This window comes from Bombina bombina, chromosome 4 (genome assembly GCF_027579735.1).
Source record: "Bombina bombina isolate aBomBom1 chromosome 4, aBomBom1.pri, whole genome shotgun sequence".
NCBI lineage: Eukaryota > Metazoa > Chordata > Amphibia > Anura > Bombinatoridae > Bombina > Bombina bombina.
The window spans coordinates 840291240-840363328 of NC_069502.1; the positions used below are offsets into that span (position 1 = coordinate 840291240).

Here is a 72089-nt window from a genome sequence, read left to right on the forward strand (position 1 = left end):
GATTATCTCCAGGCCCAGGATTTGATGTATTCCTGGTCACGGGGATATCTCCTGGTTAAAGCTGCTTGAGTATATAATATGATGCTTGTAAATACAATTATATATGCTATTTCCTAACTAGTGTACTTTAATTATTCGTGGTCACAAGGATCTTAAAAATAAGTTATGTCATCTTATCTTTATTAAGAACATAGTTAAATTTACCCTTAAAAATTGGAGGTAAACAACAAGTTCATGATATCAACTGTATGTCCAGAAATTAACGACTTACAAGTATCAACAATAACAAGTGTTACGTATTAATAATAATATACCTATATTATCCAACTTGAAATAAGCACTATATGGTTTAAATGCCCTTAAAAATATAAAGTATTGAGAGTGTGACCAAAGTCAATAACGGCTACTACCTTACACCCTGAATTCGAATTATAAACCACGCTCTATTAACTAAAGAAGCAATTCAATGACCAAAAAATTGGGTCATTTGAATTAAGGATACTATTAGCCTTTGAAATATAGCTATTATTGCATTGGCAGCACTTATGTCAAAGAACTAAATGCACATGCCCAAGAAGCACATACAATTATATTTATAGGTACTATACTGCAGAATAAACTTATTTTTAAGATCCTTGTGACCACGAATAATTAAAGTACACTAGTTAGGAAATAGCATATATAATTGTATTTACAAGCATCATATTATATACTCAAGCAGCTTTAACCAGGAGATATCCCCGTGACCAGGAATACATCAAATCCTGGGCCTGGAGATAATCCTCAGTGCACATAACTACGTTTAGCATCTATACCTTGCATATAGTATCCTCTTCAACATTGTGCGTTTTTATTTATATATATTTGTGTTTGTTTTGGGGAATCTTTTTAAATAATCCCAATAAAGGTTATATTGTAACTCCTACGGCACAGACCGTCTCCCCTTTGGCACTAGATGCTCTAAATTTATAGCCACATTTCTCTCAGATGTGAGTGCTAATATGTGCACACGTTTCAATCCCTGTATTGAATCAACTCTCTTTTTTTGAATGTTGTTCATTGATAATAGAATTTATGAACCCAGGAATTGAAGGAGATGGGAAAAATTCTCTATGCTGCCTATTCAGGTGTATATTTTAGTGATAGTGTTGTGTTTCTTTAGGTGAAGAAATTGCTTTAGATAAATATTTTTTTTCTACATGTCATAGAATAAACATCATACTCTTAAGTGCTCTGAATTGTTTAATGTCAGCACTAACTGTAAAAGAGCATTATACAACAGTTTAGACCTTTTATTTCAAGAATGATCTCTCTGTGGACAGAGATTCCATGTTAACACCTTTTCTAGACTTGCTTTTCTTCACTACCCTGAGATCTTTGAAACCTAGGTTTTTATTATAGTCTGATTGGTTAAGCATAGAGTACGACAAAGTCTGTTTCCACAAAATGTATTTTTTGGTCTGAATATAATTACAGAAAGCTGCTATATACAATATCTTTGGACTACAAGACTGAAAACCTTATTATTTTTTTAAGTGGAATGTCTGTTAGAGACCACTTTGAAAGAGCTCACACACAAAAATAATAAACACATAGAAAATGGCATCTAAGGCTTGTTGGTCTAGGGGTAAGATAGTCGATTAGGATGCAAGGGGTCCCGGGTTCAAATCCGGGAAGAGCCCAACCTTTCTGAAAAAAGAAAACCATAGTACTAGTTACTTTAAATAAAACCATAGAACTATTTCCTTTAAATAGATTCCTCCTAAGGAGTTAAGTTCACACAAAAAAGTAAAAAAAACATAAGCTATAGAATCTAATGCTCGTTGGTCTAGGGGTATGATTCTTGCTTTGGGTGCGAGAGCTCCAGGGTTCAAATTCCGGACGAGCCCAACTTTTCTTAAAAAAGAAAACCATAGAACTATTTCCTTTAAATAGATTCCTCCTAAAGAGTTAACTTCCTCAGATGCCATCTTTATGTTTAAATCATTTTTATTGGGTGTATCAAATTAACAGATGCATAGAATATCACTTAACATCAAAGGAACAATGATATATAAACATGCATAACATTATAACAGTAGCCCATCGTTTTCTAGAATCAAAGAAAGGGGTAAGGGGAAAAGGGTTTAGGGGAAGGGAATCCTATTACATATGTTCAGTTCCAAGCCTAAGCTTGTCTCTCAAATATTGACACCTGTAAATTCCTGTAAACATAGTCAAATCTGTTAACTCTTTCCTTGTAACATTACGTGTACTTCTGGACAGTTTTAGAATCATGTGTGATTATAGATAAGGGTTTTTAAGAAATTAGCTGTTAGTGTGATTTCTTTGTTCCCATAAAAATAATATGTTGGTTATGAAGTCTTGTTTACCTAAGTAGGAGTAGTACATTTTCTCCAGAGCTAGGACATGATCTATCTCCAGGATCCACCTGGAGATAGTAGGTGTCTCCTGCGTTTTCCATAGCCTAGTGATCATCCTCTTGGCGCACGCTAGCATTATAAGGAGTAGTTTTTTGCGGTAAGCGCAGGTGATCCTCGGGATATGATTTAGGAGAATGGAGCAAGCATTCAGGGAGATATTAGTACCCAAGACACTATTTATGTTCTGTTCTATTTGGGGCCAGAAATCAGTTAAAGCAGGGCAGGACCACCATATATGGGTCATAGAACCCACCTCTCTGCATCTCCTCCAGCAATTGGGAGAAGTGTCTGGGTAAATGGTATGTAAGCGCTGAGGGGTTAAGTACCAGCGGGCCAGAACTTTATAATTCACTTCGGCCATGATCAGAGAGGTGGAAGAGGAATGGGTGGCGCGGAAACAGCGCTCCCACTCCTCGTCCTCTAAGTTATTTGGTAGTTCCTCATTCCACCTCGCCAAGTATGTGGGGCGTTGTACCGGGAAAGAGCCCCTTAGGAAATTATATGACTTAGTAAAATGCGCCTTTTTAATCTTGGGGTTAATACATAATTGTTCAAATTGTGTCAGTGGCCTCAGTAAATCTTGTTTGTAAGGGCTACTGTAAATGGCGTGTCTAATTTAGAGGTATGCAAACCAATTTTGGAAAGGGGGCCCTAGCTCTTCATTGAGTAAAGCTCTCTCTTTTACTCCAGTGGAGTCTGTGATTAGATATATTGGGAGGTTCTGAAGCAGATTATTTGTGCCTGTGTGGGTGAAGGGATTATGTTGCAAGAACAGGTGATTGCCTAGCAGCGGGGTTAGAGGGGATATCGAGGTAGAGATTTTTCTATTATGTGTGATAACATAGTCCCAAGTCTCGAGGGTAGCTTTAATATAGTTATTCTGTAGCAATGCCTGGGGTCTAGAATGTTTTGGGAGCCAAGCAATGTCTCTCATATTTTTCACTTGGGACAGGTGGCTTTCTATCTGAATCCACAACTTATCTGGGTGAGAGTGATTCCATGCGAGTACTCTCGTTAAGTGTGCTGCTCTGTAGTAGTTAGTGAGATTAGGAATGTTTAAACCGCCATCTTCCTTCTTAAGGTATAAAGTGTGTTGGGCTATTCTAGGTCTCTTATATGACCATATGAATGTGTTTATCATTTTCTGTTGGGTCCTGAGATAGGCATTGGGTACAGTCATCGGAAGGGTCTGAAAGAGATAGAGAAATTTGGGGATTATCATCATTTTGATCGTGTTGATTCTGCCCATCCAGGACAGATGCCCCTGTCTATGCCAGGAATCCAGCAAGCTTTTAACCTTCGCTTGAAGGGATATATAGTTATCTGAGAATAATTTGTGGGTGTCTTTCGGGATTGTCAGGCCTAGGTATTTAAATTTATCTGTGATAGTGAATTTGGTATTTTGTGTTATGGCCGTTATCTCTTGATGTGATAGATTAAGTGGTATGAGGCCGGATTTTTCCATATTAATAGAAAAGTTCGAAATTTGTTTATATTCTTCCAACGTCTTAAGTAATGCTGGAAGTGTCGTCTTTGGGGATTGCAAAGTGAGGACCACGTCGTCCGCAAACAGAAGGCATTTCTGAGTGACACTGTCAAATTCCATACCCTTTATGTCTGTGTTATGCCTGATCTGTAGTGCTAGGATTTCTACTGTGAGGGCGAATAGTAAGGGAGATAGGGGGCAGCCCTGACGCGTGCCGTTGGAAATAATAAATGGTTTTGATATAGTATTATTTATTTTAATTTTTGCGCTAGGGCTATGGTATAGGGCTTTGATTTTATTTATGAATGAGTCCGGAAGGCCAAACTTCGACAGGGATTTCCACATAAACTGCCAGTCCACCCTGTCGAAAGCTTTCTCCGCGTCTGTGGAGAGTAAGACTAGGGGGATGTGGTGGTCGTGGGCATATTGCAGGGAGTGTAATAACCTAGTGGTATTGTCCTTAGCTTCACGTTCTTTGATAAAACCCACTTGGTCTGGGTGGACAATTCTAGGCAAGATAACATTCAATCTATTTGAGAGGATCTTAGCGTATATTTTCATATCTGTGTTGATAAGTGAGATTGGCCTATAATTGCCCACCTGGTCAGTTGCTTTATCTGGTTTCGGGATGACAGTAATTAATGCTTCAAGTAGGGAATTTGGGAAAGCTATACCTTGATCTACTCCCGTAAAGAGTGTGTAAAGTTGCGGACTTAATTGTTCCTGGAGAAGCTGGTAGAGTTTTACCGTAAGGCCGTCGGGTCCCAGGGATTTGCCATTAGGTAATGCTTTTATGGTAGTAATGATTTCTTGCAATGTTATTGGTGAATCTAAGAATTGTGTATCTTCGTCCATTATAGAGGGGGTATCTATAGTCGCTAAGTAAGTGTCTATTGTTCGTGACCTTTCGGGGGATATCTGGGTTCTTAGGTTATATAGTTTGGAGTAGTATGAAATGAAAGAGTTCGCAATCCCGTCATTGCTACTAACCGTCATTCCAGGAGATTGCGTGATAGATCTAATAAAAGTAGCTAACCTTTGTTTTTTGAGTGATCTGGCTAGTTGACGGCCTGCCTTATTGCTCTCTATAAAGAATTTGGCCTTAGTAGTCATGGCTCTCATATGTGCGTTCCGTATAAGGAAGTTGTTGAGAGTGTCTCTCGCTTCGGAGAGCTTAGTAAGTTTTTCAGTGGAGGGCGGGTCTAGTTTGTGGATATTTTCTAGCTTATTTAGATTGGTTGTTAACAAAGTAAATTGTGTCGACCTAACCTTACGCTGTGTTGCATTGTGTTTTATCAATATTCCACGTATATAGCATTTGTAGGCCTCCCAGTTGTTTGCGGGCGACGTGTCCTCGGGTTTATTAATAGAGAAATATTCATCAGTGAGTTTTTTCAAGGTATCTATAGTGTCCTGATTTGTGAGTATGGTATCATTGAGTCTCCAATTAAATGTGTCGTGTGAGATGTTATACCAGCTAAACTTGGTGATGACCATACTATGGTCTGACCAGGATGTGTGAGATATCATGGAGTGGATAAGGTTATTTAAAAGTGCCTGAGTACAGAGGATATAGTCGAGTCTAGAATAGGAATGTTGTGGATGGGAAAAGAAGGTGTAGTCTCGTTTATTGGTGTGAGTTAATCTCCAAGTATCAAAAAGATTGACAGATTGGAGAGCAGCGCAATTGTTTTTCAGCGAGTTATGACGAAGGTAAGACTTTCCTGTGGACGTGTCTATTTTTGGGTTCATAGGGAAGTTGAGGTCCCCTCCCAGGATTATCGGGCCTTTAGCGATGTCTAGGAGCGTGTTGGCTACATGTCTGAAGAAATTAGGGGTGGGTCTATTTGGCGCATAAATGTTGGCTAGTGTGACTGGTTTCCCATAGCACAGTCCCACTATGATCAGGACTCTACCCTCTTTATCTGTATGTTTTTGTAGGAGTTCGAAGGGGATGTTGCGCTTGAGGGAGATGCATACTCCGTTCTTTCTGTGTGGGCCCGAATTACAAAAATGTTTGTCATAGTATTTTGTGGACAGTGTGGGTTCAGCGTGCTTTCTAAAGTGGGTTTCTTGGAGCATGACTATGTCTAATTTTTTCTTGTGGAAATCATAAAAAGCTATGGATCTTTTTTCAGCCGATAGAAAGTTTTTGACGTTTTGGGTTGCTATCTTTAATGTACCCCTGTTTTTGTGTGTTGACATATCTATAAAGGTCTAGGAGTTGCTACAGGAATGGATCTATTGCTGTGGGGGAAACTGATAGGATATCTGGAGAAGAGGTGGGGGAGAGAGAGAGAGAAGGGAAAAGACAAAACAAAAAAAAGGGGAAACACTACAGGAGTAAGAAGAAAACAGTAAAGCAATAAATTGCTATGGATGGAGTAGGGGTAGTTATCAAGGACAAGCTATCTCAGAGTCTGCTACAGGATATTAACCGTGCAGTATCTGAGTGTCTGTAGGTGTAATTGGGGGCTTTGATACAATCCGGGTGTCCCCCAGATTTTGGGTTTAGGAATGACCTACCTATTTGTCAGGTGGGCTTGTGGGTTCTGCTCGCTTATTGGGCGCTATACAAATAGCCGTTTAATATATCTGGGGTCTTAATGTGTAAGCTAATTACTATTGTTGCCATCCTATATGTCAGGTGTTACAAGGTCGTTTAGTAATTAAGCAACAGTCATAATTATAGCAGCTTCAGCCTGAGTTGACCCTAGTTTACATAATAACATTAACCTCGTTTTGTCTTATTTCTGAGGTGCATAAATAATAATAATAATTCTGAACCTAACACAGGTACAATAACCTTAAAGCAGTGTAATTGACCACCCTGTAAACTTTAAGTGGTTAATAACTAATAACAAACAAGCATGTATAACTATGTAGGAAAATAATATGAATTAAACATTAATCACAGTGAAGTATCTTGCCCAGAGTGCGAGTGTGTGGCGCGCCTGGAGAGATGTCATAGTCAAAGCTATGATAAGATATATTTATATCTCTGGCATCTACGCCCCGCATCGCACTCTGGGGGCATGTGGCTCTTATGTTGGCCGTCATGCTGCAAACCTGGGTATAGGTTAATAACAGAACTATACTATATTGTTACTCCTTTGGTGGAGCAGCAGTAGGTTCACTCATTTATAGAAGTCCAGGAGCCTGTTAGGAAAAAAAAAATGTTAGTTTTATACTTGCAGTCTTTTTAGAAAGATCAGTTAGGAAAAGTCAAATCCCAGGGCTTTGCTATAGCGCACCAAAATCGCTATAAAAGTTAGTCAAAACAGATATGTCCCGGTGTTCAACTTGGTGCTTCTGTTTCCATTTCATCTGGGGTAGGCCAGGTAATGTGCCTACGTTTGTGTTGTGAAGCCGGCAAGTCTGGGCCCAGACGTCTTTGGGGTCTTGGATTATTTTGCCCACTCGGTGGTTTCTGAGAGGGCTGTGGATCGCCTTTGTTGGGTAGCGAAATGTTCATTAGGTTGCAAAATTTTCCTATGTCAGTCATAGATGTGCATTCGATTTTTTTCCCATTTTTCGTGGTTATTATTGACGTGGGAAATCCCCATCTATAGGGGATATTTAGTGTGCGTAGGTGAGTGGTCAGAGTTGAAAAGTCTCTTCTTTGTTGGAGAGTTCTTAAAGATAGGTCTTGGTAGATCTGAATCCTGTGCCCACGGAATGACACTGCTTGTTGCCTCCTGGCTATGTTATATATTTCCTCTTTTTCCCTATAATTTTGAAAATGAACAATAATGTCTCTCGGGGGAGCGTCCTCTGGTGGTTTAGGACGAAGTGCTCTGTGAGCTCTGTCAAGAGGTATTATGGTATTATCTTCCGTGTGCCTGTCCATCATTTCTGTGAATAGGGCTTGCAGGTAATCTCGCAGGTCATTGTTTGGAACAGTCTCTGGGACCCCCCGGAATCGGAGGTTCCCCCGTCTGGAGCGATTCTCCAGATCGTCTATTTTTTCCTCCAGATCTAGTACCTGCTGATAATGTTGTGATTGCCTGGATGTCAGATTTGCAATTTTGTGAGACATAACATATTCATGTTCCTCTAGTGTGTCAACTCTGTGCCCGAGGTCATTGATCTCTCTCTTGAGGTCTGCACATTCACCCTTAATGCAGGATTTAACTTGTTCTATGAGCACTGTCATGGCCTTGTAAGTAATCGGGGAGTCCTCTCTATTCTCTTGTAAGGAGGGAGAGGTGCAGTTGGAATTATCAGTCAGTTCGCTTTGGCTATCTTCGCTATGGGTCTGCTGTGCAGCTGAGTCCCTCTTATTTATTGCCTGATCTGAGTGCTTGAAGAAAGACTTAACAGTACTTTGTGTGTTCTGAGGTTGTTTTTGCATTTTGTCTGCTTTGTCAGGTCTTGATGCCCTTCTTTGCGACATTTTATGCAACAAAGGTGATTCAATGCTGGGCTAATGCAGAGAGATAATATATAGGCCCCTCGAACACAGTAGCCCCCAGGGAGTTTGCCCTCACAGGGCGATAGCGGCAAAAGGATTGAGGGGTATGACCTGCTACTACTAGGAGCAGCAGGAAAGGGAGGAGGGCTACCTGTCCCAGAGGGCCAGCTGTTTGCGTTATTTGAAAAAACCAGTAGCCTGGTATTACAATGACAGTTCAGTGAGTGTTATTGTGCATTAACAAGGTGGCAAAAAGAAGAAATGGACGCTCCACTGCTTTATCCTTGCATCTATGGTTCTATGTTAGTGTGATCTGTGTCTGCAGACATTTAGGCTGCTCAGGGTCTGCTCTTTGTGTATACGGTATCGCACCAGAAATGTCAGTATTTTTACAAGTACAAGTATTGTTAGGAATCATGCCAGGTATTGTGCGTGTAGTCAGTGTTTGCTCTTGTAACAGCGTTTACTCACTGTGACGATGTTACCACGTGGCGAACCTTTTCAGCTCCAGACTGCTTTTCCCTCTCTGCCCGGCTCTCAGGTAAGATGTCGCATTGTCTTCTTAAGTCCAGGGCAGCTCGCTTCATAAGCGATTTAGTGGGCCTCGGTAGTCAGCAGCTCTAGGAAGGTTGAGGTGAGTTAAATATGAACAACGATGGGCGCGCGTTACTGTGAAGGCCGCAAATCTATCAGTGGCTGGCAGCGATGTTCCAAACATTTGTGCGGCTCCAAAAAGAGTATCAGTTACTGCCGGAACTATGGGTCGTCTCTGCGGCATAAAAGTAAAGGTCTTGTTTTGAGATTAGTAGCTTTTTTCTGGTATAGGCACCCGGCTTGTTTACGGAGCCTCAGTGTGTTGCGGCCATCTTGGTCGATCGCTCGCTCCGCCCCCCCCTCAGACGCCATCTTTGTGTATCTCATTCACAAAGCAATGATACTTCCTACAGTTATGTGAAGGATACTAAACATAAGAAAGAATTGTTTTTTTATTTCCTTTTTGATGATCCTTTATCAGACATATCTAACAAAATGCTTGCCAGCAAATCAGGGATGATCTACTGGCTCGTTGGTGTAATGGTATGATTTTTGCTTTGGGTGCGAGAGTTCCCTGGTTCAAATCCCTGACGAGCTTTTGATTTAAATACTCTTCACCATGTACAGAGTGTGTTCTTTCTAACATAAATTAGATCTACTGAAAGGATATCAAATTACTAAAATCTATAGTACTCACAGGAAATAAGACAAAACTGATGTGGCTCAAAAACTTAGGAAAAATCTTTGATCAATTATGAAATCATGTTTTTGGAAAATATAGACTAACAGACACTTCTAAGATTTATTCGGAGAAACTCGTACCTACTGGACAAACAATTTAATCAACAAATCAAAGAACCAACACAGAAATCATCCCAAAACATGGGCTTGCTCCACAGAACATTTTTCATACATGTTGTTCATTAATAATAGAATTTATTAACCCAGGTATTGAAGGAGATGGGAAAAATTCTCTATGCTGCCTATTCTGGTGTATATTTTAGTGATAGTGTTGTGTTTCTTTAGGTGAGGAAATTGCTTCAGATAATTATTTTTTTCTACACATCATAGAATAAACATCATATTCTTAAGTGCTCTGAATTGTTTAGTGTCAGCACTAAGGGTAAAAGAGCATTATACAACAGTTTTAGACTTCTTATTTCAAGAATGATCTCTCTGTGGACAGAGATTCCATGTTAACACATTTTCTAGACTTGCTTTTATTCACTACCCTGAGATCTTTGAAACCTAGGTTTTTATGATAGTCTGATTGGTTAAGCATAGAGTACGACAGAGTCTGTTTCCACAAATTGTATTTTTTGGTCTGAATATAATTACAGAAAGCTGCTATATACAGTATCTTTGGACTACAAGACTGAAAACCTTATTATTTTTTTAAGTGGAATGTGTGTTAGAGACCACTTTGAAAGACCACTTTTGAAAATCCACCAAGAAAGAATACACTTGTAGCACACAAGAGGTATCAATGTATGTATATGACATCAAATTTGTGATGGAATAATTATTTGTTATTCACAACAAGTGTTTAATAGGTAATTCCAGAGGTGTAAGGAAAGAAATAATAAAATATAACTTTTATTTCATTAATATATTAAAAGGGGGGAAAAAAACACAATTAAAAACACTCACAATATGGACTCATGCATAGAATTGCCTAGTACATCTATATATATGATTGTCCTTGGTGAATGGGGATAAGGTTTAAACCATTATAAGAATCAGAACTTAGAGTAGTACAGGGAAAGGTTGGTATCCAGATATATTGATTGATTAGATACAAAATTATGGATATGAAAACATAATTGGTGGTTTTTAAAAGTATACAAACAATATTAATCAGGTGCAACCTGCCTAAGATCTGACCTATATTGGTTAAATCTGTCTACTAATACAGTCTCTATGCAGGTTGGTAATATTAATAGTGAGGTGATGTTACTTATATCTACATAATCAATTTGTGTTTGATTATGTGAGTAACCATTGTTTATAATATAAAGTTAAATATAGTTCCACCTCTATGATAGTACACTTGATGGTTGTAATAGTACTAGAATTTGTTGGACTTGTATTGCAAGCTTCAATAGTATCTATATATATTTTCTATTAGTATGCACATATAGGTGTTTTCACTATAAGTGTTGCGGTTTGTGCTCATTATCAGCAGTACTGCAACTATGTGTTTGTAAATTTAAATATCTAACAAAATGCTTGCCAGTAAATTAGGAATGACTTACTGGCTCGTTGGTTTAGTGGTATGATTTTGCTTTGGGTGCGAGAGTTCCCTGGTTCAAATCCCTGACGAGCCCTTAATTTAAATACTCTTCACCATGTACAGAGTGTGTTCTTTCTAACATACATTAGATCTACTGAAAGGATATCAAATTACTAAAATCTATAGTACACACAGGAAAGAATACAAAACTGATGTGGCTCAAAAACTTAGGAAAAATCTTTGACCAATTATGAAATCATGATTTTGGAAAATATAGACTAACAGAGACTTCTAAGATTTATTCTGAGAAACTCGTACCTACTGGACAAACAATTTAATCAACAAAATTAAAGAACCAACACAGAAATCATCCCAAAACATGGGCTTGCTCAACAAAACATTTTTCATACATGTTGTTCATTAATAATAGAATTTATGAACCCAGGGATTGAAGGAGATGGGAAAAATTCTCTATGCTGCCTATTCAGGTGTATATTTTAGTGGTAGTGTTGTGTTTCTTTAGATGAAGAAATTGATTTAGATAAATATTTTTTTTCTACATGTCATAGAATAAACATCACACTCTTAAGTGCTCTGAATTGTTTAATGTCAGCACTAAGTGTAAAAGAGCATTATACAACAGTTTAGACCTCTTATTTCAAGAATGATCTCTCTGTGGACAGAGATTCCATGTTAACACCTTTTCTAGACTTGCTTTTCTTCACTACCCTGAGATCTTTGAAACCTAGGTTTTTATTATAGTCTGATTGGTTAAGCATAGAGTACGACAAAGTCTGTTTCCACAAAATGTATTTTTTGGTCTTAATATAATTACAGAAAGCTGCTATATACAGTATCTTTGGACTACAAGACTGAAAACCTTATTATTTTTTTAAGTGGAATGTGTGTTAGAGACCACTTTGAAAGAGCTCACACACAAAAATAATAAACACATATAAAATGGCATCTAAGGCTCGTTGGTCTAGGGGTAGGATTCTCGCTTAGGATGCAAATCCGGGATGAGCCCAACCTTTCTGAAAAAAGAAAACCATAGAACTAGTTACTTTAAATAAAACCATAGAACTATTTCCTTTAAATAGATTCCTCCTAAGGAGTTAAGTTCACACAAAAAATAAAAAAAACATAAATTATAAAATCTAATGCTCGTTGGTCTAGGGGTGTGATTCTTGCTTTGGGTGCAAAAGCTCCAGGGTTCAAATCCCGGACAAGCCCAACTTTTCTGAAAAAAGAAAACCATAGAACTATTTCCTTTAAATAAAACCAAAGAACTATTTCCATTAAATAGAATCCTCCTTAAGAGTTAAGTTCACAAAAAAAAAAAAAAAAAAAACATATCACAAGGCATCTAAGGCTCGTTGGTCTAGGGGTATGATTCTCGCATCGGGTGCGAGAGGTTCCGGGTTCAAATCCCAGACGAGCCCAACTTTTCTTAAAAAAGAAAACCATAGAACTATTTCCTTTAAATAGATTCCTCCTAAAGAGTTAACTTCCTCAGACGCCATCTTCGTGTATCTCATTCACAAAGCAATGATACTTCCTACAGTTATGTGAAGGATACTAAACATAAGAAAGAATTGTTTTTTTATTTCCTTTTTGATGATCCTTTATCAGACATATCTAACAAAATGCTTGCCAGTAAATCAAGGATGACCTACTGGCTCGTTGGTGTAATGGTATGATTTTGCTTTGGGTGCGAGAGTTCCCTGGTTCAAATCCCTGACGAGCTTTTGATTTAAATACTCTTCACCATGTACAGAGTGTGTTCTTTCTAACATAAATTAGATCTACTGAAAGGATATCAAATTACTAAAATCTATAGTACTCACAGGAAATAAGACAAAACTGATGTGGCTCAAAAACTTAGGAAAAATCTTTGACCAATTATGAAATCATGTTTTTGGAAAATATAGACTAACAGACACTTCTAATATTTATTCGGAGAAACTCGTACCTACTGGACAAACAATTTAATCAACAAATCAAAGAACCAACACAGAAATCATCCCAAAACATGGGCTTGCTCCACAGAACATTTTTCATACATGTTGTTCATTAATAATAGAATTTATGAACCCAGGTATTGAAGGAGATGGGAAAAATTCTCTATGCTGCCTATTCTGGTGTATATTTTAGTGATAGTGTTGTGTTTCTTTAGGTGAGGAAATTGCTTCAGATAATTATTTTTTTCTACACATCATAGAATAAACATCATACTCTTAAGTGCTCTGAATTGTTTAATGTCAGCACTAAGGGTAAAAGAGCATTATACAACAGTTTTAGACTTCTTATTTCAAGAATGATCTCTCTGTGGACAGAGATTCCATGTTAACACCTTTTCTAGAATTGCTTTTATTCACTACCCTGAGATCTTTGAAACCTAGGTTTTTATTATAGTCTGATTGGTTAAGCATAGAGTACGACAGAGTCTGTTTCCACAAATTGTATTTTTTGGTCTGAATATAATTACAGAAAGCTGCTATATACAGTATCTTTGGACTACAAGACTGAAAACCTTATTCATTTTTTAAGTGGAATGTGTGTTAGAGACCACTTTGAAAAAGTTCACACACAAAAATAAAAAACACATACAAAATGGAATCTAAGGCTCGTTGATCTAGGGGTATGATTGTTGCTTAGGGTGCGAGAGGTCCCGGGTTCAAATCCTGGACGAGCCTAACTTTTCTGAAAAAAGAACACCATATAACTATTTCCTTTAAATAAAACCAAAGAACTATTTCCTTTAAATAGAATCCTCCTTAAGAGTTAAGTTCACACAAAAAAATGAAAAAAAACATACAGCATGTCATCTAAGGCTCGTTGGTCTAGGGGTATGATTCTCGCTTCGGGTGTGAGAGGTCCCGGGTTCAAATCCCGGACGAGCCCAAATTTTCTGAAAAAAAGAAAACCATAGAACTATTTCCTTTAAATAGATTCCTCCTAAAGAGTTAACTTCCTCAGACACCATCTTTGTGTATCTCATTCACAAAGCAATGATACTTCCTACAGTTATGTGAAGGATACTAAACATAAGAAAGAATTATTTTTTATTTCCTTTTTGATGATACTTTATCAGACATATCTAACAAAATTGAAGTAAATTTATGGTGGATTTTGAAAATCCACCAAGAAAGAATACACTTGTAGCACTCAAGAGCTATCGATGTATGTATATGACATCAAATTTGTGATGGAATAATTATTTGTTATTCACAACAAGTGTTAATAGGTAACTCCAGAGGTGTAAGGAAAGAAATAATAAAATATAACTTTTATTTACATTAATATAATAAAAGGGGGGGAAAAACACAATTAAAAACACAATTAAAAACACTCACAATATGGACTCATGCATAGAATTGCCTAGTACATCTATATATATGATTGTCCTTGGTGAATGGGGATAAGGTTTAAACCATTATAAGAATCAGAACTTAGAGTAGTACAGGGAAAGGTTGGTATCCAGATATATTGATTGATTAGATACAAAATTATGGATATGAAAACATAATTGGTGGATTTTATTGATCAAAATATATCTAGATTTAATGTCATAAACCACTTGTAAATTCAGTTGATATCTTGGTTTTTACAAGTATACAAACAATATTAATCAGGTGCAACCTGCCTAAGATCTGACCTATATTGGTTAAATCTGTCTACTAATACAGTCTCTATGCAGGTTGGTAATATTAATAGTGAGGTGATGTTACTTATATCTACATAATCAATTTGTGTTTGATTATGTGAGTAACCATTGTTTATAATATAATGTTAAATATAGTTCCACCTCTATGATAGTACACTTGATGGTTGGAAAAGTACTAGAATTTGTTGGACTTGTATTGCAAGCTTCAATAGTATCTATATATATTTTCTATTAGTATGCACATATAGGTGTTTTCACTATAAGTGTTGTGGTTTGTGCTCATTATCAGCAGTACTGCAACTATGTGTTTGTAAATTTAAATATCTAACAAAATGCTTGCCAGTAAACTAGGAATGACCTACTGGCTCGTTGGTTTAGTAGTATGATTTTGCTTTGGGTGCGAGAGTTCCCTGGTTCAAATCCCTGACGAGCCCTTAATTTAAATACTCTTCACCATGTACAGAGTGTGTTCTTTCTAACATACATTAGATCTACTGAAAGGATATCAAATTACTAAAATCTATAGTACTCACAGGAAAGAATACAAAATTGATGTGGCTCAAAAACTTAGGAAAAATCTTTGACCAATTATGAAATCATGATTTTGGAAAATATAGACTAACAGACACTTCTAAGATTTATTCTGAGAAACTCGTACCTACTGGACAAACAATTTAATCAACAAAATTAAAGAACCAACACAGAAATCATCCCAAAACATGGGCTTGCTCCACAAAACATTTTTCATACATGTTGTTCATTAATAATAGAATTTATGAACCCAGGGATTGAAGGAGATGGGAAAAATTCTCTATGCTGCCTATTCAGGTGTATATTTTAGTGATAGTGTTGTGTTTCTTTAGATGAAGAAATTGATTTAGATAAATATTTTTTTTCTACATGTCATAGAATAAACATCATACTCTTAAGTGCTCTGAATTGTTTAATGTCAGCACTAAGGGTAAAAGAGCATTATACAACAGTTTTAGACTTCTTATTTCAAGAATGATCTCTCTGTGGACAGAGACTCCATGTTAACACCTTTTCTATACTTGCTTTTATTCACTACCCTGAGATCTTGGAAACCTAGGTTTTTATTATAGTCTGATTGGTTAAGCATAGAGTACGACAGAGTCTGTTTCCACAAATTGTATTTTTTGGTCTGAATATAATTACAGAAAGCTGCTATATACAGTACCTTTGGACTACAAGAGTGAAAACCTTTTTAATTTTTTAAGTGGAATATGTGTTAGAGACTACTTTGAAAAAGTTCACACACAAAAATAAAAAACACATATAAATTGGCATCTAAGGCTCGTTGGTCTAGGTTTATGATTGTTGCTTAGGGTGTGAGAGGTCCCGGGTTCAAATCCTGGACGAGCCCAATTTTTCTGAAAAAAGAAAACCATAAAACTATTTCCTTTAAATAAAACCAAAGAACTATTCCTTTATATAGAATCCTCCTTAAGAGTTAAGTTCACACAAAAAAAAAAAATACATCATGGCATCTAAGACTCGTTGGTCTAGGGGTATGATTCTTGCGTCGGGTGTGAGAGCTCCAGGGTTCAAATCCCAGACGAACCCAACTTTTCTGTAAAAAGAACACCATAGAACTATTTCCTTTAAATAAAACCAAAGAACTATTTCCTTTAAATAGAATCCTCCTTAAGAGTTAAGTTCACACAAAAAAAATAAAAACAAAACAAATGACATGGCATTTAAGGCTTGTTGGCCTAGGGGTATGATTCTCGCTTCGGTTGTGAGAGGTCCCAGGTTCAAATCCCGGACGAGCCCAAATTTTCTAAAAAAAAAGAAAACCATAGAACTATTTCCTTTAAATAGATTCCTCCTAAAGAGTTAACTTCCTCTGACACCATCTTTGTGTATCTCATTCACAAAGCAATGATGCTTCCTACAGTTATGTGAAGGATACTAAACATAAGAAAGAATTGTTTTTTATTTCCTTTTTGATGATACTTTATCAGACATATCTAACAAAATGCTTGCCAGTAAATTAGGAATGAGCTACTGGCTCGTTGGTTTAGTGGTATGATTTTGCTTTGGGTGCGAGAGTTCACTGGTTCAAATCCCTGATGAGCCCTTAATTTAAATTCTCTTCACCATGTACAGAGTGTGCTCTTTCTAACATACATTAGATCTACTGAAAGGATATCAAATTACTAAAATCTATAGTACTCACAGGAAAGAATACAAAACTGATGTGGCTCAAAAACTTAGGAAAAATCTTTGACCAATTATGAAATCATGTTTTTGGAAAATATAGACTAACAGACACTTCTAAGATTTATTCGGAGAAACTCGTACCTACTGGACAAACAATTTAATCAAAAAAATCAAAGAACCAACACAGAAATCATCCCAAAACATGGGCTTGCTCCACAGAACATTTTTCATACATGTTGTTCATTAATAATAGAATTTATGAACCCAGGGATTGAAGGAGATGGGAAAAATTCTCTATGCTGCCTATTCAGGTGTATATTTTAGTGATAGTGTTGTGTTTCTTTAGGTGAAGAAATTGCTTTAGATAAATATTTTTTTCTACATGTCATAGAATAAACATAATACTCTTAAGTGCTCTGAATTGTTTAATGTCAGCACTAAGTGTAAAAGAGCATTATACAACAGTTTAGACCTCTTATTTCAAGAATGATCTCTCTGTGGACAGAGATTCCATGTTTACACCTTTTCTAGACTTGCTTTTCTTCACTACCCTGAGATCTTTGAAACCTAGGTTTTTATTATAGTCTGATTGGTTAAGCATAGAGTACGACAAAGTCTGTTTCCGCAAAATGTATTTTTTGGTCTGAATATAATTACAGAAAGCTGCTATATACAGTATCTTTGGACTACAAGACTGAAAACCTTATTATTTTTTTAAGTGGAATGTGTGTTAGAGACCACTTTGAAAGAGCTCACACACAAAAATAATAAACAAATAAAAAATGGCATCTAAGGCTTGTTGGTCTAGGGGTATGATTCTCGCTTAGGATGCGAGAGGTCCCGGGTTCAAATCCGGGACGAGCCCAACCTTTCTGAAAAAAGAAAACCATAGAACTAGTTACTTTAAATAAAACCATAGAACTATTTCCTTTAAATAGATTCCTCCTAAGGAGTTAAGTTCACACAAAAAATAAAAAAAACATAAATTATAGAATCTAATGCTCGTTGGTCTAGGGGTATGATTCTTGCTTTGGGTGCGAGAGCTCCAGGGTTCAAATCCCGGACAAGCCCAACTTTTCTGAAAAAAGAAAACCATAGAACTATTTCCTTTAAATAAAACCAAAGAACTATTTCCTTTAAATAGAATCCTCCTTAAGAGTTAAGTTCACACAAAAAAATATAAAAAACACATATAACAAGGCATCTAAAGCTCGTTGGTCTAGGGGTATGATTCTCGCTTCGGGTGCGAGAGGTCCCGGGTTCAAATTCCGGACGAGCCCAGCTTTTCTTAAAAAAGAAAACCATGGAACTATTTCCTTTAAATAGATTCCTCCTAAAGAGTTAACTTCCTCAGACACCATTTTCGTGTATCTCATTCACAAAGCAATGATACTTCCTACAGTTATGTGAAGGATACTAAACATAAGAAAGAATTGTTTTTTTATTTCCTTTTTGATGATCCTTTATCAGACATATCTAACAAAATGCTTGCCAGCAAATCAGGTATGACCTACTGGCTCGTTGGTGTAATGGTATGAATTTACTTTGGGTGCGAGAGTTCCCTGGTTCAAATCCCTGACAAGCTTTTGATTTAAAAACTCTTCACCATGTACAGAGTGTGTTCTTTCTAACATAAATTAGATCTACTGAAAGGATATCAAATTACTAAAATCTATAGCAAGAGTTAAGTTCACACAAAAAAATTTAAAAAAACATATAACATGGCATCTAAGGCTCGTTGGTCTAGGGGTGTGATTCTTGCTTCGGGTGTGAGAGGTCCCAGGTTCAAATCCCGGACAAACCCAAATTTTCTGAAAAAAAGAAAACCATAGAACTATTCCCTTTAAATAGATTCCTCCTAAAGAGTTAACTTCCTCAGACACCATCTTTGTGTATCTCATTCACAAAGCAATGATACTTCCTACAGTTATGTGAAGGATACTAAACATAAGAAAGAATTGTTTTTATTTCCTTTTTTATGATACTTTATCAGACATATCTAACAAAATGCTTGCCAGTAAATTAGGAATGACCTACTGGCTCGTTGGTTTAGTGGTATGATTTTGCTTTGGGTGCGTGAGTTCTCTGGTTCAAATCCCTAATGAGCCCTTCATTTAAATACTCTTTACCATGTACAGAGTGTGTTCTTTCTAACATACATTAGATCTACTGAAAGGATATCAAATTACTAAAATCTATAGTACTCACAGGAAAGAATACAAAACTGATGTGGCTCAAAAACTTAGGAAAAATCTTTAACCAATTATGAAATCTTTTTTTTGGAAAATATAGACTAACAGACACTTCTAAGATTTATTCTGAGAAACTCGTACCTACTGGACAAACAATTTAATCAACAAAATCAAAGAACCAACACACAAATCATCCCAAAACATGGGCTTGCTCCACAGAACATTTTTCATACATGTTGTTCATTAAGAATAGAATTTATGAACCCAGGGATTGAAGGAGATGGGAAAAATTCTCTATGCTGCCTATTCAGGTGTATATTTTAGTGATAGTGTTGTGTTTCTTTAGGTGAAGAAATTGCTTTAGATAAATATTTTTTTTCTACATGTCATAGAATAAACATCATACTCTTAAGTGCTCTGAATTGTTTAATGTCAGCACTAAGTGTAAGCGAGCATTATACAACAGTTTAGACCTCTTATTTCAAGAATGATCTCTCTGTGGACAGAGATTCCATATTAAAACATTTTCTAGACTTGCTTTTCTTCACTACCCTGAGATCTTTGAAACCTAGGTTTTTATTATAGTCTGATTGGTTAAGCATAGAGTACGACAAAGTCTGTTTACACAAAATGTATTTTTGGTCTGAATATAATTACAGAAAGCTGCTATATACAGTATCTTTGGACTACAAGACTGAAAACCTTATTATTTTTTTAAGTGGAATGTGTGTTAGAGACCACTTTGATAGAGTTCACACACAAAAATAATAAACACATTTAAAATGGCATCTAAGGCTCGTTGGTCTAGGAGTATGGTTCTCGCTTAGGAGGCAAGAGGTCCCAGGTTCAAATCCGGGACGAGCCCAACCTTTCAGAAAAAAGAAAACCATAGAGCTAGTTACTTTAAATAAAACCATAGAACTATTTCCTTTAAATAGATTCCTCCTAAGGAGTTAAGTTCACACAAAAAAATAAAAAAAACATTAATTATAGAATCTAATGCTCGTTGGTCTAGGGGTATGATTCTTGCTTTGGATGCGTGAGCTCCAGGGTTCAAATCCCAGACAAGCCCAACTTTTCTGAAAAAAGAAAACCATAGAACTATTTCCTTTAAATAAAACCAAAGAACTATTTCCTTTAGATAGAATCCTCCTTAAGAGTTAAGTTCACACAAAAAAAAAAAAAAAAAAAACATTTAACATGGCATCTAAGGCTTGTTGGTCTAGGGGTATGATTCTTGCTTCGGGTGCAAGAGGTCCCGGGTTCAAATCCCGGATGAGCCCAACATTTCTTAAAAAAGAAAACCATAGAACTATTTCCTTTAAATAGATTCCTCCTAAAGAGTTAACTTCCTCAGACGCCATTTTCTTGTATCTCATTCACAAAGCAATGATACTTCCTACAGTTTTGTGAAGGATACTAAACATAAGAAAGAATTGTTTTTTTATTTCCTTTTTGATGATCCTTTATCAGACATATCTAACAAAATGCTTGCCAGCAAATCAGGTATGACCTACTGGCTCGTTGGTGTAATGGTATGAATTTCCTTTGGGTGCGAGAGTTCCCTGGATCAAATCCCTGACGAGCTTTTGATTTAAATACTCTTCACCATGTACAGAGTGTGTTCTTTCTAACATAAATTAGATCTACTGAAAGGATATCAAATTACTAAAATCTATAGTACTCACAGGAAATAAGACAAAACTGATGTGGCTCAAAAACTTAGGAAAAATCTTTGACCAATTATGAAATCATGTTTTTGGAAAATATAGACTAACAGACACTTCTAAGATTTATTCGGAGAAACTCGTACCTACTGGACAAACAATTTAATCAACAAATCAAATAACCAACACAGAAATCATCCCAAAACATGGGCTTGCTCCACAGAACATTTTTCATACATGTTGTTCATTAATAATAGGATTTATGAACCCAGGTATTGAAGGAGATGGGAAAAATTCTCTATGCTACCTATTCTGGTGTATATTTTAGTGATAGTGTTGTGTTTCTTTAGGTGAGGAAATTGCTTCAGATAATTATTTATTTCTACACATCATAGAATAAACATCATACTCTTAAGTGCTCTGAATTTTTTAATGTCAGCACTAAGGGTAAAAGAGCATTATACAACAGTTTTAGACTTCTTATTTCAAGAATGATCTCTCTGTGGACAGAGATTCCATGTTAACACCTTTTCTAGACTTCCTTTTATTCACCACCCTGAGATCTTGGAAACCTAGGTTTTTATTATAGTCCGATTGGTTAAGCATAGAGTACGACAGAGTCTGTTTCCACAAATTGTATTTTTTGGTCTGAATATAATTACAGAAAGCTGCTATATACAGTATCTTTGGACTACAAGACTGAAAACCTTATTAATTTTTTAAGCGGAATGTGTGTTAGAGACCACTTTGAAAAATTTCACACACAAAAATAAAAAACACATATAAAATGGCATCTAAGGCTCGTTGGTCTAGGGGTATGATTGTTGCTTAGGGTGCGGGAGGTCCCGGGTTCAAATCCTGGACGAGCCCAACTTTTCTGAAAAAAGAAAACCATAGAACTATTTCCTTTAAATAAAACCAAAGAACTATTTCCTTTATATAGAATCCTCCTTAAGAGTTAAGTTCACACAAAAAAATAAAAAAAACATAAATTATAGAATCTAATGCTCGTTGGTCTAGGGGTATGATTCTTGCTTTGGGTGCGGGAGCACCAGAGTTCAAATCCCGGACAAGCCCAGCTTTTCTGAAAAAAAAAAACCATAGAACTATTTCCTTTAAATAAAACCAAAGAACTATTTCCTTTAAAGTGATGGTAAACTCTCCCCTTTTTAAAATCAGATCTGGAATGTAAGCGCTATTTTAGATGGAGTTTAATTCATTAGCTGTACCGAAGATGCAGTATAACATGCTTTTTAATATAGATATGAATTCAAATACTGCATGCTCCTCCGCCCACTTCAAAAGTCAAATTTTCTGTGAGCTAACAGATTGAATTGTTGTCCAATCAGCGATCTCCCCATATGGCACTTTTGTTGTAGCTAGAGCATTGATTGGAGAGTAATTCAATCATTTAGCTGACAGGAAAATTGACTTTTGAAGTGGGTGGTGTAACGTGGGGTATTTGAATTTCATATCTATATTAATAACTAAGTTATACTGCATCTTCATTATAGCTAATGAATTAAACTCCATCTAAAATAGCGCTTACATTCCAGATCTGATTTTAAAAAGGGGAGAGTTTACCATCACTTTAAATAGAATCCTCCTTAAGAGTTAAGTTCACACTATATTTTCCAAAAACATGATTTCATAATTGGTCAAAGATTTTTCCTAAGTTTTTGAGCCACATCAGTTTTGTCTTATTTCCTGTGAGTACTATAGATTTTAGTAATTTGATATCCTTTCAGTAGATCTAATTTATGTTAGAAAGAACACACTCTGTACATGGTGAAGAGTATTTAAATCAAAAGCTCGTCAGGGATTTGAACCAGGGAACTCTCTCACCCAAAGCAAATTCATACCATTACACCAACTAATATGTTTAGTATCCTTCACATAACTGTAGGAAGTATCATTGCTTTGTGAATGAGATACACGAAAATGGCGTCTGAGGAAGTTAACTCTTTAGGAGGAATCTATTTAAAGGAAATAGTTCTTTGGTTTTATTTAAAGGAAATAGTTCTATGGTTTTCTTTTTTCAGAAAAGTTGGGCTTGTCCGGGATTTGAACCCTGGAGCTCTCGCACCCAAAGCAAGAATCATACCCCTAGACCAACGAGCATTAGATTCTATAATTTATGTTTTTTTTATTTTTTTGTGTGAACTTAACTCCTTAGGAGGAATCTATTTAAAGGAAATAGTTCTATGGTTTTATTTAAAGTAACTAGTTCTATGGTTTTCTTTTTTCAGAAAGGTTGGGCTCGTCCCGGATTTGAACCCGGGACCTCTCGCATCCTAATCGAAAATCATACTCCTAGACCAACGAGCCTTAGATGCCATTTTATATGTGTTTATTATTTTTGTGTGTGAGCTCTTTCAAAGTGGTCTCTAACACACATTCCACTTAAAAAAATAATAAGGTTTTCAGTCTTGTAGTCCAAAGATACTGTATATAGCAGCTTTCTGTAATTATTTTCAGACCAAAAAATACATTTTGTGGAAACAGACTTTGTCGTACTCTATGCTTAACCAATCAGACTATAATAAAAACCTAGGTTTCAAAGATCTCAGGGTAGTGAAGAAAAGCAAGTCTAGAAAAGGTGTTAACATGGAATCTCTGTCCACAGAGAGATCATTCTTGAAATAAGAGCTCTAAACTGTTGTATAATGCTCTTTTACACTTAGTGCTGACATTAAACAATTCAGAGCACTTAAGAGTATGATGTTTATTCTATGACATGTAGAAAAAAAATATTTATCTAAAGCAATTTCTTCACCTAAAGAAACACAACACTATCACTAAAATATACACCTGAATAGGCAGCATAGAGAATTTTTCCCATCTCCTTCAATCCCTGGGTTCCTAAATTCTATTATTAATGAACAACATGTATGAAAAATGTTCTGTGGAGCAAGCCCATGTTTTGGGATGATTTCTGTGTTGGTTCTTTGATTTTGTTGATTAAATTGTTTGTCCAGTAGGTACGAGTTTCTCAGAATAAATCTTAGAAGTGTCTGTTAGTCTATATTTTCCAAAAACATGATTTCATAATTGGTTAAAGATTTTTCCTAAGTTTTTGAGCCACATCAGTTTTGTATTCTATCCTGTGAGTACTATAGATTTTAGTAATTTGATATCCTTTCAGTAGATCTAATGTATGTTAGAAAGAACACACTCTGTACATGGTGAAGAGTATTTAAATTAAAGGGACACTGAACCCAATTTTTTTCTTTTGTAATTCAGAAAGAGCATGCAATTTTAAGCAACTTTCTAATTTACTCCTATTATCAAATTTTCTTCGTTCTCTTGCTATCATTATTTGAAAAAGAAGGTATTTAAGCTTTTTTTTTGGTTTCAGTACTCTGGACAGCACTTTTTTATTGGTGGATGAATTTATCCACCAATCAGTAAGGACAACCCAGGTTGTTCACCAAAAATGGGCCGGCATCTAAACTTACATTTTTGCATTTCAAATAAAGATACCAAGAGAATGAAGAAAATTTGATAATAGGAGTAAATTAGAAAGTTGCTTAAAATTTCATGCTGAATCTGAATCACGTAAGAAAATTTTTGGGTACAGTGTCCCTTTAAGGGCTAATCAGGGATTTGAACCAGGGAACTCTCGCACCCAAAGCAAAATCATACCACTAAACCAACGAGCCAGTAGGTCATTCCTAATTTGCTGGCAATCATTTTGTTAGATATGTCTGATAAAGTATCATCAAAAAGGAAATAAAAAACAATTCTTTCTTATGTTTAGTATCCTTCACATAACTGTAGGAAGTATCATTGCTTTGTGAATGAGATACACAAAGATGGTGTCTGAGGAAGTTAACTCTTTAGGAGGAATCTATTTAAAGGGAATAGTTCTATGGTTTTCTTTTTTTCAGAAAATTTGGACTCGTCCGGGATTTGAACCCGGGACCTCTCACACCCGAAGCAAGAATTATACACCTAGACCAACGAGCCTTCAATGCCATGTTACATGTTTTTTTTTATTTTTTTGTGTGAACTTAACTCTTAAGGAGGATTCTATTTAAAGGAAATAGTTCTTTGGTTTTATTTAAAGGAAATAGTTCTATGGTGTTCTTTTTTCAGAAAAGTTTTAAATAAAACCAAAGAACTATTTCCTTTAAATAGATTCCTCCTAAGGAGTTAAGTTCACACAAAAAAATAAAAAAAAAACATAAATTATAGAATCTAATGCTCGTTGGTCTAGGGGTATGATTCTTGCTTTGGGTGAGAGAGCTCCAGGTTTCAAATCCCAAACAAGCCCAACTTTTCTGAAAAAAGAAAACCATAGAACTATTTCCTTTAAATAAAACCAAAGAACTATTTCCTTTAAATAGAATCCTCCTTAAGAGTTAAGTTCACACAAAAAAATAAAAAAAAATACATATAGCACAGCATCTAAGGCTCGTTGGTCTAGGGGTATGATTCTCGCTTCGGGTGTGAGAGGTCCCGGGTTCAAATCCCGGACGAGCCCAAATTCTCTGAAAAAAAGAAACCATAGAACTATTCCCTTTAAATAGATTCCTTCTAAAGAGTTAACTTTCTCAGACACCATCTTTGTGTATCTCATTCACAAAGCAATGATACTTCCTACAGTTATGTGAAGGATACTAAACATAAGAAAGAATTGTTTTTTTATTTCCTTTTTGATGATCCTTTATCAGATATATCTAACAAAATGCTTGCCAGCAAAACAGGGATGACCTACTGGCTCGTTGGAGAAATGGTATGAATTTGCTTTGCGTGCGAGAGTTCCCTGGTTCAAATCCCTGACGAGCTTTTGATTTAAATACTCTTCACCATGTACAGAGTGTGTTCTTTCTAACATAAATTAGATCTACTGAAAGGATATCAAATTACTAAAATCTATAGTACTCACAGGAAATAAGACAAAACTGATGTGGCTCAAAAACTTAGGAAAAATCTTTGACCAATTATGAAATCATGTTTTTGGAAAATATAGACTAACAGACACTTCTAAGATTTATTCGGAGAAACTCGTACCTACTGGACAAACAATTTAATCAACAAATCAAAGAACCAACACAGAAATCATCCCAAAACATGGGCTTGCTCCACAGAACATTTTTCATACATGTTGTTCATTAATAATATAATTTATGAACCCAGGTATTGAAGGAGATGGGAAAAATTCTCTATGCTGCCTATTCTGGTGTATATTTTAGTGATAGTGTTGTGTTTCTTTAGGTGAGGAAATTGCTTCAGATAATTATATTTTTCTACACATCATAGAATAAACATTATACTCTTAAGTGCTCTGAATTGTTTAATGTCAGCACTAAGGGTAAAATAGCATTATACAACAGTTTTAGACTTCTTATTTCAAGAATGATCTCTCTGTGGACAGAGATTCCATGTTAACACCTTTTCTAGACTTGCTTTTATTCACTACCCTGAGATCTTGGAAACCTAGGTTTTTATTATAGTCTAATTGGTTAAGCATAGAGTACAGCAGAGTCTGTTTCCACAAATTTTATTTTTTGGTCTGAATATAATTACAGAAAGCTGCTATATACAGTATCTTTGGACTACAAGACTGAAAACCTTATTAATTTTTTAAGTGGAATGTGTGTTAGAGACCACTTTGAAAAAGTTCACACACAAAAATAATAAACACATATGAAATGGCATCTAAGGCTCGTTGGTCTATGGTTATGAGTGTTGCTTAGGGTGTGAGAGGTCCCGGGTTCAAATCCTAGACGAGCCCAACTTTTCTGAAAAAAGAAAACCATAGAACTATTTCCTTTAAATAAAACCAAAGTACTATTTCCTTTATATAGGATCCTCCTTAAGAGTTAAGTTCACACAAAAAAATAAAAAAAAACATACATCTTGGCATCTAAGGCTCGTTGGTCTAGGGGTATGATTCTTGCGTCGGGTGTGAGAGCTCCAGGGTTCAAATCCTGGACGAGCCCAACTTTTCTGAAAAAAGAACACCATAGAACTATTTCCTTTAAATGAAAAAAAAGAACTATTTCCTTTAAATAGAATCCTCCTTAAGAGTTAAGTTCACACAAAAAAATAAAAAAAAAACATTTAACATGGCATCTAAGGCTCGTTGGTCTAGGGGTATGATTCTCGCTTCGGGTGTGAGAGGTCCCGGGTTCAAATCCCGGACGAGCCCAAGTTTTCTGAAAAAAAGAAAACCATAGAACTATTCCCTTTAAATAGATTCCTCCTAAAGAGTTAACTTCCTCAGACACCATCTTTGTGTATCTCATTCACAAAGCAATGATACTTCCTACAGTTATGTGAAGGATACTAAACATAAGAAAGAATTGTTTTTTATTTCCTTTTTGATGATACTTTATCAGACATATCTAACAAAATGCTTGCCAGTAAATTAGGATTGACCTACTGGCTCGTTGGTTTAGTGGTATGATTTTGCTTTGGGTGCGAGAGTTCCCTGGTTCAAATCCCTGACGAGCCCTTAATTTAAATACTCTTCACCATGTACAGAGTGTGTTCTTTCTAACATACATTAGATCTACTGAAAGGATATCAAATTACTAAAATGTATAGTACTCACAGGAAAGAATACAAAACTGATGTGGCTCAAAAACTTAGAAAAAATCTTTGACCAATTATGAAATCATGTTTTTGGAAAATATAGACTAACAGACATTTCTAAGATTTATTCTGAGAAACTCGTACCTACTGGACAAACAATTTAATCAACAAAATCAAAGAACCAACACAGAAATCATCCCAAAACATGGGCTTGCTCCACAGAACATTTTTCATACATGTTGTTCATTAAGAATAGAATTTATGAACCCAAGGATTGAAGGAGATGGGAAAAATTCTCTATGCTGCCTATTCAGGTGTCTATTTTAGTGATAGTGTTGTGTTTCTTTAGGTGAAGAAATTGCTTTAGATAAATATTTTTTTTCTACATGTCATAGAATAAACATCATACTCTTAAGTGCTCTGAATTGTTTAATGTCAGCACTAAGTGTAAAAGAGCATTATACAACAGTTTAGAGCTCTTATTTCAAGAATGATCTCTCTGTGGACAGAGATTCCATGTTAACACCTTTTCTAGACTTGCTTTTCTTCACTACCCTGAGATCTTTGAAACCTAGGTTTTTATTATAGTCTGATTGGTTAAGCATAGAGTACGACAAAGTCTGTTTCCACAAAATGTATTCTTTGGTCTGAATATAATTACAGAAAGCTGCTATATACAGTATCTTTGGACTACAAGACTTAAAACCTTATTATTTTTTTAAGTGGAATGTGTGTTAGAGACCACTTTGAAAGAGCTCACACACAAAAATAATAAACACATATAAAATGGCATCTAAGGCTCGTTGGTCTAGGGGTATGATTGTGGTTTAGGGTGCAAGAGGTCCCGGGTTAAAATCCTGGACGAGCCCAACTTTTCTGAAAAAAGAAAATCAAAGAACTATTTCCTTTAAATAAAACCAAAGAACTATTTCCTTTAAATAGAATCCTCCTTAAGAGTTAGGTTCACACAAAAAAATAAAAAAAAATACATATAGCACGGCATCTAAGGCTCGTTGGTCTAGGGGTATGATTCTCGCTTCGGGTGTGAGAGGTCCCGGGTTCAAATCCCGGACGAGCCCAAATTTTCTGAAAAAAAGAAAACCATAGAACTATTCCCTTTAAATAGATTCCTCCTAAAGAGTTAACTTTCTCAGACACCATCTTTGTGTATCTCATTCACAAAGCAATGATACTTCCTACAGTTATGTGAAGGATACTAAACATAAGAAAGAATTGTTTTTTTATTTCCTTTTTGATGATCCTTTATCAGATATATCTAACAAAATGCTTGCCAGCAAAGCAGGGATGACCTACTGGCTCGTTGGAGAAATGGTATGAATTTGCTTTGCGTGCGAGAGTTCCCTGGTTCAAATCCCTGACGAGCTTTTGATTTAAATACTCTTCACCATGTACAGAGTGTGTTCTTTCTAACATAAATTAGATCTACTGAAAGGATATCAAATTACTAAAATCTATAGTACTCACAGGAAATAATCCTGGACGAGCCCAACTTTTCTGAAAAAAGAAAATCAAAGAACTATTTCCTTTAAATAAAACCAAAGAACTATTTCCTTTAAATAGAATCCTCCTTAAGAGTTAAGTTCACACAAAAAATAAAAAAAAACATATAACTTGGCATCTAAGACTCGTTGGTCTAGGGGTATGATTCTCGCTTCGGGTGTGAGAGGTCCCGGGTTCGAATCCCGGACGAGCCCAAATTTTCTGAAAAAAGAACACCATAGAACTATTTCCTTTAAATAAAACCAAAGAACTATTTCCTTTAAATAGAATCCTCCTTAAGAGTTAAGTTCACACAAAAAAAAAAAAAAAACCATACATAATGGCATTTAAGGCTCGTTGGTCTATGGGTATGATTCTCGCTTCGGGTGTGAGAGGTCCCAGGTTCAAATCCCGGACAAGCCCAAATTTTCTGAAAAAAGAAAACCATAGAACTATTTCCTTTAAATAGATTCCTCCTAAAGAGTTAACTTCCTCAGACGCCATCTTTGTGTATCTCATTCACAAAGCAATGATACTTCCTACAGTTATGTGAAGGATACTAAACATAAGAAAGAATTGTTTTTTTATTTCCTTTTTGATGATACTTTATCAGACATATCTAACAAAATGCTTGCCAGCAATTCAGGGATGACCTACTGGCTCGTTGGTGTAGTGGTATGATTTTGCTTTGGGTGCGAGAGTTCCCTGCTTCAAATCCCTGACGAGCTTTTGATTTAAATACTCTTCACCATGTACAGAGTGTGTTCTTTCTAACATATATTAGATCTACTGAAAGGATATCAAATTAATAAAATCTATAGTACTCACAGGAAAGAAGACAAAACTGATGTGGCTCAAAAACTTAGGAAAAATCTTTGACCAATTATGAAATCATGTTTTTGGAAAATATAGACTAATAGACACTTCTAAGATTTATTCTCAGAAACTCGTACCTACTGGACAAACAATTTAATCAACAAATCAAAGAACCAACACAGAAATCATCCCAAAACATGGACTTGCTCCACAGAACATTTTTCATACATGTTGTTCATTAATAATAGAATTTATAAACCCAGGTATTGAAGGAGATGGGAAAAATTCTCTATGCTGCCTATTCTGGTGTATATTTTAGTGATAGTGTTGTGTTTCTTTAGGTGAGGAAATTGCTTCAGATAATTATTTTTTTTCTACACATCATAGAATAAACATCATACTCTTAAGTGCTCTGAATTGTTTAATGTCAGCACTAAGGGTAAAAGAGCATTATACAACAGTTTTAGACTTCTTATTTCAAGAATGATCTCTCTGTGGACAGAGATTCCATGTTAACACCTTTTCTAGACTTGCTTTTCTTCACTACCCTGAGATCTTTGAAACCTAGGTTTTTACTATAGTCTGATTGGTTAAGCATAGAGTACGACAGAGTCTGTTTCCACAAATTGTATTTTTTGGTCTGAGTATAATTACAGAAAGCTGCTATATACAGTATCTTTGGACTACAAGACTGAAAACCTTATTCATTTTTTTAAGTGGAATGTGTGTTAGAGACCACTTTGAAAATGTTCACACACAAAAATAAAAAACACATAGAAAACTGCATCTAAGGCTCGTTCATCTAGGGGTATGATTCTCACTTAGGGTACGAGAGGTCCCGGATTCAAATCCCGGACGAGTCCAAACTTTCTGAAAAAAGAAAACCATAGAACTATTTCCTTTAAATGGAACTATTTCCTTTAAATAGATTCCTCCTTAAGAGTTAAGTTCACACAAAAAAATGAAAAAAACATAAATTATGGCATCTAATGCTCATTGGTCTAGGGGTATGATTCTTGCTTTGGGTGCAAGAGCTCCAGGATTCAAATCCCGGACAAGCCCAACTTTTCTGAAAAAAGTAAACCATAGAACTATTTCCTTTACATAAAACCAAATAACTATTTCCTTTAAATAGACTCCTCCTTAAGAGTTAAGTTCACACAAAAAAATTAAGAAAACATAAATTATGGCATCTTATGCTCATTGGTCTAGGGGTATGATTCTTGCTTCGGGTGCGAGAGCACCAGCGTTCAAATCCCGGACAAGCCTAACTTTTCTGAAAAAAGAAAACCATAGAACTATTTCCTTTAAATAAAACCAAAGAACTATTTCCTTTAAATAGAATCCTCAAGAGTTAAGTTCACACAAAAAAAATAAAAATAAACATTTAACATGGCATCTAAGGCTCGTTGGTCTAGGGGTATGATTTTTCGCTTAGGGTGCGAGAGGTCTTGGGTTCAAATCCCAGATGAGCCCAACTTTTCTGAAAAAAGAAAACCATAGAACTATTTCCTTTAAATAGATTCCTCCTTAAGAGTTAAGTTCACACAAAAAAATAATAAAAACATAAATTATGGCATCTAATGCTCGTTGGTCTAGGGGTATGATTCTTTCTTCAGGTGTGAGAGCTCCAGGTTTCAAATCCCGTATGATCCCAAATTTTCTGAAAAAAGAAAACCATAGAACTATTTCCTTTAAATAAAACAATAGAACTATTTCCTTTACATAGATTCCTCCTTAAGAGTTAAGTTCACACGAAAAAATAAGAAAAACATGTAATATGGAATCTAAGGCTCGTTGGTCTAGGAGTATGATTCTCGCTTTGGGTTCTGAAAAATGAAAACCATAGAACTATTTCCTTTGAATAGATTCCTCCTAAAGAGTTATTTTCCTCAGACGCCATCTTCGTGTATCTCATTCACAAAGCAATGATACTTCCTACAGTTACGTGAAGGATACTAAACATAAGAAAGAATTGTTTTTTATTTCCTTTTTGATGATACTTTATCAGACATATCTAACAAAATGCTTACTAATAAGTCAGGCATGACCTACTGTCTCATTGGTGTAGTAATATTTTTTTGCTTCGGGTGCGAGAGTTCTCTAGTTCAAATCCCTGACGAGCCCTTGATTTAAATACTCTTCACCATGTATAGAATGTGTTCTTTCTAACAAACATTAGATCTACTGAAAGGATATCAAATTACTAAAACCTATAGTACTCACAGGAAAGAAGACAAAACTGATGTGGCTCAAAAACTTAGGAAAAATCTTTGAGCAATTATGAAATCATGTTTTTTGGAAAATATAGACTAACAGACACTTCTAAGATTTATTCTGAGAAACTCGTACCTACTGGACAAACAATTTAATCAACAAAAAGCACCAACACAGAAATCATCCCAAAACATGGGCTTGCTCCACAGAACATTTTTCATTCTTTTTTTTTTTTAAACGTCATAGAATAAACATCATACTCTTAAGTTCTCTGAATTGTTTAATGTCAGTACTAAGGGTAAAAGAGCATTATACAACAGTTTTAGACCTCTTATTTCAAGAATGATCTCTCTGTGGACAGAGATTCCATGTTAACACCTTTTCTAGACTTGCTTTTCTTCACTACCCTGAGATCTTTGAAACCTAGGAGTAGTAAGAAGCTACACATGTCGTCAAACTTAATTTGACAGGTGCCACGCCCCTTTTTATGTAAATCCCCGCCCCTTTCACACCTAAGTCTCCGCCCATGTTCCCGCCCCTAAAAATCGCCCCTTTTTAATATTGATAATGATTTTGATATGGTAATGATATAGTTGCGTAATAAATAAAATGTATTTTTATTGATAGCAATGCTTTTGATACGGTAATTATATAGTTGCGTAATAAATAAAATGTATTTTTATTGAATAATTGTTTTATGACTGAGCGTAATGTTTTTACTTTGCAGGGGTATATACGTTTAAGGCTATGGGCACGACAAAGAAAAAATAAATAAAATTGAATAAACATGTTGGGAGATATATATATCAATATATATCAATACACACACACAGACACAGAAAGAGAGAGAAATAGAGAGAGAGATGTATTCACACACAAAAAAGAAAGAAACAGCCAAAAAATAAATAAAATTGAATGAACATGTTGGGAGATATATATATCAATATATATCAATACACACACACACAGAAAGAGAGAGAAATAGAGAGAGAGAGATGTATTCACACACAAAAAAGAAAGAAACAGCCAAAAAATAAATAAAATTGAATGAACATGTTGGGAGATATATATATCAATATATATCAATACACACACACACACAGAAAGAGAGAGAAATAGAGAGAGAGATGTATTCACACACAAAAAAGAAAGAAACAGCCAAAAAATAAAATATATATATATATATATATATATATATATATATATATATATACACATACACACACACACACACAGGGTGAGAGAAATAGAGAGGTGAGAGGAATAGAGAGGGTTATTTAAACAAAACAAAAAAATAAAATAAAATAAAAAATATACAGTATATTACACACACAGAGAGAAATAGAGAGAGATCTGTTCACACAAAAAACTGAAATCAGGCATTACCTTAAGTATGTATATTAAATATATACATATATTGACCAGGAAAAAATCATGAAAACTGTAGTTTAAAACACATTAGCTTCAAACTTTTGCAGCACTGCGTGCTGCTATATGACTACTAATATATGTAGAATTATGTGTACACACCCCCTTTTCAATAGATCTTAAATTACAAAGTGCATATTTTGGTACTATTGCCTTTTAAGGTTTAAACTGTCAGTAAAACTGAAAAAAAGGCTTCAAAATCTATTTTAGAACATGTATTAGCATTATTTTTGTCTTAAACAGCTGAAATGGTATTTTCACATGGGCAGCTATTCTCATAGCTCCAAGTCATTTTGTCAGCTGTTCAGATAAACACAAAATGATAGGAAGCTAACCGTGTTGAAAGGAAGCTAACTTTGCATTGTCAAAAAGTCACACCCTGCCTTAAGAGGCCAAGCAATAAAACAGCTTACAACTCATTAAACACCTGGTAATTACACACAGTTATTCATTCTCATACAGAAGACCCCTACAGCTGTTAAAACAGGGCCAGCTGTCTATCTCTAGACAAGAATTTTCTGCATTAAAATATGCCTGCCCAAAATCAGATTATGAAAGAAAACCATTTAACGCCAAATAAAATTGGCGCTTTTGGCGGTGTTGATAAATTATGTCGAAGTTTGAAAAATAAAATACCAAGAAAAAATATCCAAGCGTGGCTCACAACACAGGATACGTATACACTTCATAAGCCGATAAGAAAACGTTTTAATAGAAATATGATATGTGCTTCAAATATAGACTATTTATGGCAAGCAGATCTGGTCTCATTGACAGATTATTCAAAGTTTAACAACGGTGTAAAATACATATTAACAGTTATTGATGTTTTATCAAAGTATGCATTTGTAATGGCTTTAAAAAATAAAGCAGGGCCATCTATAGCTAAAGCGTTTAAATATATATTTCTAACAGGAAGAAAGCCGCAGAAACTTCAAACAGACTGCGGCACTGAATTTCTGAACAGACATGTAAAAGCACTGTTCAAAACACATAAAATTCACCATTATGTAGCGTACAATGCTGTTAAGGCAGCCATTATTGAGCGCTTTAATCGTACTTTGAAGTCAAAAATGTGGCGCTATTTTACAGCATTTAATACCTACAAATATGTTGATATACTACAAGATTTGGTTTATAGTTATAATCACACATTCCATCGAACCATTCAGTGCGCACCAGCAGCAGTGACACGTGCTAACTCTTTGCAAATCTGGAATATAATATACGGAAAATATTTTAAAGCAAAAAAGATACAGCCGCTTTTAAAAATTGGTGATTATGTGAGAATATCAAAATTCAAGGGTGTGTTTACCAAAGCTTATGAACAGACTTTTACAGATGAAATATTTATTATCGCAAGTATAAATACACGTGGGCTTAAACCGCTTTACAAAGTAAAAGATCTTGCTGATGAGTCTATCGAAGGGACATTTTACGCTGAAGAGCTTCAAAAAATAGCATATAATCCTGACCGCGTTTACAAAATTGAAAAATTTTTAAAACGCAAGCGTATAGGTGGCGAATTGTATTTCTTTGTGCACTGGAAAGGTTACCCGCACAAATTTAATAGTTGGAGGTAGCCCCCTTTTTTTTAACTTTACCGAGTAACGCGTCCTATGATATCTTTCCGCAAAATGAAATTTCCAACTTTACAACAAAACTGGCTAAGCCCATTATATTACAAGGCGATTGGGAAGTAGGCTTATGCGCCTTACAGTATCCGCATACATACGACACCTTTGATGCCGCAGATGGAAAAATATCAATTACTACTCAAAACAAACTATCAACGACCGTTGGTGTAAAACCTGGTTATTATAAAGATATGAATGATTTAGTTAGAGCGATCAATGAAAAATTTGGAGCACTCCAAAGTGTAAACATTGATTTAAAGCTGAAGTACGATGAATTAGGTAGAACTGTAAAGGTTTTAGGTAATGGCGAAATATCAACATCAGAAAAACTGACGCATATTTTGGGGCTTAGTAGCAGTCAAGGCGCCAAGAATAATAAAGGAAAAATATATTGTGATATAAATGCCGGTTTCTATACTCTCTTTATTTATACTGATATAATTGAACATGTCAGAGTTGGTGACAGTTATGCACCTCTTCTTCGTACTGCGCCCATTACCGGCAGTAATAATGAAATCATCACGCAGCAGTATACAAAAACTGATTACATACCAGTCAGTAAACACTATATAGACTGCATCACGATTGAGATAAAGACTGATCAGAACACTCACGTGCCATTCAAGTACGGGAAGTCGATAGTTAAACTTCATTTTAGACAGCGGAAAGGTTACTTGTACGGATAAAGCATGGTTGCTGTTAAAAATTATGGCGAACCTCATATTTACAGTATGTACTACAGAGCTCAGGCCGGTCACGGTTTACCTGGATTTCACGGTTCAGCACACATGTACGGCCGCGGTTTAGCGGGTGTTTTTCGCAACCTCTTCAGACGTGCCGTACCTCTCTTTAGACGCGCATTTGATATAGTTAAACCTCATGTAAAAACTGCAGCTACGGGAATTGCTAAAGATGTTGTGGGGCGTGTTTCAGCAGCGATGATGAACAAAATGGGTAGTAATGAACAGGCGGGGTCTGGCATTCTATGTATAAAACGCCGCTCAAAAGGAAAACGTAAACACAAAACCGCTTTTCCACTCGGCTCAACATCAAATCTAAACAGAAGCAACACTCGCAAAACTTTAAAGAGACAGAAAAACAAGCAAAGAAGCCTCAACGATATTTTTTAATCAGAAAGGTACCATACATTAATTTACAACAAAATGTCTTTTATTCATACCGCATCAGCAGAATGTGCCAAGTCAGAACTGGATATTTTTGAAATTCAACCGACGCAGACAAGTATAGAAAAAAGTCTGTATGTGGAGGTGCAACCATTAGCAGCTATCTCAGATACAGCCCCACTTGAATTTTACATTGCAGGCAATGGAGAAAGCTATTTTGATCTGAATAATACTCTGCTTTATATAGCGTGTAAAATTGTGAAACAAGATAACACGCCAATACCCGATGATGCACGCGTTAGCCTAATTAATTACCCGATAGCTACGCTATTCAATCAAGTGGATGTTACGCTGGGTGATAGGCTTATATCGCAGTCCAACAACCTTTACACGTACCGTGCCTACATTGAAACTATTCTAAATTATAGCCGTGATGCACTGTCTACTAAATTCACAGCTGGCTTATTTTACATGGATACAGCGGGGCAGCATAATACACGTGTTTTAGGCGGTGATAACAAAGGCTTTGCAAAACGTGCTCAAATGACAGCTGGCAGTCGCACAGTGGAGCTACTGGGACACTTACACAGCGACCTCTTCTTTCAGGAGAAGTTTATCATCAACGGCGTAGACCTAAGAATAAGACTCACACGGAATAAAGACTCATTCTGCTTAATGTCTGCGGACCCTGAACCATTCAAGATACAAATTCTGCAGGCTTCGCTGTTTGTGAAAAGGGTGCAAATCTCTGCTGCTGTACGCATAGGCCATGCCCAAGGCCTTTTAGCCGGCCATGCTAAATACACTATAGACAGAGTTGGATTAAAAGTTTACAGCATAGCTCAGGGGACCCGTGTCTGCAATTTTGAGAATTTATTTTTGGGGCAATTACCAAAATTGTTAATCATCGGATTTGTGGATAATGATGCATTTTCAGGAGCCTACGACAAGAACCCTTTGTTTTTCAGGCATAACTTTGTAAATTTTGCTGCGCTTTATTTGGACGGCGAGCAAATACCCGCAAAACCATTCCAGCCTGACTTTGAAAACAGAAACGCTATACGTGAATACACAGCTCTTTTGCAAATAGCCGGTAAACAAAACACTGATTCTGGATTTCTTCTAAATAGAGATGAATTTTTGGACGGTTACACGCTCTTTGCGTTTGAATTGTCAGCGGATCACGAACATGGAAACCATTTCTCTCTGATACGTAACGGCAACCTAAGAGCTGAAATTCGCTTCTCTAGAGCTTTAGAGAGGACTGTCAACCTGATAGCTTACGGCGTTTTTGATAATATTATTGAGATAAACCAGCGACGTGAGATTTTGTACGATTACCTCTAAAAAGAAATCATGAACACTATACAAATAATGGACATTTTAAATTCTGACCGAGTTACACACGGCAAATTCAAAGGTGTATATGCCTGTGACTTACTTCCAAGGCGCAAACTAAAGCGTCTACCCGCTTGCTTTATTATAAATACACATCCGCACAGGCTGCCGGGTGAACACTGGTTAGCGGTGTATATAGACGAGAAAAGAAGTGCATTTTTCTTTGATTCTTACGGCCTTTCGCCTGCAACTGAAATTTTTCCTAAAGAAATTTTAAGGTTTTTAAATAGAAATTCACACTGTGTAATATTTCAAAACAAACAATTACAAGATACAATGTCATCTGTTTGCGGTGAATTCTGTATTCATTTTATTTATCACATGTGTAAAGGTTTTTCATTTAAAGATATTCTTGGTAATTTTACAAACAGTTTAAAGACCAATGACCGTATAGTGTCTAATTTTGTAAGACAATTTATTATCAGTGTAAGGTTTAAAAGAGTGAAAGACAAAGATATTCAAAACTGTATGGCTTGTTATAAAAATATTTAGTTTAGCATTTACTGTGTTAAAGAAAACTAGTGACAACGCATATGTATTGATATGTATTTGAACGCTTATTTCTATAATAAAATACAATCTATATTATACACGAATATTTTTGTCCTTTTTTTTTAATACAATGACAGGTGGGGTCTGCAAGAATGAGGGCAGGCTTTTTGGGGGGTGGTCATTGCAGGCAATGACAGGTGTGGAGTGCGAGAATGAGGACTGGCTTTTTGGGTGGTCATTGCTGAAATTGACAGGTGTGGAGTGTCAACATGTTTTTTTTTTTTTTTGGGTGGGCTTTAAATAAAACATATTCCCCATGCAGTTCTTTACACAAGCAGTCTACTACACAGTCAGCAAAGCCAGCGATCATCACTCAAGGATGGTAAGTTTTTATTTTTTTATTTTTATTTTTTATTAGTGGTTGCAACTCACACGTTATCCTTTATTATTATATACGTTTAAGGCCTAATGTTAAATAATGTGTAATTATTTTCTAAATTTCTATGACATGTACTGTTAAATAATAATTTTGTTCTATCACAGTATTTTATTTTTTAAATGTAAAATTATAATATAAAAATTGTAGATGTGTTTAAAAAAAAAAAAAAATAGACTTAGAATATATTTATTTTACCGGTCACATTCTATGGTATCATGGCCTTAAAAATCTCTGTTTTAAACACTTATTTAGATTCATTCATAAATGCTTAAAATTATACATTTTGCACGTTTCAACAATACACTTTTTTTCTTTTCTATTTTTACGCCCCCATGTCGTCATTTCCTTTAAAATAGTAACCTTAAATAGCCTGTATGTTTGAATTATAGGAACATTCTGAAGAAATCCCCTTTGATGAATGTGCTCTGGACAAATGGTCTTTAGAAACACAAGGTATTTATTTTTACACTGTCAAATGTTGTTTAATAATTTTTAAATTGTATCATACGTGTATGTGTGTATATACATATATACTGTATATATATTTATTTATTTTTTTTAAAAACAAATGTAATATATTTCAGATATCTCTTATTGTACAACTGCCATGTTGTAAATAGAAATATTATTTATTTATTTGTACTTGTTTAATTGTATATAGATATATAAACCATGGACTTTAGACTGTTAAATATATTTCATATTTTCTTTTTTATTTTATTTTTCTATACACAGTTTCAGAATACTATATCGATAATTTCAATATAGAACTACTAGATAATGATGCGCATCAAGTCGTAAATCAAGATGTGGACGGTAAGATTACAATCTGGGTATATGGCATGCAATACTAATTTCTGTACTATGAACAAGTCTGAACATGTCTGAGGCTTAACATATATAGTTTTTTCCCAAATATATTAATATTGTTTGTTTATTTTCCCAGAAATATCCACATTAACAAAAGAAAATAGCATTGTACCACTCGAGAGCCATACGGCGACAATTGTACCAGCCCTTGCGCTTGAAAACAACGTTCAAGAAGAACAACAAAAGGATTTATATGTGAAAAAAGGTATATATTTATTACATTTATTTATTCCAAAACTACTAATTCATCTTTACACGGAAATGGCATTTAATTAATTAGAACTTTATTTTAAACCAATGTATAATAGAACAAACTGTTTATTCTGCAGCTAATGGTTTTATTTTTATTTTTTTATTTTTTCAGTTTCAAAGTTATCAAGAAAATACTGGCGCAACAAACGTTACATAGAAGATAGTGAGACTGCTTCGACATCCACAGCGCATGTGACGCATGAACCAACAAAGCGTTTAAAGAGTGTAAAAAGCGGGTTTTTAGGATGCTTTAAGGATACACAAAAAAGTGTTAACACAACTAATCCAATTAATACTGGTAAGTCAACATATGTAAAACCACAACAACAATTGTCAACCCAGACACAAGAATTTTCTGAAAATAAGAACTGTTTTTCTACCAAGAAAAAGTGTGACATTGATACTTCTAGCGGCCAATCTTTGTTTAAAAAACCTAGGACGGCTTTAGAGGACATTACGATTACTATTAACAAGAGAAACCCCACATTACCTATCTCACAGACTGTAACCGTTGTAGAAAATTCACAATGTGCAAATGACACACAAATTGCTACTGATAATTTAGGTGATTGGGCTATTTCGGCCTATAGATTATTATTAAAATCAACGTTAGCCATTAAAGGTATAATATCTGAATTGGACTTAGACTGTTTGAATGTTACAGATAACCCAATTTATAAAGAAACCGACATAAAAAATAGACTTGAACACGCAATTTCCTTTTTTTCAAAATTTCTTGACATAAATTCTGTTAACAACACACGGTCTACAACTAAAATTTGTAGTCCATCCCCACAGACACTGACAGAATCTGACACATCGGACTGCTCAGAAATAACACTTACACAAGATATTGACGCTGAAGCCTTTGTTGACTGGTTCAGTCATATATTAGGGACTTGTATTTCAATAAGGGACGCCCTTAAAGACCTGTTTAATTTGTTTAAAGGGCTTGTGAGTGTAACTGATGACTGCGGCCTGCAGAGGGGTGGTGCAATAAGATTAACATTTGACAATTCAAAACACACACTTTACACAGGTTTAAAATTGCTTAAAAAAATAAGATTCGACATGGGTAAACGTAAAAATCAGATATGTTACAAAAAAAGTGAAAAATATGGTAAAAGAACTCGTCATACACCAATCACAGGGGTGAATCATACACCAGATACAGAGTCACAGAATTACATTCCCGAAAATGAGAATCATGCACAGCCTGAATTGTACAATGCTAATGACTGTATAGAACAACCCATAGACGCATCAAATGCTCAAATTGTTGACCAAAATATAGATCAATACCCGGTTGCTGAAAATGCAGAAAATAGCATGCAAAATAATGAATTCGATGAAATTGAAAGACAAAATATAGAACAACCAATAGATATACCAAATGCTCAGATTTTGGCACAAAATAATATGGAAAATGCAGATATTGTACCGCATCAACATGTTTTTTTGGAACGTGTAGCACATTACCAAAGACAGCGTGATAATTTTAACGCTGTTGAGTATTATGACCATTTCCGCTTTGTTAATCTTGAACAAATACAGTCTTTTGATTCTGCAATGCAGGCGGTGCATAATTCTATACAACGCATGCTGGATGACTTAATGCACAATGTAGGGCCGGGGGATATGGTACAACTAAGATTAGAGGGTGGTGGAATGAATAACCCTTTATACTCCATTCGCTATTTTAGGGATAACTTAAATGCTGAGAGTTTTTTGAACGATATAGCTAATCTTTTACAGAGTAATGCTGAGTTTTTGGGGGATGGTAGTTTAAGACTTGTTGTCTTAATTGTTAGCAATAGAGCTGGTGGTGTGGTAAACCGTAGACGCCTGAGATCTACACCGTACAGTTGTGTTATTGGTACTAAAAGACGGCATTTGTTTGATTTTAATAATTATAATAATAATTTGTGTCTGGCGGCTAGTGTTTGTGCTATTTTGGAAAAGGTAGATGTTGCAGACTCTGTGCTAATTGAAAGGGCTAGAGCTATTCACAAAGTTTTAGGTATTGCAGATGACCGCTTAGTTAGCTTTAATGATATAACAGCTTTTGAAAATCATTTAAATATAACTATAAAGGTGTTATACCACAACCGCGGGTCATGGCAATATTATGAGACTGATGAATTGTGCAAAGACACCGTTGTATATGTTTTTCATCATGAAAATCATTACTACGGTGTCAAAGATATAAAAGCATTCCTAGGTGAATCATATTTTTGTGAATACTGCCACACACCTTTCTATCATAAAGGTAACCACTCGTGCATGTATTTTTGCAGGGCTTGTCACAGAAAGAATTGTGTAGAAATTGCTTCTGAGCTGGTTAGATGTCCTAAATGCCGGACGTTTTGTCGGTCAAAGGATTGCTTACTAACGCATATGAAACTGGCGCGGTCTAAAAAAATAGATTGTCTAAGTAAAATATATTGTGACAAGTGTGGTTGTTATGTTGGTGAATCTCATGATTTTGCTGAGTGTAGAGGCTTTCAGTGCAGAGGTTGTTATGAATATATTACAACATTTGAAGGGCATTTGTGTTACTTGCGACCACTTAAATGTCCTGATGAGTCAGATGACTACATTTTTTATGATTTTGAGTGCATGCAGGAGACAGGCATACACATCCCTAATTACGCATACGCCATATCTTTAGGGAGTGATAAAAAATGTTGGGAATTCAGTGGTCTAACATGCCTTGCGGATTTTGTGATAAAATTCATAGACAAGCGATTTTCTGGTTTTACCTTTATTGCACATAATGCCGGCCGTTATGACTCCTATTTTGTGGTACAACAACTGCTTAAGGAAAAGATAAAGATAGATTTACTCGCTCAGGGTGGTAAACTATTGTGTGTAACGGTGAAAGATTTAGGTATACGGTTTATTGACTCACTGAACTTCCTCCCCATGAAACTCAGCAAGTTACCAAAAGCTCTAGGTTTTGAGGAGTGTAAAGGGCATTTTCCACACTTTTTTAACACCGTGCAGAATCAAAATTATAAAGGCCCAATGCCTCCTGTAGAAGATTATGGTTATGAACACATGATGCCTGATGAAAAATCAGAGTTCATGAATTGGTATCAGGACAACAAAGACAGGGAATTTAATTTTCAGGATGAGTTAAAAAAATATTGCATACAAGATGTCAAAATTTTAAAAGAGGCGTGCAAGTGTTTTAGAAAGAGCGTAATGGCCATGACTAAGAAAAAGGTGCTTAAACATAAAAAAATGAACCCCCTGTAGAAGTTACCTATGATGTTGATCCCTTCAAACTCACAACATTAGCATCTGTATGCATGGCCATGTATAAATTTAAATTTTTGCCCGAAAACACAATAGCTGTAGTACCGCCTGATAATTACCACACACAGCAAAAACGTTTTTCTACACCCGCTATACAGTGGTTAATGTATGTTGCTCACAAAGAGGGTATCACCATACAACATGCTTTAAGAGGTGGTGAGAAGAGGGTGGATAATTACTTTTTAGATGGTTATGCCTTTATAGCTGATGTACACACTGCTTTTGAATTTCACGGCTGTTTTTACCATGGTTGCCCTTTGTGTTACAATGCACAAGATTCAAATACTGTCACAGGTTCTACCTATGGTCAGTTGTATCATAAAACGATACTTAAAACACATTGCCTTAAAAAACGTGGTTACAACGTCCGCGAAATGTGGGAGCATGAGTGGAATGCTATGCTAGAATCAGACGAAGATGTAAAGGGCTTTATTCTTGAAAGTAATTTTCCACAACCCCTGAATCCAAGAGATGCTCTGTATGGTGGTAGAACAAATGCTATTAAATTGTACCATAAAACAACTCCTGAAGAACGCATACATTATTATGATTTCACCAGCCTATACCCGTTCATTAACAAAACAAAAACATACCCAATTGGTCACCCTGTCATTATTTATGATGATTTTAAACCTTTTGACAATTATTTTGGTGTTGCTAAAGTAAAAGTCTATCCCCCAAGAACTTTGTTCTTTCCTGTACTCCCTGTAAAAATGAATGGCAAACTGATGTTCCCGTTATGCCGCGCATGTGCCAGCACCAACCAACTGACACCTTGCGAGCATACTGAGGAAGAGCGGGCCTTGACAGGAACATGGTGTACGGTTGAAATAGCAAAGGCTTTGGAGAAAGGGTACAAGTTGTGTAAAATATTTGAAGTCTGGCATTTTGAACAGCGCACAGGCGCATTATTCACAGAATACATCAAGGTACATCTCAGGGACAAACAGGAGGCATCAGGTTACCCTGATTGGTGTACAGACGAGGGTAAAAAACAAAAATATATATCTGACTACTTTGACAAAGAGGGTGTCACACTGAGACCGCATGAAATAAAGGTCAATCCGGCAAAGAGACAAATTTCCAAACTTTTTCTAAATTCTTTATGGGGTAAATTTGGGCAAAAAAGCAATTTGCAGAATACAAGTATTGTAACTGACCCTGACGAGCTTTTTCGTTATGTGTTTCTACCAAAGTATGCGGTGTCATCTTTAAATTTCTTAGACGATGACACCGCTATGGTCAGTTGGAAATACACTAAGGATTCTCACACATTAGCACGTAACACAAACATTTTCATAGCTTGTTTCACCACCGCCTATGCACGACTGGAACTGTACAACCTTTTAGACAGACTGCAAGAACGTTGTCTCTACCACGACACTGACTCTGTCATTTTTGTCAGCAGCCCCGGTGACTGGACGCCTCCTTTGGGTGACTATTTAGGGGAACTGACTAGTGAATTACCCTCTGAAACACACATCACAGAATTTGTTTCGGCTGGCCCAAAAACTTATGGCTATAGACTGACAACGGGTAAAACATGTATAAAAGTTAAAGGCATCACACTAAATGCTGCTAATGTACAATTAGTAAACTTTGACAGTTTAAAAGATTTAGTATTGGACTATCCCTTGCACCCTGACGAACAGAAAAAAATTATAGTTCGACACAACGGTATTGTGAGAAATAAAAGGTACTGGCAAATAGAGACAAGACAATTACAGAAAACTCAAAAGTGTGTATATACTAAGAGACAACTGACAGAGGCCTTCACAACTCTACCATTTGGTTATTAAGCTATGGACGTCAGACTACAACATCCATTTTCATGCATTTTGGCCGGGCCTTCTAATTCAGGAAAAAGTTTTTTTGTCAAAAAATTACTACAAAATGCTGGTACACTTTTATCACATCGGGTTGACAATATTGTGTGGTTTTATGCATGCTGGCAAAAAATGTATGACGAACTATTACTCACAGTGCCTCATATAAGATTTATAGAAGGTTTGCCAGACACTTTTAATGATGATACACTTTTCCCCATTGGAAAAATTAATCTGGCTGTTGTTGATGATTTGATGGATGCTGCGAGTGATAGTTCTGAAATTGAAAAGGCATTCACCAAGTATGTACATCACAGAAATCTAAGTATAATGTACCTTGTACAGAACGTATTTTGTCAGGGTAAAAAAAGCAGAACAATTAATTTAAATACTAAATATATGGTCCTTTTTAAAAATCCTAGGGATAAGTTACAAATTACAACATTAGCCCGCCAAATGTATCCTGGTAAATCACAATTTTTTTTAGAGTCTTTTGAAGATGCCACAAGTAAACCTTACGGTTATTTATTAGTTGATTTAAGATCTACTACACCTGATGAATACCGTTTAAGAACCGGTATCTTTCCCCCTGAATTACCAGCTGTGTATATCTTTAAAAAAAACACTAAAAAGAGATAGAATTGACGCCTTTAGTCATTTATTGTAGTAACTGACGAGGTGTAAACATGTCTAAAAGACTCCATCGCAATTGGCCCGCTTTAAAAGCTTTATTGAGTGCATCAGCAGCTAAAAGAAAAAAGATTTTGGGGTCAGCATCTAATGATCTAGTCACTACGATATGTGAGATTGCGCTCAATACTCTAAAAGGTAAAATACCCTTATCGACTAGACAAATAGGAGCACTTAAAAAGTGGCGCAAAATTATAAAAACTTTGAGCAACAAAAAAATATCTATTGTTAAAAAGAAACGATTAGTGAAACAGTCTGGAGGATTTATTGGGTCGCTGCTTGGTTTTGCTATACCATTGCTAACTGGTCTTTTGACTAACCGCTAATGGATTATAGTGAGAAAATGTATCTTGTTCCTAAAAAAGATATGGACCGTTTACAAAATATAACAAATTCTGTAGCAAATTCTCGGGAGTCAGTGGTGCAAAACTTGGATGCAGAAATGACTTCTATTTTGCAGAGTGGTTTATCTGATGGGGAAAAAATAAAGAGGTATACAACTGTGTTGCAAAAATACTTGGTGAGTGCTAAACAAAATGAGGGGGAAAAAATGAGTTTAAAGCTGTTAATGCCGCCTGTTAATCCACCACCAGAAGAAAAGACTTTACATACTACAGATACAGAAACTAATACTATAATTCGTGAAGTGGTTAGTAGTGTAAATGCCCGGTTTAAAAAGAATGCTGAGCTTCTACTCAGTAAAATGGTTCAGGCTAAACACGTTGCTGGGTGGAATGACAAAAGAGAATTTGTATACAAAGAGCGTGTTGTGCCTGGGTCAAATATACTGGATCTGGTGCGTGGTGTTACACAAAATAATAATGTTACAATTAGGAAGACACCCCAAGGTTGGAATACATTTCTGAGTGCAATGGCTGAACTGAACATCCCATCAAGTGTTGTTGGTAATACAACAATCAGGGAAAACCTTGATGGTTTAAAGATGTTAAATGAGAATTCAGCAACTAATGTTCAAAACCCTTCACAAGAAAGAGATGAGGGAGCCTTCTTTTTAAGGTCCAGCTCACTAAGCCCCCCTGGTCTAACAAGTCCTCATGGTTATTTACTACCTAAAAAAAGAACTGGTAGACTTATACAGCCGACTACTTGGTTAAACATGTAAATAAATGCTTGAGTTTTAAATGTTTTTTTTATTATTATTTTGTATTATCTTTGTAAGCTTGTTATTGTTTAAATGTTTTTTCTCCATAATAAAACTATTGAAATTTGTATTTGTGTCTGTGTTAAATGATTCTATTATTTAAACTATTAATCTGTAGTAATAGCTTACACAATTGTACTCTCTTAAATACAGGCGCCTAAAAAAGCATGCGCACAAAATTACTTACAAAGCGGTAATAAACATGTTCGGACTTGCCCGCAGTACAGAATTCCTTTACTAGCGACAAGACAGAACATGACTCTACTGGTTCGACATGTTCTGACTTGCCCCTAGTAAAGGAATTCTGTACTGCGGGCAAGTCCGAACATGTTTATTACCTCTTTGTCATGCCCATAGCCTTAAACGTAAATAAAACGTATTAAAAATATTGACTACAAAACCTATTGGCTATTACATATACCCCTGCAAAGTAAAAACATTACGCTCAGTCATAAAACAATTATTCAATAAAAATACATTTTATTTATTACGCAACTATATAATTACCGTATCAAAAGCATTGCTATCAATAAAAATACATTTTATTTATTACGCAACTATATCATTACCATATCAAAATCATTATCAATATTAAAAAGGGGCGGATTTTAGGGGCGGGAACATGGGCGGAGACTTAGGTGTGAAAGGGGCGGGGATTTACATAAAAAGGGGCGTGGCACCTGTCAAATTAAGTTTGACGACATGTGTAGCTTCTTACTACTCCTAGGTTTTTATTGTAGTCTGATTGGTTAAGCATAGAGTACGACAGATTCTGTTTCCACAAAATTGTATTTTTTGGTCTGCATATAATTACAGAAAGCTGCTATATACAGTATCTTTGGACCTTATTAATTTTTTAAGTGGAATGTGTGTTAGGGACCACTTTGTAAAAGTTCACAAAAAAAAATGAAAAACACATATAGTATGGCATCTAAGGCTTGTTGGTCTAGGGGTATGACTCTCGCTTAGGGTGCGAGAGGTCCTGTTTTCAAATCCCAGACGAACCCATCCTTTCTGAAAAAAGAAAACCATAGAACTATTTCCTTTAAATAGATTCCTCCTTAAGATTTAAGTTCACACAATAAAATAAATAAAACATATAATATGGAGTCTAGGGGTATGATTCTCGCTTTGGGTGCGAGAGGTCCCGGGTTCAAATCCAAATTCAAATTTTCTGAAAAAAGAAAACCATAGAACTATTTCCTTTAAATAGATTCCTCCTAAAGAGTTAATTTCCTCAGACGCCTTCTTCATGTATCTCATTCACAAAGCAATGATACTTCCTACAGTTATGTGAAGGATACTAAACATAAGAAAGAATTGTTTTTTTATTTCCTTTTTGATGATACTTTATCAGACATATCTAACAAAATGCTTGCCAGCAAATCAGGGATGACCTACTGGCTCGTTGGTGTAGTGGTATGATTTTGCTTTGGGTGCGAGAGTTCCCTGCTTCAAATCCCTGACGAGCTTTTGATTTAAATACTCTTCACCATGTACAGAGTGTGTTCTTTCTAACATATATTAGATCTACTGAAAGGATATCAAATTAATAAAATCTATAGTACTCACAGGAAAGAAGACAAAACTGATGTGGCTCAAAAACTTAGGAAAAATCTTTGACCAATTATGAAATCATGTTTTTGGAAAATATAGACTAACAGACACTTCTAAGATTTATTCTGAGAAACTCGTACCTACTGGACAAACAATTTAATCAACAAATCAAAGAACCAACACAGAAATCATCCCAAAACATGGGCTTGCTCCACAGAACATTTTTCATACATGTTGTTCATTAATAATAGAATTTATAAACCCAGGTATTGAAGGAGATGGGAAAAAATCTCTATGCTGCCTATTCTGGTGTATATTTTAGTGATAGTGTTGTGTTTCTTTAGGTGAGGAAATTGCTTCAGATATTTTTTTTTTCTACACATCATAGAATAAACATCATACTCTTAAGTGCTCTGAATTGTTTAATGTCAGCACTAAGGGTAAAAGAGCATTATACAACAGTTTTAAACTTCTTATTTCAAGAATGATCTCTCTGTGGACAGAGATTCCATGTTAACACCTTTTCTAGACTTGCTTTTCTTCACTACCCTGAGATCTTTGAAACCTAGGTTTTTATTATAGTCTGATTGGTTAAGCATAGAGTACGACAGAGTCTGTTTCCACAAATTGTATTTTTTGGTCTGAATATAATTACAGAAAGCTGCTATATACAGTATCTTTGGACTACAAGACTGAAAACCTTATTATTTTTTTAAGTGGAATGTGTGTTAGAGACCACTTTGAAAATGTTCACACACAAAAATAAAAAACACATAGAAAACTGCATCTAAGGCTCGTTCATCTAGGGGTATGATTCTCACTTAGGGTACGAGAGGTCCCGGATTCAAATCCCGGACGAGTCCAAACTTTCTGAAAAAAGAAAACCATAGAACTATTTCCTTTAAATGGAACTATTTCCTTTAAATAGATTCCTCCTTAAGAGTTAAGTTCACACAAAAAAAATGAAAAAAACATAAATTATGGCATCTAATGCTCATTGGTCTAGGGGTATGATTCTTGCTTTGGGTGCAAGAGCTCCAGGATTCAAATCCCGGACAAGCCCAACTTTTCTGAAAAAAGTAAACCATAGAACTATTTCCTTTACATAAAACCAAATAACTATTTCCTTTAAATAGACTCCTCCTTAAGAGTTAAGTTCACACAAAAAAATTAAGAAAACATAAATTATGGCATCTTATGCTCATTGGTCTAGGGGTATGATTCTTGCTTCGGGTGCGAGAGCACCAGCGTTCAAATCCCGGACAAGCCTAACTTTTCTGAAAAAAGAAAACCATAGAACTATTTCCTTTAAATAAAACCAAAGAACTATTTCCTTTAAATAGAATCCTCAAGAGTTAAGTTCACACAAAAAAAATAAAAATAAACATTTAACATGGCATCTAAGGCTCGTTGGTCTAGGAGTATGATTTTTCGCTTAGGGTGCGAGAGGTCTTGGGTTCAAATCCCAGATGAGCCCAACTTTTCTGAAAAAAGAAAACCATAGAACTATTTCCTTTAAATAGATTCCTCCTTAAGAGTTAAGTTCACACAAAAAAATAATAAAAACATAAATTATGGCATCTAATGCTCGTTGGTCTAGGGGTATGATTCTTTCTTCAGGTGTGAGAGCTCCAGGTTTCAAATCCCGTATGATCCCAAATTTTCTGAAAAAAGAAAACCATAGAACTATTTCCTTTAAATAAAACAATAGAACTATTTCCTTTACATAGATTCCTCCTTAAGAGTTAAGTTCACATGAAAAAATAAGAAAAACATGTAATATGGAATCTAAGGCTCGTTGGTCTAGGAGTATGATTCTCGCTTTGGGTTCTGAAAAATGAAAACCATAGAACTATTTCCTTTGAATAGATTCCTCCTAAAGAGTTATTTTCCTCAGACGCCATCTTCGTGTATCTCATTCACAAAGCAATGATACTTCCTACAGTTACGTGAAGGATACTAAACATAAGAAAGAATTGTTTTTTATTTCCTTTTTGATGATACTTTATCAGACATATCTAACAAAATGCTTACTAATAAGTCAGGCATGACCTACTGTCTCATTGGTGTAGTAATATTTTTTTGCTTCGGGTGCGAGAGTTCTCTAGTTCAAATCCCTGACGAGCCCTTGATTTAAATACTCTTCACCATGTATAGAATGTGTTCTTTCTAACAAACATTAGATCTACTGAAAGGATATCAAATTACTAAAACCTATAGTACTCACAGGAAAGAAGACAAAACTGATGTGGCTCAAAAACTTAGGAAAAATCTTTGAGCAATTATGAAATCATGTTTTTTGGAAAATATAGACTAACAGACACTTCTAAGATTTATTCTGAGAAACTCGTACCTACTGGACAAACAATTTAATCAACAAAAAGCACCAACACAGAAATCATCCCAAAACATGGGCTTGCTCCACAGAACATTTTTCATTCTTTTTTTTTTAAACGTCATAGAATAAACATCATACTCTTAAGTTCTCTGAATTGTTTAATGTCAGTACTAAGGGTAAAAGAGCATTATACAACAGTTTTAGACCTCTTATTTCAAGAATGATCTCTCTGTGGACAGAGATTCCATGTTAACACCTTTTCTAGACTTGCTTTTCTTCACTACCCTGAGATCTTTGAAACCTAGGTTTTTATTGTAGTCTGATTGGTTAAGCATAGAGTACGACAGATTCTGTTTCCACAAAATTGTATTTTTTGGTCTGCATATAATTACAGAAAGCTGCTATATACAGTATCTTTGGACCTTATTAATTTTTTAAGTGGAATGTGTGTTAGGGACCACTTTGTAAAAGTTCACAAAAAAAAATGAAAAACACATATAGTATGGCATCTAAGGCTTGTTGGTCTAGGGGTATGACTCTCGCTTAGGGTGCGAGAGGTCCTGGTTTCAAATCCCAGACGAACCCATCCTTTCTGAAAAAAGAAAACCATAGAACTATTTCCTTTAAATAGATTCCTCCTTAAGATTTAATTTCACACAATAAAATAAATAAAACATATAATATGGAGTCTAGGGGTATGATTCCCGCTTTGGGTGCGAGAGGTCCAGGGTTCAAATCCAAATTCAAATTTTCTGAAAAAAGAAAACCATAGAACTATTTCCTTTAAATAGATTCCTCCTAAAGAGTTAATTTCCTCAGACGCCTTCTTCATGTATCTCATTCACAAAGCAATGATACTTCCTACAGTTATGTGAAGGATACTAAACATAAGAAAGAATTGTTTTTTTATTTCCTTTTTGATGATACTTTATCAGACATATCTAACAAAATGCTTGCCAGCAAATCAGGGATGACCTACTGGCTCTTTGGTGTAGTGGTATGATTTAGCTTTGGGTGCGAGAGTTTCCTGGTTCAAATCCCTGACAATCCCTTGATTTAAATACTTTTCACCATGTATAGAGTGTGTTCTTTCTAACATACATTAGATCTACTGAAAGGATATAAAATTACTAAAACTTATAGTATTCACAAGAAAGAAGACAAAACTGACGTGGCTCAAAAACTTAGGAAAAATCTTTGACTAATTATGAAATCATGTTCTTTGGAAAATATAGACTAACAGACACTTCTAAGATTTATTATGAGGAACTCGTACCTACTGGACAAACAATTTAATCAACAAAATCAAAGCACCAACACAGAAATCATCCCAAAACATTGGCTTGCTTCATAGAACATTTTTCATACATGTTGTTCCTTAAAAATAGAATTTATGAACCCAGGGATTGAAGGAGATGGGAAAAAATATGTATGCTGCCTATTCTGGTGAATATTTTAGTGATAGTGCTGTGTTTCTTTAGGTGAGGAAATTGCTTTAGATAATTCTTTTTTGTACACGTCATATAATAAACATCATACTCTTAAGTGCTCTGAATTGTTTAATGTCAGCACTAAGGGTAAAAGAGCATTATACAACAATTTTAGACCTCTTATTTCAAGAATAATCTCTCTGAGGAAAGAGATTCCATGTTAACACCTTTTCTAGACTTGCTTTTCTTCACTTCCCTGAGATCTTTGAAACCTAGGTTTTTATTATAGTCTGATTTGTTAAGCATAGAGTACGACAGAGTCTGTTTCCACAAATTGTATTTTTTAGTCTGCATATAATTACAGAAAGCTGCTATATACAGTATCTTTGGACTACAAGACTGAAAACCTTATTATTTTTTTAAGTGGAATGTGTGTTGATTAATCTTGTAATATTCTATGTGCTTCCTCAATGTAGTAGGTGTTATCCATTATCACTATCCCCCCACCTTTGTCCGCAGGTTTCACCACTATTTCTGTGTTGTTTTGTAGTTCTTTTAACGTTTCAATTTCTTTTCTATTAAGATTCTTTTTAATTGGTTTGTTTTGATCTAGAAGTTCTAGATCATTTTTGATGTTTTTTTCAAAGAGTTTTATATGTTCGCTCTTTTCATGTGTAGGGAAAAATTTGGATTTAGCCTTTAAATTAGTGTGAATATAGTTTTTACTGTTGTGTGTAATTTTGTTTTGTATAGGATTTTTTAGAAAATATCTTTTTAACGTTAGCTTTCGAATATACTGATTGATATAAATTAAAGTTTCAAACTTATTGAGCTTACATGAAGGAGCAAAAGTTAAGCCTTTATTTAGAACTTTTTCTTGATTTTTACTTAGATTTACTTTACTAAGATTGAATATTCCTACCATATTTTCCTTCGTTTCTATCTTTTTAGTGTTTTGTTTAGAGGTTCCTCTCCCTCTTCTGCCTCTAGTCTTCTTTTTCCTTGTTGATTTCTTTGGGGTTTTACTGTTTATGTAAAGTCTCTTGAGGTCCATGCTCTTGCGGGGGCTTCCCCTAAAACATGTTTATCAAATGTAGTTGCTTCTGGCATAGTAAAATTAGATTGTTTTTTGTTCAGATATATTCTCTTAGGGCTATGTATTTGTTGTAATGGTATAAATCTGTTTTGTACAAGTACCCTCCAGTTATGGTTATAATTATTAAACAAAATCCCATAAAACAACAAGAACAAAAATTGGGAAATATACTTAAAAATGCAAAAGATATAGGTATTCTTAATGAATCAGAATTTGAGTTTCTATCTACACTATATACAAAAACCCCCACCTTCTATTCTTTACCTAAAATCCATAAACATCTACAAAAACCTCCAGGCCGTCCCATAATTTCTGGGATAGGATACCTTACATCGAACCTATCTCAATACGTAGATTACTTCTTGCAGAAATATGTCATCACATTACCAGCCTATTTACGAGATTCCACACATTCTTTTAAAACAATTAAAGATCTAGAATGGCTTGATAATTACATTCTGGTAACATGTGATGTTAACTCATTGTACACCAACATCTCACATCAGATAGGACAGAAAGCTGTTAAAACATATCTAGACTGAGACAAAGAATTACCCATTCCTCAAAATAGATTTATCCTGGAATCCATCAATTTCATTCTCCAGAATAATAGCTTCCTTTTCAATAATGAGGTATTCTTACAGATTAAAGGGACTGCAATGGGCACAAGGTTCGCCCCCAGCTATGCTAATTTATTCATGGGACATTTCGAAGAAGAATATATATATGATAGTCCCTGGGGGGCGAACCTTGTGCACTATTGTAGATTCATAGATGACATCTTCAATATCTGGCGGGGAGATATCGAACTACTAGATGCTTTTATGGTAGACATGAATACTAACGGGCTAGGTATATCTTTCACTCATGAATATAGCTGCCATAAAATTAACTTCCTAGAAATAGAAATGGAAATTATTGAAAAACAGATACATACCAGAATTTATTTCAAAACAATTGATGCCAACAACTATATACACTCTGAAAGTTGCCATCTAGAACAATGGAAATCTAATATTCCAAAGGGTCAATATATGAGAATAAAAAAAGAACTGTTCTTCAATTGATAGTTACCAATTACAATCACAAATATGGACAACGAGATTCATAGAGAAAGGTTATGATAATAGTAAAATCAATAAAATCCAACAAGAAGTTGCTAAAATAGATAAACACTCTTAACAACTAAAAAGAAACAGAAAGTGAACAATATTCTAAATCATGATTAATTATTTATACCTTTCATTACTGAATTTAGTTCACAACACTATGAATTGAAAAAAATTATTAAAAGACATTGGCATCTGATTAAAGAAGATCATATATTTGGAAGCAAAGTAAAAAAAACATAATTTATGTAAGAACTTACCTGATAAATTCATTTCTTTCATATTAGCAAGAGTCCATGAGCTAGTGACGTATGGGATATACATTCCTACCAGGAGGGGCAAAGTTTCCCAAACCTTAAAATGCCTATAAATACACCCCTCACCACACCCAAAATTCAGTTTAATGAATAGCCAAGAAGTGGGGTGATAAGAAAGGAGCGAAAGCATCAAAACATAAGGAATTGGAATAATTGTGCTTTATACAAAAAATCATAACCACCACAAAAAGGGTGGGCCTCATGGACTCTTGCTAATATGAAAGAAATGAATTTATCAGGTAAGTTCTTACATAAATTATGTTTTCTTTCATGTAATTAGCAAGAGTCCATGAGCTAGTGACGTATGGGATAGTAGATACCCAAGATGTGGAACTTCCACGCAAGAGTCACTAGAGAGGGAGGGAAAAAATAAAGACAGCCAATTCCGCTGAAAAATAAATCCACTACCCAAATCAAAAAGTTTCAATTTTTATAATGAAAAAAACTAAAATTATAAGCAGAAGAATCAAACTGAAACAGCTGCCTGAAGTACCATTCTACCAAAACTGCTTCTAAAGAAGAGAAAACATAAAAATGGTAGAATTAGTAAAAATATGCAAAGAAGACCAAGTCATTGCTTTGCAAAACTGATCAACAGAAGCTTAATTCTTAAAAGCCCAGGAAGTAGAAACTTACCTAGTAGAATGAGCCGTAATCCACTGAGGCGGGAATCAACCCGACTCCAAATAAACATGATGAATCAAAAGTTTAACCAAGATGCCAAAGAAATGGCAGAAGCCTTTTGACCTTCCTAAAACCAGAAAAGATAAATAGACTAGAAGTCTGTGTGAAATCTGAATAGCTTCAACATAGGATTTCAAAACTCTTACCATATCCAAAGAATGTAAGAATCTTACCAAAGAAGTCTTAGGAAAAGACAATAATTCCTCCCTAATGTTGATAGAAATCACAACTTTAGGTAAGAATTGAAATGAGGATAGCAAAAACCACCTTATCCTGATGAAAAAATCAGAAAAAGGAGACTCATAAGAAAGAACAGATAATTCAAAAAATGTTCTAGCTGAAGAGATGTCTAAAAAGAACAATACTTTCCATGAAAGTAAATAATGTCTAGAGAAAGCATATGCTCAAATAGAAGAGCCTGTAAAGCCTTCAGAACCAAATTAAAACTCCAAGGAGGAGAAATTGGCTTAATGACAGGTTTGATAAGAACCAAAGCCTGAACAAAATAATGAATAACAGGAAGGAACACTGCCTTATCCTGATGAAAAATCAGAAAAGGAGATCCACCAGAAAGAGTAGAAAACTCAGAAACTCTTCTAGCAGAAGAGATAGCCAAAAGGAACAATACTTTCCAAGAAAATAATTTTAATGTCCAGAGAACGCAAAGGTTCAAACGGAGGAGCCTGTAAAGCCCTCAGTACCAAATTGAGACTCCAAGGAGGAGAGATTGACTTAATGACAGGCTTGATACAAACCAAAGCCTGTACAAAACAATGAATATCAGAATAAATAGCAATCTTTCTGTGAGAAAGAACAGAAAGAGTAGAGATTTGTCCTTTCAAAGAACTTGCAGACAAAACCTTATCTAAACCAACCTGAAAAATTGTAAAATTCTAGGAATTCTAAAAGAATGCCAAAAGAATTTATGAGAAGAACACCAAGAAATGTAAGTCTTCCAAACTCGATAATAAATCTTTCTAGAGACAGATTTACAAACCTGTAGCAGTATTAATCACTGAGTCAGAGAAACCTCTATGACTAAGAATCAAACGTTCAATCTCTATACCTTCAAATTTAATGATTTGAGATCCTGATGGAAAAAATGGGCCTTGAGATAGAAGGTCTGGTCTTAACGGAAGTGTCCAAGGTTGGCAACTGGCCATCTGAATGAGATCCGCATACCAAAACCTGTGAGGGCATGCTGGAACCACCAGCAGTCCACACGAACGCTCCATTAGAATTCTGGAAGAACTAGAGGCGGAAGATATAGGCAGAATGATAATTTCAAGGAAGTGTCAATGCATACGCTACTTCCGCCTGAGGATCCCCGGACCTGAAATAGGCCCCTGGGAAGTTCCTTGTTAAGACGAGATGCCAACAGATCTATTTCTGGAAGCCCTCACATCTGAAAAATTGAAAAACATATCTGGGTAAAGAGACCATTCTCCCGGATGTAAAGCTTGATTAACAGAGATAATCCGCTTCCCAAATGTCTATACCTGGGAAAAGGACCACAAAATTTAGATAGGAGCTGGATTTAGCCCAAGCAAATATTCGAGATACTTTTGTCACAGTCTAAGGACTGATAGTCCCACCCTGATGATTGACATACACCACAGACGTGATATTGTCTGAAAAAAACAATAAACGTCTCTTCTTCAAAAGAAACCAACTGAAGAACTCTAGGAATGCACAGAGTTCCAAAATATCAAATGGTAATCTCGCCTCCTGAGATTTCCAAACCCCTTGTGCTGACAGAGAACCTCAGACAGCCTCCCAACCTAAAAGACTTGCATCTGTAGAGATCATGGTCCAGGTTGAAAGAATCGAAGAGACCTGTAGAACTAAATGATGGTGATCTTAACCACCGAATCAAAGATAGATAAACATAGAATTCGAAGATTTAAAAAGTGAAATCCTAGAATCCCTGCACTATTATTCAGCATAAAAAACTGGAAAGGTTTTCTATGAAAATGAGCAAAGGGAATTGAATCCAATGCTGCAGCCATAAGACCTAAATTTCCATGCATATATAGCAACTGAAGGAAATAATAGAGACTGAAGGTACCGACAGACGGAACCCAATAAAAATGTCACTTGTCTGTTAGAGACAAAGACAGTGACACAATCTATCTGGAAACCTAAAAAAAGGTGACCCTTGTGTGAGGAATCAAGAGCTTTTGATAAAAAGATCCTCTAACCATGTCTTGAAAAAACAAAGTTGAATCATATGAGATTCCGTAGTCTCAGAAAATAAAAATAATCTGAATGAAAACAGAAAATGAAGATATGCATCTATTGTATCTAATGAAAACAAATAATGCTATCACTGACCAAAAAAAAAAGGCAGAATAGACCATATAAATACCAATCTAAAAGATGGTACATTTATATAATAAAAAGATTTTCTATCTTTGGAACAATGAATAGTTTTGAATAAAACCCCAAAACCCAGTTCCTAAAAATGGAACTGGAATAAATACCCCAGAAGATTCCAGATATGAGCAGCGCTTGAGCCCCAACAGGTGATCATCCGCACTTCAACATTACCCAAAATATATAGGACTGAAACACATTAAGGAAAGTGTTAGCCTTACTGGAATAGCTGGAATATAATAGAGAGAAAAAGACTTCTCATAGACGGTTTTACTCTAAATTTATTCTGTACCCAAAATCTAAGAAATTTGGACTGAATAGAACCAAACAAATTTAAAAAAAATCTTAACCTGCCCCTTACCAGCCAAGCTGGAATACGGCACATACATGCAAATTGAAGGAGCTGATTTTGAACTAAAAAACTTCCAATTAAAAACATGTTACTTGGGTAAGAATTTAGAATTTTGTTCCTTAGTAAGAACAACCAAAATAAAATAAGCTTAAAGTTTTAGTCTTAGAAATCAATCTTGAAGCCCAGAGTAACAGTTAAGAATTTAATCCAATATGAACCAAATAATTGATTATCTTGGAAAAAAAGAAATAAGGATTTTTTAGAAATCACAAAATTCTTCTAGCTAAAAACAGCTAAAGACAGATTAAACCTCATTTGTGAAAATATTCAATAAAATGAAGATACAAAGAGGGGGGCGGAGCTTGGTAGCAACCATGATGGTCGCATAAATCCGGAGCTCCGTACATAGGGTCCTGCAAGCACTGACTGGGGCTGCTTCCAATAGCTAAAACTGGTTTTCTACACCACAACAGAAGAAGGGAACATACCCTGAGCCTGGGGATATCATCCGGACTAAGGGAAAAGCTAAAGAGGAGAGGCGGCAAAGCGGTCACTAAAGGCCTAGACTGAACACGCAGCAGGCGCCATCTTACCGAAACTGCAACCAGGACCGGTTCACTTGCGCTGCTCACCGTGCACCCCACCGTGCACCCCATATCGCAGCATCACCTTATAAAAGGCTGTAGTTAGCTTGAGCTGGCTGACCGGGGATCCCGGTGCACAGGGGAGTGCTGTCACGGCTTCACAAACGGAATAGAGGTGAGATTAGGCGCAACCTAGCCCACGAGGGTAGCGCTTGTAAAACGCCATTGCCACAGGGATATAAAATAACGCTACCAGCACTGCACTTACACTGTTAGCTGGGAGAGACCCTCTGGTACCACTACTTTATTCAACTGCTGACTATACAGATAGAGAGGTACCTGTAGGCAGAAGCTTGCACCCTCAAGCAAATAAACAAAAGTGACTTTATAATAGCTGAGTGGTGACTGCTGGCAGATAGGGGTATCCCTTACACGAAGTGGCCATATCTATTAGAATTAAGAGGAACGTGTGTAACATTTCCAAATGGCATCCAAAGTGCCAACAACTAAAGCCCACACAATGCCATCTTACTTTGCTACAGAACACTCTCCTACAAATACTCTGGCTGGTAAAAATAAACCTCCCCCTGCCACACAGTCTCCAAACCCTGCACCTGGGCCTACACTTGAAGAGACCACTCCAATCCCTGCTTCACTCCTATCTCATTTTGCATCCAAGCAGGAAATTTCAGAAATCTTCAGAAAATGCCTTAGAGAAGAACTTACAGAACTCAAGCAAGAAATTCAAACTATGAGTTCCAGAGTTGAAATGCTGGAGGCAGAAACCGACGAAATCAGGGAAGACATTATCCGTATTGATAACAGCTCTACTTCACAGCAGGAGAATATTGAAGCACTAATGGATAAAATAGACGATTTAGAGAATAGGAGTCGGAGGAAAAATCTACGACTAAGAGGAGTTCCTGAATCTGTTCTACCTAGAGACTTTCCAGAATATCTACAGGCCCTTTTCTCTGCTATTAAAGAAAAATCATACACAGAGGATATTCTATGGGTACGGGCCCACAGGGCTCTCCGGCCTAGGCCTCCAGATAAGGCTCCACCTAGAGATATTATCATCAGATATAAACATTTTCTTGAAAAAGAAATGCTTCTTAATCAATCCCAATGTTATACAAATCTACCAGGATCTCTCAACAAGAATGTTGCAGAGACGAAAAGAATTTACCCCTTTAACAACATTACTTCGCAACAAGAAAATACCGTACAGATGGGGTTTCCCCACCCACCTCATGGTCATACAGGACAATAAAAGATGGGCTATGTCACAAGCCTGAAGACATGAATACCTTCAGCAAAGATTTAGGCATTGACCATTCCATGGATTTAACACCCCTGATGACAGACCAACAAAGAGTCAACAAAAGGTCAAATACCAACCCTGCAAAATGGCAAACCAAGATGCCCCGACCGGACAAAACACTGTCAATGATAGAAAAACCCGGAAAACAGCAACCCTCACCTAGAGACACTCGCCCCTCTGAATCGGAAGAGGACTAGAGCTATATCATTTGTATTTCTTGATACTTCTACATGTGGCCCGACTTTCGGGCTTCCTTGTTGATGGACATATGCTGGACTCTGATCCCTGACGAGTGACGAGACAGGTATCGTATCCAGCTTACTTATTTATAATAAGGACTGTTTAACACCGCATGAAGTAATGCGAGGCTCTTGTCCAGAGCTCACACAGGCCCCAGGACAGAACTTTATATTTACAAAATAAAGGACCTTATGATTGTATTCCCCCCTTTAGTGTTATATCTCTTTTTATGTCTGGTTTCAGACTTAGAGATTTGTTTGTTTTTATAATTCTACAGTTTTATATTGCACAATGTGTTGACACTGTTTTTCTGTATATCTATTTTGTTTGTTTTTATTGTTGGTATGAAGCTAATACATGTTCAGATTGTGTTCTTATAAGGAAAAAAAATTTCACTACTCATACAGTCACTATAGGCTCGACAAGTTCAAATGTTCATAAGTTTAGCGGGCAATTACACCAAGATAATGTCTTGTCACAACTCTAACAAGCCACGCTCCCTAGTCCTCTTTTCCCAAAATGCTAGAGGTCTTAATTCCCCATGCAAACGATCAAAAGCCCTCTCAGATATTTCCAAAAGACAGGCCGATATACTCTTCCTCCAGGAGACCCACTTTAGAAAGGGAAACATACCAAAATATTTAGGACAAACTTATACACAACATTTTCACAGCACAGGACCTTCTAAAAAATGTGGCGTGAGCATTTTAATTAAAAGGAGCGTACACTTTACATTAATCAAACAAGAATCAGATAACGAAGGCCGATTCCTGGGACTGAAGGGCCTCCTATATGGACGTCCGATCACACTTATCAATCTTTATGCACCCAATAACAAACCAAAACCTTTTTTTGTACAAATGTTTAATCGTATATTAGACATTTCAGCAGGACCAACTTATATGGGCGGAGACTTTAATCTTCACTTCCAACCACATTTAGATAGCAATAAGCCCTGCCCAACACATAGGACGAAATTTCATACATACTTTTGGAAGCAACTTAAACTCCATAAGCTATATGACATCTGGAGACTTCAGCATCCTAGCACCAGGGACTATACGTTTTATTCCCATCCCAACAATTCACACAGTAGGATTGATTATTTTCTTACTAATCAAAAAGGTCTCACACAGGTTAAAAAATGTTTAATCTCCCCCACAGCCTGGTCAGACCACTCAGCAGTCTTGCTGCATATCACATGGCCAGAACATACAGACGTACCATTTCTATGGAAGTTAGATGACACACTGCTTAACAAGGCAGATCATATCGACAAATTGCATAGAGTCATAGAGGAATACTTTCAGATAAACACTCCCTCAACTCCCAACCAATTCGTGGTCTGGGAGGCACACAAATGCTCACTCGGGGGAGAATTTATTAAATTAAGAGCCCAACTAAAACGTACCCAAAGGGTAGAATATGACAACCTGACCACTAAACTCTCAGACCTGGAACACTCACACAAGCACTCTCCGTTAGATGATAATATTCTGACTGAAATAATGAAAGTCAGGCAAGCTTTAGATGACTTTTTGCAAATGGAACACCATAATCTCCTGCATAAAACAAATAGTTTTTTCCATTATGAGAATAATAGAGCCGGTAAATATCTAGCAAGGGCCCTAAAAAGAAAGAAACTTAAATCACACATATATGAACTAAAACCCCCAAATAAATCAACATTAACAACTACCCCCGAAAATCTCCAAGCGTTCCACTCTTATTATTCGGACCTATATAACTTATCTCCTACTGATGACTTACCCCATTTCAACAATACATTAGATAAATACCTTAAAAACTGTCCTTTATCCAAGCTCACAGAGGCCCACTTAGAACAACTTAATCTACCCTTTTCTATACCAGAAATCAAGAAAGCCATACAAACACTGAAAAATGGGAAAAGCCCAGGTCCAGATGGGTTCTCTACGAAATATTATAAAGTTTTCCAAGAGGATCTGGCTCCACACTTGGTCACAATTTTTAATGAGATAAGTCAAGGGGCTAAATTTCCGCCCTCGATGTTGGAAGCACACGTTGTGGTCTTGCCCAAACCAGGCAAACCAGCCACGACCCCTTCAAATTTCTGTCCCATTTCTTTATTAAATGTGGATGTTAAGCTTTATGCTAAAATTCTTGCCACCCGCCTAAATAAAGTACTCCAAAATTTAATACACCTCAATCAGGTAGGATTTACCCCAAATAGAGAGGCTAGGGACAACTCCACTAAAATCATTAATCTCATAGAATATGCAAGTAAACAAAATATCCCTACCGTTGTCTTATCTATGGATGCTGAAAAAGCATTTGACCGTTTGAATTGGTCTTTCCTTAAAAATACACTTTTAAGATTCGGTTTTAAGATTCGGTTTTAACACCGAATTCCTTACTAAAATCTTTGCACTATATAATAATTCCACGGACAAAATTAAGTTGAATGATTTTCTATCTGACCCATTTACAATCAAGAACGGAACCCGACAGGGATGCCCCTTATCCCCTACGTTGTTCATTTTGGCAATAGAAGTATTGGCCACATACATTAGAGGTAACCCAGATATCAAAGGAATAACCGTAAATCACACAGAATACAAAACCTCCTTGTATGCGGACGATATCATTTTAACTTTAACGCATTTAGAAACTTCAGTGCCCGCACTCATGGTAACTTTACACGAGTTCGGAGAGCACTCAAGTATTTAGGTGTATACATTACTCCATACCTGAATAAAATAATCCCACTGAATTTTGATCCTCTTGTAACACACGTTATATCTATTTTGGCCTCCTGGAAACAAAAACCTTTATCTTGGATAGGCAGAATTAACTCTATAAAAATGATTATTCTTCCAAAAATCCTTTACCTCCTTCAAGTACTTCCTATCCCCATTCCAGACAAATCACTATATCAGTTACAGAAAATTATTAACTCCTTCATATGGAGCAATAAACGACCAAGAGTCGCTACACAGACTTTGCATCATAATAAATTACAAGGAGGACTAGGGGTACCTAGTTTACAGCTGTATAATTATGCAACCCATATGTCCAGGATTGTGGACTGGTGCAAACATGCTGCTCATAAAGAATGGGTAACTTTAGAAACCGAGCTTTGTGGGATTTCCCACTTAGGAGGACAATGCTGGCCGCCAGACAATCAAAGACGTACTGGTACTACCCAGCCAGATCGCCCAATTACAGTTCAGGAAACTCTCAAGGTTTGGAATAGAATTTTGAGGTCACACAAATCAATTTCGTCCCTACAATCCCCACTGACTCCACTAACCTATGATACCCAATCCCTCACCCAACCCTACACACGTGCTCAAAACATACTAACACTAAGCCAGACTACGCATTGGTACAAGGTCTTACAAAATGGTAAGCTTAAAACTAAGCAAGAGGTCTTGGATGTACTAAGCCTTGATCACAATAACTGGTTGATGTACCATCAAATTTCACATAGCCATCAGACACACCCATGTAAGGCCAACATATCTAGACCCCTGACACCCTTTGAGTCTATGTGCCACGCGCCGCTACCGAGCAGCGGTATATTGTCCATTTCTTACAAATTACTTATAGCACACCAGACCACACAACCACCAACATATGTTGTAAGATGGGAGTCCGAACTAAATGAACACCTCTCACCTAAAACATGGGACACGATTTACAGGCAAAAGAGCTCCTTAGCCTCGTCCCCACAGATTGCTGAAATGAATACCAAGCTGCTATGCAGATGGCATTATACTCCAGACAGATTAGAGAAAATGATTCCCACTTATGATGCAAAATGCTGGAGGGGATGTGAGGACAGAGGCACATTTACACACATATGGTGGACATCCCCCATTGGCTAGAAATAGGAAGAGAAATGGAAAGAGCCCTGGGTTCCCCCATCCCCCATACACCATGGACATTCTTGTTTAATGTCCGCCCCAAGATACGCTGCATGTATAGACTCCAACTTTTGACGATCATGATTAATACGGCCAAGAGATATATTCCTTATAATTGGAAGAAAAACACATTACCAACACCGCAGTTTTGGAGAGGTAGAGTGACTATGGCCTTAAAACTAGAACAATATCATTACATCAGGATGGGCAAACTGGGGGAATTGCATGACATCTCCTTTATCTGGGAGGAATACCTACACTCTTTGACAGAAGATATTACCCACCTTACACCCCCACCTGGCAACCCAGATGCCCTATAGGAATTCTTAGCATATTTTAACAGCACCTCGCAGGTTGATGTGGGATATACTTTATGATTTAATTATTGCTTTGTAAAATATATTGGAGTGATGGAGGATGGGACATGCATTGACATATGTAAGAATACAACTTTATTCTGTAATAATTTGGAACTAGAGGCGTTATATGATACATGGATCTTAATATGATGTTATTCTAGATTGCCAACGTTATTTTTCTCTTCTTAAGGAAGATCCATGAGCTGTATATGTTTTAGTGACTGTATTATTGATGATCATGATATGTAACATGTATATTGATTTTGTTCTATAAATAAAGTTTGTTTAAAAATTAAAAAAAAAAAAATTAAAAAAAAATGAAGATACAAATGAAATTATTAGCATGTTAATCCAGTTAAAGGACCAGTCAACACACCGGACTTGCATAAACAAATGCAAGACAACAAGACAAATGCAACAGCACCCAGTCTGAACCTCAAATGAGCAGTAGACTTTGTCCCTTAACAATGCTAAATAAAACATAATCTGATACTTGATCTTAAAGTAAACAGAAAAATTAAGCAAATGTAACATCATCCAAATAAATCACAGGTCCAAGAAAAGTACCTGAAAATAATTTTCCTTAAATAAGATACAACCATCTAAAAGGAAAATAAATACTATTTTGCTATAGAAACAATAGCATATTTTAGCAGGAGTAGAGATAGCCCCATAAAATTGGAGAACCCTCAAAATTGAAATTAACTGCCGGCAAAGAATATAATTTAAAACCTTTGAAGAAGGAAGAAAATTCTCAGCCTATTCCATTCCCTAGTATGAAGAACTGGAAAAAAACCTCTGAAAACACAGAAGATAAAATAAGCAGATATAAAATGTTAGCTAGTCTTGAAAAAGAACTAGTTACCTCAATATCCAAAATAATCAACACCTTTTCAACAAAAAAACAAATGTACTCTAATAAAAAATAAAAAAGTAGATTTGTTAGTGTCAATATCTGATGAAGAAAATTCTGAATGAGAAAAAACATCATCAGAGAAGGATAATTCAGTATGTTGTTGGTCATTTGAAACTTCATAATTAAAAAAGAAGTTTGAAAAATATAACATAGAATCAGAAAAATATTCTTATAAATTTTCTAAGTATATCTTGTACATAAGATGTAAAAAGAATAGCAATACATAAAGCATAAATACTAATGGATTCTGCATGTAAAAGTTTATCATGATAACTTATTACAAACCATAGCTAAAGATAATCATTCATAACATTTAAAATAAATGAACTTAGCTTTGGTAGGACTTATCTCAGTCAACAGGAATCCCTCAGTATGTTCTGATCCAGGAACAGTTTATGGAAAATCTTGCAATATGTAATAGAAAAAAACAACATATAAAGCAAAATTATCAAATTCCTTAAATGACAGTTTCAGGAATGGGAAAAAATGCAAAACAAACAAGCCTCTAGCAACCAGAAGCAACAAAAAAGTAAGACTTAAATAATGTGAGAAAAAGTGGAACAAGAATGACGCCCAAATTATTGGCGCCAAGTACAACGCCCATGTTTTTTGGCGCCAAGTATTACACCACATCCTCTGACGCCGAAAACGACGCCCACATTTTTTGGCGCAAAAAAACGTCTGAACACACATGCGTCAAAAAATGACGTAACAACGAACAACTTCCGGCGACAACTACGGCGCCGGAAATGACAAAATTTTGCGCCAAAAAAGTTCGCGCCAAGAATGACGCAATAAATTGAAGCATTTTCTGCCTCCGCGAGCCTAACAGCCCGCAGGGAAAAAAGTCAATTGAAAATTTTCAAGGTAAGAAAAAAAAAATGTATTCATATGCATTATCCCAAATAATGAAACTGACAGTCTGAATGAAGGAATACTGATTATCCTGAATCATGGCAAATATAAGTTTAAAGACATATATTTAGAACTTTACATATAAAGTGCCCAACCATAGCTTAGAGTGTCACAAAAAATAAGACTTACTTACCCCAGGACACTCATCTACATATAGTAGATAGCCAAACCAGTACTGAAACGAGAATCAGTAGAGGTAATGGTATATAAGAGTATATCGTCGATCTGAAAATGGAGGTAAGAGATGAATCTCTACGACCGATAACAGAGAACCTATTAAATAGATCCCGTAGAAGGAGACCATTGAATTCAAATAGGTAATACTCTCTTCACATCCCTCTGACATTCACTGCACTCTGAGAGGAAAACCGGGCTCCAGCCTGCTGCGAAGCGCATATCAACGTAGAATCTAGCACAAACTTACTTCACCACCTCCCTGGGAGGCAAAGTTTGTAAAACTGAATTGTGGGTGTGGTGAGGGGTGTATTTATAGGCATTTTAAGGTTTGGGAAACTTTGCCCCTCCTGGTAGGAATGTATATCCCATACGTCACTAGCTCATGGACTCTTGCTAATTACATGAAAGAAATCAGCCAGATATTATTTTTAAAAAGGCGAAAAACCTCAAAAGTATACTATCTCTGAGTGAATATAAAGAAAAGAAAATATTAACTGATAGAGATATAAAAGGAAAAATAATGAATGATTTCCACCCATGTAACACATGCAAATCATGCAAATCAAGTAATAAAATTAAAGAAATAAAATCACCCAATACAGGCTTTACTATTAAGATAAACCAATTGATCAGATGTTCTGATAAAAACATCATATATTGCATAAAATGTTCATGCAGTTTATTTTACTTTGGGCAAACTAGTAGGATGCTAAGAGATAGAATACGTGAACATATTCTTAAAATAGAACATGGATCTTCAGAAACTAATCTTTATTCCCATTTTAAAGAGATACATTCAGGAAATATGAAGGATTTCAAATATTGGGGAGTTAAAAAATTAAATCTAGGAATTAGGGGAGGAAATATGAATACATTACTATCAAAAAAGGAAGCTGAATATATATTTAACTTTAAGACACCCATATGGTCTAAATTCAGAATTTGATTTAAGTATGTTAATTTAGTATAATCTTAAATTTAACATCTTAAAATATGAATTACATTACCCAATTTATTCTAAGATGTTAATTTATATCCAATTATTGCTATAACAGGTTAAAATAATGGAAGAAAGAGGTAGTATATCACCCTTTTATTATTCCATTATTTTAACAGAAGTTATCAATTAGACATTAAAATGATATGTCTTATTACATATTATTTTTTATATATATCTTTTATACCACTATTATGATAATATACAAATTGCATTCTATAATATTTTTAATTTTTTATTGTATTCATTGTCTATTTTTTATTAATTTTTTTATTAATATTTATTATTATTAATTTTCATTTTTATTATTGTGAACATATTGTTTCATTACATTTGAAATTCACATATATATATTATTATTTATATATACATTTATATATAAAAGTTTGTTTGTGGTATATGCACTCTCACCAACAGACCGCAACTTGCCAGGGTGCTATAGCCAGGTATGTAGAAAATGAAAATAAGAAAGCACTCACTGGACTGTAGACAACAATATCAATCAAATATCCTTTATTGTTACAATAAAGGATATTTGATTGATATTGTTGTCTACAGTCCAGTGAGTGCTTTCTTATTTTCATTTTCTACATTTATATATATATATGTGTGTGTATATATATATATATATATATATATATATATATATATATATATATATATATATAAAGCTTTAACCCCTTAATGACCGGACCATTTTTCAATTGTCTTACCCTTAATGACAATGGCTATTTTTAAATTTCTGCAGTGTTTGTGTTTAGCTGTAATTTTCCTCTTACTCATTTACTGTACCCACACATATTATATACCGTTTTTCTCGCCATTAAATGGACTTTCTAAAGATACCATTATTTTCATCGTATCTTATAATTTACTATAAAAATAATATAAAATATGAGAAAAAAAATGGAAAAAAAACACTTTTTCTAAATTTGACCCCCAAAATCTGTTACACATCTACAACCACCAAAAAACACCCATTCTAAATAGTTTCTAAATTTTTTCCTGAGTTTAGAAATACCCAATGTTTACATGTTCTTTTCTTTTTTTTTTGCAAGTTATAGGGCAAAAAATACAAGTAGCACTTTGCTATTTCCAAACCACTTTTTTTCAAAATTAGCGCTAGTTACATTGTAACACTGATATCTGTCAGGAATACCTGAATATCCCTTGACATGTATATATTTTTATTTAGAAGACATCCCAAAGTATTGATCTAGGCCTATTTTGGTATATTTCATGCCACCATTTCACCGCCAAATACGATCAAATAAAAAAACAACTTACATTTTTCACAATTTTAGGTTTCTCACTGAAATTATTTACAAACAGCTTGTGCAATTATGGCACAAATGGTTGTAAATGCTTCTCTGGGATCCCCTTTGTTCAGAAATAGCAGAAATCTATGGCTTTGGCATTGCTTTTTGGTAATAATAAGGCCATTAAATGCTGCTGCGCACCACACTTGTAATATGCCCAGAAGTTAACGGGTTAATTAGGTAACTTGTAGGGTTAATTTTTAGCTTTAGTGTAGAGATCAGCCTCCCACCTGACACATCCCACCCCCTGATCCCCCCTGACCTCCCTCAAACAGCTCTCTTCCCTCCCCCACCTCACAATTGTCACCGCCATCTTAAGTACTGGCAGAAAGTCTGCCAGTACTGAAATAAAAATAATTTATTATTTTTTTTTATTTTTTTTCATACAGTCTGCAGTCTGCATCTACCTAGTACCCCACAACCTCCCTGATCCCCCCCATACATCTCTCTAACCCTCCCCCTCTACTTATTTGCCGCCATCTTGGGTACTGGCAGCTGTCAGTACCCAATTTGCCCCCAAAAATAGTTTTTTTAACTTTTTAATATGAAAAATTTGTTTTCTGTAGTGTAGCTGCCCCCCCTAAATAATCTACACCCCTCCCCCTCCCAGATCCCTTACTAATCAATAGAGATCCCCCTGCATCATTTTTTTTTAATTTGTATGCATATTTTGCACACAACCCCCCGCCCCCCCCCGGCTGCAACCGCCTCCCACAGCAGCAACTGCCGATATGTAGAGAATCGATCGGGGTTACAAGTAAGGAGCCTTTTGTTACCGGTGCTCCCAGAAGCTGCTCCCACCCACCAACGAATTTGTGATCACCAATGGCCGATGCAGAGAGGGCCATAGAGTGGCCCTTTCAGCATCAGTGGGTGAAATAAGGGATTGCAGTGATGCCTCAATATTGAGGCATCACTACAATCCCTTGTAAGCAGCTGGAAGCGATCATGATCGCTTCCAGCCCTTCTAACAACAGAGGACGTACCAGGTACGTCAATTGTCATTAAGGGGAGTTTTTTCAATGACGTACCTGGTACGTCCTCTGTCATTAAGGGGTTAAGAAAGCTTTCACAAACATTTGCCCCTCAATCAAAAAACTTTTCATATAAATCCTATAAATTTGAACATTCAATTGAAACTCTAATTTAGATTACATATATTTGCCATCAAAGGATCTCTAAATATTATTTATACTATCCAATATTATTAAAGGATCTCTAAAATATCATTTATACCGTCTAAGCCATACAAACACGTAATTAAAACCTTTCCTAGAACTTAGATATTCTAATGTGTATATCAGAATATATAGGAACATATTAGATTTACTTAGAACATTTAGTTAATTCATCAATCTAAGAAAGACGTTTCTTTATTTTCTTATTGTGATTCTACTATTTTTACTTTCATCAAATATAAGATGAAGATACACTCTTTTAGATACTATGTTGGGATATACCGTTATAGTTTGTAACATATCATATAATAAGCTCCTACAACTGTAAAAGCAAGTATATATTATTCATATGCCTATATGTGGTTTTGTTAGTTATAACATGGATAATGTTCCTTAAACGATTTCCATTGAAGAATCACAAGATAAAGAACTAAGTTTCATTGGCTGTGATTTTATCCAACCAAAGCAATGCTCATGTTATTTAAACTGGACAAAGAAATGAATAAGCATCTTGATAAAGGCCCCTGGCAGCTGAAATGCGTAGAAATTTGCTTACTTCGGATACAACCTATTTACTTGTACACAGCTGGTGCGGTCATATTGTTTAGTAGTTAGGGCAGGTACATCGAGCTATTTCTGTAATATCTGAATAGTCTCCAAATGTGTAATCCCTGTCCCAGGACCTACTATTTCAATTAGACCTGTTCATCTTATCATACACTAACTTGTTAGTGCAACAGCAATTGCTAAGAATCGCAATCTACAATCTATACAAACGGAGCCCTTCTGACCTTACAACCGGAAATACTTCATTGCCAGATCGGACACATTGAGTCAACCGTTTGTTCAGAACATCTACAACAACACTTTATTCATATATTTTCGGTAACGGAGATACTCCATATCCATCCGGAGAACTAAGGTACACATATCAGTGACACATATTGTATCCGGAACTTTATTACCTTTACTTGGGACATCGTTGGTATCTATATAGGATTGTATAGCAGACTTCACTGGTATTTACATAAGACTGTCTAGCGGACAAATTGTCTTAAGTTTTTTCCACTGCTAGAATATATCCGAAGCCACCTTGGAGCTAACTTGTTATTATAATTTTTTTGCTGAATTATCATTATTTTTACTATTTTTTAACTAACATTACTATTGTAATTTTTTTATCCCGGCATCTTTTTAGAATATTCGTCATTTGTTATTTATGATTAGTGATGTCGCGAACAGTTCGCCGGAGAACAGTTCCCGGCGAACATAGCTTGTTCGCGTTTGCAGCGGCAGGCGAACATATGTGATGTTTGATCTGCCCCCTATTCATCATCATTGCCTAAACTTTGACCCTGTATCACACAGTCAGCAGGCACATTCCAGCCAAGCAGCAGCAGACCCTCCCTCCCAGACCCTTGCACCTCATGGACAGCAGCCATTTTAGATTCATTTGGAAGCTGCATTGATAGTGAGAGGAGGGACAGTGTAGCTGCTGCTAATTTAAAGGGACACTCAAGTCAAAATTAAACTTCATGATTCAGATACAGCATGTTATTTTAAATAACTTTCCAATTTACTTCCATTAACAAAATGTGCACAGTCTTTTAATATTTACACTTTTTGAGTCACCAGCTCCTACTGAGCATGTGCAAGAATTCACAGCATATACGTATATGCATTTGTGATTGGCTGATGGCTGTCACATGGTACAGGGGGAGTGGAAATAGACATAACTTTGCAATTTATTTAAAAAAAAATCTACTACTCATTTGAAGTTCAGACTAAGTACTATTGCATTGTTTTCTTATCATGGATTTTTTTGATTATGCAAATCTATTTTATTGACTGGTCCTTTAATTGGGAAATCGATAGCTAGGCTAGTGTATTCATTGTCCACTACAGTCCTGAATGACTCATCTGATTTCTGCTGTAAGGACAGCACCCCAAAAAGCCCTTTTTAGAGCTACATCAGTCGTTTTTTTTTCTTTTCTTTGTAATCTAATAGCAGTTGCCTGCCTGCCACTGCCAGCCTGTGTGTCAGGCTCACAGCATATACTGTGCCTACTTGCTCAGTGCCACCACTCATATCTGGTGTAACATTAGTGTTAATTAAAAAAAAACAAAAAACTTTTACATCAGTCTGCTAGTGTAATCTAATTTCAGTTGCCAGGCCAGCCTGCCACTGCCAGCCTGTGTGTCAGGCTCACAGCATATACTGTGCCTACTTGCTCAGTGCCACCACCAGTCATATCTGGTGTAACAGTAGTGTTAATTTAAAAAAAAACTTTTACATCAGTTTGCTAGTGTAATCTAATAGCAGTTGCTTGCCTGCCACTGCCAGCCTGTGTGTCAGGCTCACAGCATATACTGTGCCAACTTGCTCAGTGCCACCAAC

The 72089-nt window shown here is 35.7% G+C and overlaps 1 protein-coding gene and 7 non-coding genes across 8 annotated transcripts; all 8 read left to right on the plus strand.

Moving 5' to 3' along the window:
- The first annotated feature begins 13922 nt into the window (after positions 1–13922).
- TRNAP-CGG (transfer RNA proline (anticodon CGG)) lies at positions 13923–13994 on the plus strand. The gene has a single exon. It is a non-coding gene; the product is annotated as a tRNA-Pro (tRNA).
- A 4155-nt stretch (positions 13995–18149) lies between these two features.
- Positions 18150–18221, plus strand: TRNAP-CGG (transfer RNA proline (anticodon CGG)). The gene has a single exon. It is a non-coding gene; the product is annotated as a tRNA-Pro (tRNA).
- A 2123-nt stretch (positions 18222–20344) lies between these two features.
- On the plus strand, positions 20345–20416 carry TRNAP-CGG (transfer RNA proline (anticodon CGG)). Its single transcript has one exon. It is a non-coding gene; the product is annotated as a tRNA-Pro (tRNA).
- Positions 20417–25214: 4798 nt separating this feature from the next.
- On the plus strand, positions 25215–25286 carry TRNAP-CGG (transfer RNA proline (anticodon CGG)). The gene has a single exon. It is a non-coding gene; the product is annotated as a tRNA-Pro (tRNA).
- A 1599-nt stretch (positions 25287–26885) lies between these two features.
- TRNAP-CGG (transfer RNA proline (anticodon CGG)) lies at positions 26886–26957 on the plus strand. The gene has a single exon. It is a non-coding gene; the product is annotated as a tRNA-Pro (tRNA).
- A 1393-nt stretch (positions 26958–28350) lies between these two features.
- On the plus strand, positions 28351–28422 carry TRNAP-CGG (transfer RNA proline (anticodon CGG)). The gene has a single exon. It is a non-coding gene; the product is annotated as a tRNA-Pro (tRNA).
- A 564-nt stretch (positions 28423–28986) lies between these two features.
- On the plus strand, positions 28987–29059 carry TRNAP-CGG (transfer RNA proline (anticodon CGG)). Its single transcript has one exon. It is a non-coding gene; the product is annotated as a tRNA-Pro (tRNA).
- Positions 29060–36104: 7045 nt separating this feature from the next.
- On the plus strand, positions 36105–37412 carry LOC128657960 (uncharacterized protein F54H12.2-like). Its single transcript, XM_053712387.1, has one exon. The coding sequence runs from the start codon at positions 36105–36107 to the stop codon at positions 37410–37412; it is 1308 nt and encodes a 435-aa protein (XP_053568362.1).
- Positions 37413–72089: the final 34677 nt, after the last annotated feature.

Coding starts and splice junctions, on each gene's coding strand:
- LOC128657960 (XM_053712387.1), top strand. CDS start 36,105: ATGTCTTTTATTCATACCGCATCAGCAGAATGTGCCAAGTCAGAACTG.